The sequence below is a fragment of the Physella acuta genome, unplaced genomic scaffold (genome assembly GCF_028476545.2).
Source record: "Physella acuta isolate Inbredline_101_S28 unplaced genomic scaffold, ASM2847654v3 ptg001464l, whole genome shotgun sequence".
Classification (NCBI taxonomy): domain Eukaryota; kingdom Metazoa; phylum Mollusca; class Gastropoda; family Physidae; genus Physella; species Physella acuta.
Genome location: NW_026732979.1, coordinates 1 through 62,092, shown reverse-complemented (window position 1 = coordinate 62,092; position 62,092 = coordinate 1). Strand labels below are relative to the sequence as shown.

The following is a 62,092-nucleotide window of genomic DNA, read 5'->3' as shown; positions in this document are numbered from 1 at the left end:
AAACATAATACATATATATATATACATATATATATACCATATATGTGTGTATATATATATGTGTATATATATGTATGTGTATATATATGTGTGTGTATATAAATGTGTGTGTATATATATATGTGTGTATATTATATATGTGTGTATATATATGTGTGTATATATATGTGTGTGTATATATATATATGTGTGTATATATATATGTGTGTATATATATGTGTGTGTATATATATATGTGTGTATATATATATGTGTGTATATATATATATGTGTGTATATATATGTGTGTGTATATATATATGTGTTTTTGTATATATATGTATAAATATGTGTGTGTATATATATATGTGTGTGTATATATATATGTGTGTGTATATATGTGTGTGTATATATATGTGTGTGTATATATATGTGTGTATATATATATGTGTGTGTATATATATATATGTGTGTGTATATATATATGTATATATATATGTGTGTGTATATATGTGTGTATATATATATGTAGGTATATATATGTAGGTATATATATATATATGTATATATATGTATGTCTATATGTGTGTGTATGTATATATATATATGTGTGTATGTTTGTATATATATGTATATTATGTATATACGAGCCGGCCCGCGGCGTAACATACCCCGCTATTTAGTTGTTTCTAATTTTCAATAATTCATAATTTGTGAATTTGACAGTACCAACGCTGACACTGAAAATATTTCTTTAAAACACTATAAGTAGCTCGTTAAGGACCATAATCCCCCCCCCCTTCCTCCCCCTCCCCCCCCCCCCCCCCCCCCCTACGTTTAAAATCGTTGGCTCTGCTTGTAAACATTTAGAGTGAACACAGCTCACTAAAACCATGTAGGGGTGGGGAGGTAGGGAGAGCGTTTGCAGCTTGTTTTCTAACGGCTCGAAGAGGAGAATTATATATATTGATATATGTATATATGTGTAAATGTATATATATATATGTATGTATTTATATAAGTGTATATGTATAAATATATATATATATGTATTTATGTGTATGTATGTGTATATATGTATACATGTATACATGTATATATATATATATATATATATATAATTGTTTTTTAAATGTTCATATTATTTCAGGTATCTACAGCTGAAGGTCAGGAATTAGCAAATAATTTAAAAATTCATTACATTGAAGCTAGTGCAAAAAATAGGCTCAATGTGGATCAGTCTTTCTATGAACTTGTCAGAATTGTAAGGTTAGTTTCAATTTAATCATTTTTTTAATACTGTATGTGATTTATGGGGTAAGTATGATACTTAGACTGAGGACACATTGACTTTTTTGTCCCTTATTATAACAGATACAATTAATAATAGCTCAGACATGAAGAATCAGAGAGCCATCATTGTGGTTTTCATTATTCTAATTTTAACAGAAAGCTTGTTCAAGTGAAATCGTATTTCTTATAAATCATTGACAATTTTTGTAACCTTTCTCTCACAAACTAAAAAGAAAGAGTTATTGAATTTTGACTTTTATTAGCAGCATAAACATGGCACAGCTTGGGTTATGGGAAATACAAATAAAATTTTAAAATAAATGTCTATATGTAAGTATAAACGCACAATAAAATTTTGATTATTTATTGTGACTTACTTGACTAAATACTATTTAATCTTTGAGGAGCATGGTGTCTCAACCATAACTTTCCAAGACATCCTTACTGTCTTTAGTTCTTCAAGAAGACTTTGCCTCTAGGTCTAACTTGGGCACCCTCTCTGATTCCAAGTAACTGGATGAATTGGAATACACACATAGTCTACCTCATAGTAAAATGTTTCCTTTTTCATTGTTGGGTGGTTAACAACACTGGTATTTTAAATTATTCATGACAGCGTGGCCAGGACAAATCCCATCCATTTTATTAGGTTTGTCAACAGCAGAAAAAAAAGCTGTTTTCGCTTGCAATGATTTTTCAACTGCAGTCAAGCAACGAATTTCACTCCCCACCCCATTCAACTCCCATGCTTTTTTGGGCCATTTAAAGTATATCTACAAATAAATGAGAATATGCAGAATCGAATAGCCTTTAGTGGGATACTAAACAAAAGCTTCGTAAAATACTAAATATTTTAAATGTTAAAAAAAAAGAATTTGGAAAATAATCTGATTTTTTGACAATGTATATGTTACGGTCAAAGAATGAAGTGCGGCCAAAGTGCGCATTTGCCAATTCTCTTAACCAATGTCCTATCTAGACTAAGTTATAATAGCGTTTTCATTATTCTGGGTGCGGTTTCATTGTAACGTTTTGTTGACTCTTGTTTGTATAGCATTCTATATGCAATGCAACATGGACCAAAAGGGCCATCAGACCAAGAGACAGACATACCAGATGGCTGTCAAAATATTTCTGAACTAAAGAACATGTGGCCTGAACTTAAACTAGTTCATGGAAAACCAAATCATAACCAAAGCCAAGGTTCAGTCGAATGGGCCAAGCCAACCACGATGTTCAAAACATAATGATGACATGATGATGATGACATGGATGCAGACAAATGAATCAGCTCATAGGGCTGAGAGTCTCAACTTCATTCAATTTATGAAAAACCTTTCTTATCATCAAGGAATCCAACAAATTCCAAACGAAGACTTGTTTGGATGCAAAGCAAAAGTGGGATTTAGCACTTCATATCTACCAAGAGAGGTTCTCGATAATTTAATTACTGAGGAAGATCTTGAGAATGAACAAGAAATGGAGGTTGCCATACATGCAACAAAATCGCTGCAAGTGTAAAAATAACAAGCTACTATGTAATTCTAATTGCCATAAAAGTTCACCTTGTTCTGACAAGTGATTATATTGATTGTGACTATAGCACAATAAAATAATTTGAATGTTTCTGTCATTTACTTTAATGAATAATCAATCAAGACTTTATTATTTTATTTCATGATCCCTATGTTATTAAAAAAAAAGTAAATCCTCTCATGATCTTCTAATTTGGAATAAAGCTGGTCATCCCTAGCCAGATGATCTTCTAATTTGGACTTTGGCCAGTCCACCATCGCCAGTCTGCAGATTGGCCAGCCAAAGGCCGAAATCATGTAAAGATTTGGACTTTGACCGGTCAATGGGAGGGCATTGACCGTAACATATACATTTTTATAGGCATTTTCAAAATTGTCATCCTTTTTTTTTTTGTTAAAAAACATAAACTAAATATAACTTCTAGTCGGCTTATTAACAGCTCTAATAGCTAAAGTGTTTTTCAGTAGATCTCAATTATCCTCCATCGTCCAACTTTGAAAATGGCATGTGTATATACATTTGTTCAAAAATTTAATATTGTTATGAAAACTAAGTTTTATACTTTATGGTCTTTAAATATATATATATATATATATATATATATATGTATATATATATATATATATATATATATATATATATATATATATATATATATAGACAAGCGTACCCGACCCCCGCGCGTTGCCGCGGGGATAGAAGAAAGTTTGACGAAATATATTAGAAGGATTTCACCAACGCGTTATCAATTATATGTTCTTAGACGCGTGACCTTCTTTTCTAAAAAATGAGTTATTTAAATGTAAACAATGGCTGCGCTTGGATCATAAATATCAGGACACGGGTTTACCTACACTACCGCATGAAAACCTTGAGTGTACATTAATCACTCACCGAAATAATATAGTAGAACACACATAGGCGCGGCGTACGACCCCTGGCTCCTTAAAACTAAAAGGCGCCATCGGCCAAATAGCATCATGTTAATAATGATGCAGATTTCGTCATTCGCTAAAGTGACAAAAATGAACAGGATTTTTTTCTTCAACACGTAAAAAAATTATTTGACGTGTTTTAAATATCAGTGTGACTGATGCAATATGCTAGCGTTACTAATGGTCTATTATTAGATGATCAATCTCAATTTCTGACTGGATTGTCTAATAATGGATGCTTATTGCATCATTCGCAAAGTGACGAAACTCTACAGTAGGCTCCTCATATTCAAAAAGTTATTTTTTCATCTTTCTCAATGTGACGAAACTGTACAGAAGGATTTCCTCGCGTTACAAAGTTATTTTTACCGCTGAATATAGTAGTACCCCTTACTCGCTATGCAGGACGCTCGATAAACGGATGCCAAGTGCCAACAAAGTCGCTCTAAAATTCTGGGCGCCAAACCGTGTATTGACAAAAAATTTACCCTATATGGCGCCGCCCTTAAGAAACTTTAGTTTTCTTTTCGCAGAAATATTCTCCGGAGTATTGTCATCTACTCCTTCAAGTTTCATGGCACTCGGATGAACCGCATCCGAGTTTTATTTTTTATATACCGTGTATAGAGAAAAAAAATCGCTTATTTTTTTGCAGAACCCTACCATTGAGTGATTTAATCATCTCCCCAAAGTTTCATGGTACACGGATGAACGTTGTGAAAACAAAATTTTATAAACCGTATATAGAGAAAAATCGCAGCCTCCCGTGGCGCCGCCCTTGCGAAATTAAAAAAGGACATCATGCTAAAGTTTTGCATACACTTCTGTAGATGACTAGGCCTTATGGAAAAACTCTTGGTCAGACTCAAAGCCCTCGACCAGGGCTAAAAGATGACCGCGAGTGAAATTCTGCTTATATGAGATATATTTAAATAAATTGACGAACGATCGCAGACCGACCCTGGAGGGTAACAAAAAAACTGTATTCCCGTCGGGAAAAGCCATTGTAGTCGTTAAATATGTTCATATATCGTATTTTCTTATATAAGCATAGCAACTGTTTGTGAAAAAAAAATAAACCGGGAGTGATCTCCCCTAAACTTTCTCGAATATTCTTATATAACACAACAGGGGATGGGAACTCGGGATATAGTTATGATTTTTAATCCATTTTAAATACTTAAACTTTTTAAAATAAAATAGAATCTCATAGAAAAAAGTATTGCGCACCAAGCGAACGCCGAATAAAGATGTACATAATGGTGCGCAATATTATTAGTACTTTATAAATTTAGATGCGTTTTTGAGAAATCGGAAATAGCGTAAATGGACACAAGCGAGAAAAGTCTCAAAGGTATTTGAGAGGTGTATAAATTCATTTAAAAATCTTGCACGGCGTAGTTACAATTAATATGGTTATAAAATCCTGTCTGTCTGGTTTTTTTCGGATTTTACTAAAGATTGGATGTATTTGATGTTTTTAATATTTTCGGTAACTAAATAAAAATTTAAAAAAAAGCAAAAACAATTTGGTTTTCACGTGTAATGGCGACATAAACAATGGCATCCTGCTATTGGATAGGCCGACATAAATTTTATTGTACACATTGTAAGCTAAAAATAGAAAACTAGGTCATGGGGTTTTAAATTTGCATTGTTATTTAAAAACTTGATCTGCAAAGTTTTGTAAACAAATAGTTATCGATCACTAAGTTACTGTACAGCCAATCAATATTTGTCTTACGAAAGTGAAACATCCGGTTATAACTTAGGCTTGATGAAAATAAATAGAAATGTAGCCTTAAACTCAACAAATTATTTTCAAGTTCTCTGGATTTGCAACTTTTATAGCATTTATTCTAAAAATATAAAATTTCTAAATTAATTTTAGGCTTAAGTTTTTATTTTTTATTTTTTTTTACGGTCTAAATCTAAAAAGCACGTTTTTATTCCATGTCAACAACACTATGGAAGGAATCTCGTCAACTCGCTTGTCTCCATTAGTACTTCCCGTCAATGGAAATTACTCAAAATTTGACAGAACGAAGAGAATTAGATCTTTTACTTACATGTGAAATTTCATTTATCTATCTGAAATAGTACTCAAGTTATAGGCTTTTGAAAAATTCAAAGTAGAAAAAGTACCACTTCCGGTTATCGGAAATCGCTTCAAAAGTTGATACGGATTTACGATTTTGATAAAATACTTATATATGAAATTTCATCAACCTAGCTGTAACGGTACTCAAGTTATCGTGTTCACAGACACACCGACAAGATTGCAAAATTATGTTTTTCCGTATTAGTGAGGTGTAAAACATCGAGATTTGTAAAAATCTCGATTTTTTTTTTTGCAAGATTACAATACTTTCTCTATACTTCGTATATACGAGAAAGTAAAAAAGGTATAACTATGGTAAAGTAAAGAAAAAGCCCATCATGTTTGATGCGACCAACAAAAACGAACTCCCCTTAGTGCGCAAAAAAAAAAAGATAGACAAAAACAAATTCTTGTTCCTGTGCAAAAAAAAAAATATAAGACACAGACGATAACCTGCGGGAATACCCGTTCCTAAATAAAGATGTATTTTTTTTACGTCCACTGTCTTTGATTAAAAATAATGATTAGTAAACTGTACGTTCAATGTATAAAATAAATGAAAGGCAGTATTTAAATACCTACCACATTTCAATTGATCAATCCACTCTAATTATGTAATTATTTTTTTCCCAACATCAAAACAAAGTAATAAAAAGGATTTTTTCTCCAACCCGCGATGGAATTTTTTTATAAAGGGAAGTAATTGTGTTTTCCTAAGTGATCAGGGGAAGCAATAAGTGCTAAAGAACAAAATGTAAATAATTTTCAGACACTATTAAAATTTTTGTGAATGGTGATACAATTTTTTTTTTAATTTGTTTGATGGACATGCCGACAATTATCACTATAAGTTTGAAAAATAGTTTTACACCTTCAATATTAATTTTTTAAATTATGAATTTAGACTATGAGCACTTCAGATGTATAACACTATGGCGACGATGAAGTCTTATTTTTTCTTTTATTACTTTCTAATCTGCAGTCCGCCACATATAGTATATTATATGTATGTGTGTGTCTGTATATATATATAGGCGTATATATATATATATATATATATATATATATATATATATACTAGGCATACTGCCTAGCTTCGCTTAGGTTTTCAAAAAAGTTGAGAAATTGAATGATTAATTAATAGGTGATTGGCTGTTATGTTAAAAGCTTAGGGCCTAAATTTATTCAGTGTGGTACTTTTATTGTACACATAAATTGATGGAATATTCGCAAACATATTACTCGCAAGGTTATTAGAACTGAAAGGGCTTTCATAAAAATTATCAATCAAATATTATATTAAATTACTTTTGCAATTAATGTTACAATTTAAATACAATACAAAACTTAATTTATAACAAAATATTCGTTTAAGACAATGCTGCACTTTATGATTTTTGTTTTTTTTCTTAAAAAGAGTATACAAAAAAAAAAAATTGTTACATTAAAAAGTTACCTCCCCTGTTCATAAACAAAATGGCCAAATCTCGTACAATGAGAATTTCACTCGCATTCATTTTTAGCCCTCTTCGAGGGCTTTGATGCTGACCAACGGTTTTTCCATACGGCCCAGTCATGTATAGAGGTGTATGAAAAAATTAGCCAGTTATACAAAGAGTAAATACCCTAAAATTTGTGTAGAAATTACCCTGTTTTCCCCATAAAATACAAAGTTTATATAGGGAAATACAACTGGTCAGTTTTGACCCATTTAACGAATTTTCCCGGACATGGCGAGTTTTTTGTGACACCCCAAGGCGTTCTCCTACCACCTCACAAAATTTCAAGGGGGGTTGTCGGAGGAAATTTTTTTTCGTAACAGAGCTCATATAAAGATAATTTCACTCGCGGTCACTTTTTAGCCCTCGTCGAGGGCTTTGAGTGAAACCGACAGGTCAGCCGTACGGCCAAGCCATTTACCTATAAGCATGCCAAAACTTATCCAGATATAAAGAGGGTAAGTGCCCTAAAATCCGCGTTGAAATGACCCTCTGTTTTTCCCATAAAGTACAAAGATTATATAGGGAAATACGACTGGTCAGTTTTGACCCATTTCCCGATTTTTCCCGGACATGGCGAGTTTTTTGGGACACCCCAAGGCGTTCTCCTACCACCTCACAAAAAATCAAGGGGGGTCGTCGGAGGAAATTTTTTTCAATAATAAAGCTCATATAAAGAGAATTTCACTCGCGGTCACTTTTTAGCCCTCTTCGAGGGCTTTGAGCTAAACTGACAGGTCAGCCGTACGGCCAAGCCATTTACCTATAAGCATGCCAAAACTTAGCAAATTGCCAAAAGCGTTGGGCTAAAGATAAACTCCGGAAAAACCAAGCTAATGAAAATAAAAACCAAAAGTGCTCTCAAGACCTTTGCGAATGGAGCAGAGCTAGAAGAGGTCGAAGACTTTAAGTACCTCGGCAGCTATATATCAGCAAATGGCAGCATGGAGAAAGAAATTGCCACCATAATAGCAATGGCAGCACAAGCTTTCAACAGACTCGCTAAGATCTGGAAATCATCCTCACTGCAGCAGAGAACTAAAATAAGGATCTATAAGTCTAATGTACGTTCTGTACTCCTCTATGCTGCAGAGTCATGGAAACTAAACAAGAAAGTAGACAGCTGACTCAGAGGCTTTGAAAGAAGATCCCTCCAACGCATCCTCAGGATAAAGTGGGACGACAAAGTCCCGAACAAGGAAATATGGCGAAGGACAGGATTAAACGACATTGTCTCAGAAGTTAGAACGAGGAGATGGAGATGGCTGGGCCATGTCCTACGCATGAGCAAAAAAAGACTCCCCAGCATGGCGCTGAAGTGGAACCCACCCGGAAAGAGAAGTAGAGGAAGACCACTGGGAACATGGAGGAGGGAGATGGAAGAAGAAGTACAGGCTACTGGCAAAACCTGGCATGAACTAAAGTGGCTCGCCCAGGACAGGGTGGAATGGCGGAGATTTGTTGTTGCCCTATACTTCACAGGGAGTGATGAGGATTAATGATGAATGAATGAAAGAGGGTAAGTGCCCTAAAATCCGTTTTGAAATGACCCTCTGTTTTCCCCGTAAAATACAAAGATTATATAGGGGAATACGACTGGTCAGTTTTGACCCACTTCCCGATTTTTCCCAGATATGCCGAGTTTTTTGTGACACCCCACGGTGTTCTCCTACCACCTCACAAAATTTCAACGGGGGTCGTCGGAGGAAATTATTTTTTTTTCGTAATATAGCTCATATAAAGAGAATTTCACTCGCGGTCACTTTTTAGCCCTCGTCGAGGGCTTTGAGTCAAACCGACAGTTTTACCTAAAGGTAAAGCCATTTACCTAAGAGTATGCAAAAAATTAGCCAGATATACTGAGTTTAAGTACCCTAAAATCCGCGTTGAAATGACCCTCTGTTTTTCCCATAAAATACAAAGATTATATAGGGAAATACAACTGGTCAGTTTTGACCCCTTTACGAAGTTTTCCCAGATATGCCGAGTTTTTTGTGACACCCCAAGGCGTTCTCCTACCACCTCACAAAATTTCAAGGGGGGTCGTCGGAGGAAATTTTTTTTCGTAATAGAGCTCATATAAAGAGAATTTCACTGGCGGTCACGTTTTAGCCCTCGTCGAGGGCTTTGAGTGAAACCGACATGTCTGCCCTACGGCCAAGCCATTTACCTATAAACATGCCAAAAATTAGCCAGATGTAAAGAGGGTAAGTGCCCTAAAATCCGTTTTGAAATGACCCTCTGTTTTTCCCATAAAGTACAAAGATTATATAGGGAAATACGACTGGTCAGTTTTGACCCATTTCCCAATTTTTCCCGGACATGGCGAGTTTTTTGTGACACCCCATCGCGTTTTCCTACCACCTCACAAAATGTCAAGGGGGGTCGTCGGAGGAAATTTTTTTTCGTAATATAGCCCATATAAGGCGCCGGTCAGCCGAGGTCAGTTTTGACCCCCTCTCCGTAGACTTTTCGGCCAACCGTCACCGGCCTTCGTGTTCTATCGCCCGAAGGCACCATCTTGCCAAATTTGACGCGCCTGCGGCGCCGGGAAGTGCCCTAATGGGCACTTGACCACTTTGCTTTATATATATAGACTAGGCATACTGCCTAGCTTCGCTTAGGTTTTTAAAAAACATTTGAGAATTTGAATACTTAATTATGTTGCGGTGGATTGGGTGTGGTGTGCTTTAATTCAAATTGTAATGCTAACTTTAGAAAAAATGTTGTTGTTTGTCATTTAAATTTCGTTCTCAGAGGAATAGTGGAAAGTACGTAATGTATAACTAAAATGGAATTAGAACTACACAGGTTCCATGAACAGTATATCTCATAATTTAGATTACATTGCCTTTTGAAATTAATTAATTTATTTAATTAGGATACTTAAATGCATTAACAACTTAATATTGTACTAAAACAAATGCTATACTTCGTCATTTTCTGTTTCTGTATAAAATAGTATAAAATTATTTGAAAAAAAAATTATTTAAAAAACGTTACCTCCCTTGAAAACTGAACGTATGACTATGTCTTTGTTTACTTTTTTTTTACAAACAGTTGCTATGCTTATATAAGAAATTACGGTATATGAACATATTTAACGACTATAATGGCTGTTTCCGACGGGAATAAAGTTTTTTTTGTTACCCTCCAGGGTCGGTCTACGACGTCACATAATATTAAGGGGATCGTTCGTCAATTTATATATATATGTATATATATATATATATATCTCATATAAGGAGAATTTCACACTCGATCATCTTTTAGCCCTCGTCGAGGGCTTTGAGTCGGACCAACAGTTTTTCCATACGGCCTAATCATCTATATTTGTGTATGCAAAAACTTAGCATGATGTGCAGACGTTAAGTAACCTAAAAATTGTGTTAAAATTTCTCGGTTTTTGCCATAAAATACAAAGATTATATAGGGAAATACAACTGGTCAGTTTTGACCCCTTTACGAAGTTTTCCCAGATATGCCGAGTTTTTTGTGACACCCCAAGGCGTTCTCCTACTACCTCACAAAATCTCAAGGGGGGTCGTCGGAGGAAAAAAAATTGCGTAATTGAGCTCATATAAAGAGAATTTCACTCGCGGTCACTTTTTAGCCCTCTTCGAGGGCTTTGAGTGAAACCGACAGATCAGCCGTACGGCCAAGCCATTTACCTATAAGCATGCCAAAACTTAGCCAGATGTAAAGAGGGTAAGTGCCCTAAAATCCGTTTTGAAATGACCCTCTGTTTTCCCCATAAAATACAAAGATTATATAGGGAAATACGACTGGTCAGTTTTGACCCACTTCCCGATTTTTCCCAGATATGCCGAGTTTTTTGTGACACCCAACGGTGTTCTCCTACCACCTCACAAAATTTCAACGGGGGTCGTCGGAGGAAATTTTTTTTTTTTCGTAATATAGCTCATATAAAGAGAATTTCACTCGCGGTCACTTTTTAGCCCTCGTCGAGGGCTTTGAATCAAACCGACAGTTTTCCCTAAAGGTCAAGCCATTTACCTAAGAGTATGCAAAAACTTAGCCAGATATACTGAGTTTAAGTACCCTGAAATCCGCGTTGAAATGACCCTCTGTTTTTCCCATAAAATACAAAGATTATATAGGGAAATACAACTGGTCAGTTTTGACCCCTTTACGAAGTTTTCCCAGATATGCCGAGTTTTTTGTGACACCCCAAGGTGTTCTCCTACCACCTCACAAAATTTCAAGGGGGGTCGTCGGAGGAAATTTTTTTTCGTAATAGAGCTCATATAAAGAGAATTTCACTGGCGGTCACGTTTTAGCCCTCGTCGGGGGCTTTGAGTGAAACTGACATGTCTGCCCTACGGCCAAGCCATTTACCTATAAGCATGCCAAAACTTAGCCAGATGTAAAGAGGGTAAGTGCCCTAAAATCCGTTTTGAAATGACAATCTGTTTTTCCAATAAAATACAAAGATTATATAGGGAAATACGACTGGTCAGTTTTGACCCACTTCCCGATTTTTCCCGGACATGGCGAGTTTTTTGTGACACCCCAAGGCGTTCTCCTACCACCTCACAAAATATCAAGGGGGGTCGTCGGAGGAAATTTTTTTTGTAATATAGCCCATATAAGGCGCCGGTCAGTCGAGGTCAGTTTTGACCCCCTCTCCGTCGACTTTTCGGCCAATCGTCACCGGCCCTCGTGTTCTATCTCCCCAAGGCACCATCGTGCCAAATTTGACGCGCCTGCGGCGCCGGGAAGTGCCCTATCGGGCACTTGACCACTTTGCTTTATATATATATATATATATATATATATATATATATATATATATATATATATATATATATTTATATATATATATATACATATATATATACATATATATATATATATATATATATATATATATATATATATATATATATATATATATATATATATATATATATACATATACATATACATATAGATATAGATATAGATATATATATATATATATATATATATATATATATATATATATATATATATATATATATATTTATATATATATATATATATATATATAAATACATGTGTGTGTGTGTATAAATATACTAGCTGCATAACCGTGGGTAAATCTTTTTTAAATATGCCAACTTGGGAACAGAACAAAACAAACACAACACAAACAAAACACAACCACAGCACAATCACAACATTAGAATTACCACACAACACGCTTTCCTAGGCGTCCCCTGCGTCCGCGCCCAGAAAGAGCCTTTCCAGCATTCTCTAAAAGTCTAATTTCACCATATGTTTTAATAACACCGAAAAACAAAAACAAAAAATAGTGATTTTGAGAAATCATAGACTAATTAGAAAATAATATAAATAATCTTAACATTTTTCTATTTTAATTTTGAACCATAACATATAATAATCAATGCCGGTAGTAATAAAAAAAAATTAACTTAAATTATTGATAAGTTAAATTTATTTTTAAATTACCTCCCTTGCAAAAATTACCCCAAAAAAGTTGAATTAATTAGTTTTTTCGACCTACTGTCATGAAAATGTATCCATTTTTTCAAGGAATATAAACGAAAATGATATTTGACATTGATTCTTTTAATATGTTTTAGCAATGTGTGTGAATTTAATATTTTCTTTACGTTATGCAAAAGAGTAAAAACCTTGGAAACTATAAATAACTTTATGTCGTTATATAAACAAACACTACTCTACTACCTATAATAAGACAACTGCGATGCACTGAAAAGCATTGCATGGTGCGATGTACATTAGATATCAAAGATATAAATGCAGCTGTTGGTATTACATTAGCCCTTCAGCCTCTCTCATTTTGTTATTGATTATTGATAAGCAGGTAAAAACAAAACATATTAAAAAATTAGAAAACTGATTTATAATTGTTTTTGATCCATGCAGAAAATTAGAAAAGTGATTTTTAATTGTTGTTGATCTTAAGTAAGAGGCAGTATGGAACTGAAACTAATTGATTTTTATTTTTAAAAAGTTAATCCTTTTTTTCCTTTAGAACTTTTCAAGAAGAGGAAAGACCAGCAGTAAAACCTAACAGTAGACGGCGTAAAAAATGTACTCTTCTGTGATATATTTATAAATATTCCATTGAATTTCATTTGTTATGTAATATTGTTAAATGGCTATGATTTTAAATTGTACTTTTAAATAGTTTTACATGCTACAAAACTAAGTTAAAATATAAATGGTGCATAATAGTTAAAAATGTGCGACAGTAATATTCATAATCTGCAGTTTCAATATTGCCACTAATTATAGTGTGTGTGTTTTTTGTTTGTTTTTTTTTTACTCTTTTTGGCAAAATTTATATTAATTTACACAATCAACAACAGAACTAAGTTATTATGTAAAATAAATTTTTACACTAGATGGTTAAGTTGCTTAAACTAAGGATTAATGGGAAATCGACTGTAAATATTTAAATTTAGCCTGTAGTTATTAATGGTCAATTAACCAATGTTTGAGTTTTATAATGATGATATCAAACACATTCAAAATACATATATTGTATATTTTGCTTTGTAATTTTTTTGTAAAAGTGGAATGTTATCCAGTATGTAAAAGGTTTTAGGTGCTTTGACCATATGTGTTTGACTACACCAGTACTTTGACTATAGGTTGTTATACTATAGGGCTTTGAACTTTGATGGTTTGACCACATCATGGCTTTGACCACAGCGGGGATTTGAGAACAGGGGCTTTGTCCATAGGTGGTTTGTCCACATGCAGTTTTTTTAAATAATAATAAACTTGTATTTAATTTTAAATTCATGATGCAATTAAAAATATAAATTTATATGACAAGTTTCTTTTGAGTTGCAATTAATAGAAATGAACATGTTCTTGAAAAAAGTCTATATCAGTCAAACCACCTATGTGCAAAAACCCTACGGTCAAAGCACCTGTGGTGCCACGTAAAACATACCTCTTTAAGATTTTATATTATAATTAATGGATATAAACTAAACTTCATTGAACATGACTTGAAAGCATTTTTGTGATATGATTAACTTTGTTGTATTTTTTTTCCCATAATACATAGGTAGACATCTAAACATTATAGTATAAAATTAGATGTTTTTCATTTATTAACTAATGGTCCATACATTTTAGAAAACTCAAAATATAGTCCAACCTAAATGTTTTAAGCACTTCATTCTTAGTAGTTTTTTCCTTTATGATTTGTATAATTTTTCTTTTTTTTTTTTTTTTTGTAAGTGATTAAGGGTATTTTTAATAGAAAAGCCTTTAATTATGTACACCATAAGATTTCTTAGCTTAAACTTAATTCAAAAAGTTATGTATAATAAGTCAATAGATTTGAAATTTAGAAAATTAGAATATGAGAAAAACTTATGATAAAACATAATTCTTTTATTTTTCATCACTGTTTAATTTTTAATGTATGAAAAATCAAATCAGAAACTTATTTTTATAGAAAGCATTTTTAAAAAGCAAAACAAAAATTGTTAGAAGTTGTAAATTACTATATTTGTAAAAGTGTATTTAATCATAATGCTTTTAGAGAGAATTACTTGACAAGAAAAAGTCTACTGCAATATGCTGTCTTTGCATAAGAAATATGTACCTCATCAAAAAATGCTTCTATTTTAAGAGGTACTAGGACATTACATCATCAGTTACCCCTCCCAACCTCCATCTAATTAGTACCTGACTGTGTCATAATAATCCCTAGATTAATTATTCCAGTCATATTGTTGACATTGCAATTATTCCTCTCTTGGGGGGCGTCCATAAATGACGTCACACTTTTAGGGGGGATGGGGGTCCGTAATGTTGTGACGGTGTGGGGGGAGGGGGGATTCAGATGGTGTGACATCAAACTTTTGCATTATAAAAAAGCAATGTTAGAAAATGAATTTTAGACGTTATTTCGTGTTTTAGAAAAGTTTTAATAAATTATAATAGGAGTTGATTAAAATACTCTATTTTGAGAAGGGCTGTAGGCTGATGTGTGACGTCATTTTAGGGGGGGTGGGGGGGGGGCTAGCTTTTTGTGACTGACGGAGGGGAGGGGGAAAGGTAAAAATCGTCCCAAAAAAGCGTGACGTCATGTATGGATGACCCCTTGAGAACAAGAAGAAAATATTTTAAACATTAAAAAAATGTGTAGCAATATAAAAATATATGGGAAAAAAGATTGTGAAATTTTGTCAAATCCTGGGATAAAAAAAATATGAAACTCTGATTTACATTTGTATTTGAATATTGTGTGCCTTCCTTAGTAGTTACTCCATGTGTTCTCTATTGACAAAAATATAGACAATGTCAATAATCTGAAAATACAAGTCACAGTATTTTGTTCTTTGTGTTTTCAAGTGAGTGTCCACCAAGCTACTGATTATCACCATCTGGAAACATTCTTTATATTACCAAATGTTTGGATGGCCAGCTTTCAATTTTCTTTGATAACCTTTACATTTACAGCTGTTGTCAACTGCTGTGTATGGTCTTTATGTGAGAGGTGTAAATGAGATTTGCCAAACAATAATATGAACTTCAGATAAATTAACCAGACATAAAACAAAAGCCTATAGAAAACAGTCACAAATTGAATATGTAAGAAGCTTTACCTCACTCCTTCACATCTCAGCACCTTACAATTATACATATCATTACACATGCACATCATGAAAATAAACCGGGAGTGATCTCCCCTAAACTTTCTCGAATATTCTTATGTTAAAATAACAGGGGATGGGAACTCGGGCTATAGACATGATTTTTAATCCATTTTAAATACTTAAAGTTTTAAAAATAGAATAAAATCTCGTAGACAAAAGAATTGCACACCAAGTAAACGCCAAATAAAAAAGTGCATAATAGTGCGCAATATTATTAGTACTTTATAAATTTACATGCGTTTTTTGAGAAATCGGAAATAGCGTAAATTAGTACTTCCGGTCAACGGAAATTACTCAAAATTTGACAGAAGGTAGAGAATTAGATCTTTTACTTACTTGTAAAATTTCATTTATCTATCTGAGATAGTACTCAATTTATAGGCTTTTGAAAAATTCAAAGTAGAAAAAGTACCACTTCCGGTTATCGGAAATTGCACAAAAGTTGATACGGATCTACGATTTTGATAAAATAGTTATATATGAAATTTCATCAACCTAGCTGTAACGGTACTCAAGTTATCATATTTACACACAGACAGACAGACATACGGACAAGATTGCAAAATTATGTTTTTCCGTATCAGTGAGATGTAAAACGATATATTTTTTGCACGATTACAAGACTTTCTCTATACTTCGTATAATCGAGAAAGTAAAAAAAAAAGAGTGTAGAGTTTGCTAGTAATGGGAGGAGGGTAGTGGTAATAAATGTGGGAAAAGGGAAGGTATGAAAAAATAGGTTGACAGTGTTCTACTTAAATTTTTGGGAAGAGGGGTGGGGGGCTGTTCTTCTTGCACATTTATTTTAAGCAGTTTAATTTCAAGAAGTTTTACAATTCAAGTAACAGAAGATTGTCCTAATAGTAAAGTCTAGAAAGAATGTTTGAATTTTGTTAAATCTATTTATAAAATTGAAAAAGTATAAACTGTCCTGTATGCTTATGATTATTGTATCTGTATAAATTTGTGGTGACTTTGATTAATTTGATTCATTATTTTCTTAAAACTTGTTTGTTAAATTTGTTGCTGTTTTAATTCAAATAATGCAACACAATTGCTAGTACCCAAATTTTACTTCAGAATATTACTATCTTGTTTTTACTTTGATAACGTAGTAACTAAAATTTTTCTAGTTAGATATTTTCATTTATTAACCAGATATCCTGTAAAGAAATCATGGTTTTGTTCATTGTTTGTGACTAGTTTGATTTATTAAGTTAACAATCAGCTAAAACAAATTGCATTTTATACTGAACACATAGTCACATCTTTTGTATCATGTTGATTTTGGTTTGTGCAATCAGCTATATTTTTCAATTGAGAATTTTTTCTTCTTTTTTTAATAACCAATAGTTTTAAAAATTTAGTTGCATTGTAGTACTTCAAAAGTGTTTATTTATTGACACAAAGAATTTAAATAGAAAAGAATTTATAGAGAAAGTAGAGTAAAAAGATTCAATTTCATAATTGGGAATCTAAGTGGAATTGTTTTAATATCTTTTGATGGATTTCTGCAATTTAAAAAAATAAGATAAAAATCTTTATTTCATTGTCATTTGTAGTGTTGCTTTCCTATAAAGTTTAATGTTATTGTAACAACTCTATTAAGATCAATTACGCCTGGTGTCTGCAATAAAAATGAATAGTTAAAGTGGCTATAAGGCAAAAAAAAGTAAGAATAAAGATGAAATTAACTTATTGCATAATTCATGGCATGAATATTATTACAAAAATTGCAATAGTCTATATTTTAGCTCCATCTGCATATGGCATGACTTCTGTAATTGGTCTGTAAAAATAACAAAAAGTAACATAATTTCTTTTGTATATTTTTTCAGTGGAAAAATTTTTTAATGTCAGTTTTCATTAAAATGATGGTAAACGAAAATAAGTTCAAAATAGTTCTAGTCAAGTTATAAAACTACAGACAAATTCAGGTAAAAAAAACTGTTAATCAACTGTTAAGCAATATTTTACTATGTATTTTTTTTTAAATTAATTTGCTGTGTCTTGTGTCTGCTTTAACTTTAAGGTTCACTCATAACATTGTCCTACTTATGCACTTAACATTTTTACCTACCCAAACACTTCTTTTGTTAACTTTTATTTTTTTTAACTATGAAATTTCCTCTTTGATCAGGGTTTCAAGGTTGGCGGTCATTAAGTTGATTTACTAAAAAAATTAGTTTACTTTAAAAAATGAATTCCATTTTGAAAAGTACACAGATATAACTTATATACAAAAGAATATTTTTTCCACAATACATTAAAAATAAAACTTCATGTATTGCCTAAAACTACACCCATAAATGCTATAACATTTCCTTGCCATCACCAAACTTTTGTTGTTTGCTTTTTATTTTTTCATGTCTTTAAGCTATGATTTTACACATGTATCTATAATACACTCACAAACACACACACACAGATATATATATATATATATATATATATATATATATATATATATATATATATATATATATATATATATATATATATATATATATATAATGTAAGCAGGCTGGTAGTGTGTCAGTCATTCAGTCAATGCTATAGATTTTGGAACCTTAAAAGTAAACTCTTCACTTTTTACTTGCATCGCAGTGTCTTATTACAAGTGATTGAGTAGGGTTTTTTTATATAAGGACTTAAATTTATTTTATAATTGCCACTGTTTTTACTCTTTCGCATAACGTAAAGAAAATATTAAATACACGCACATTGCTAAAACATATTAAAAGGATCAATGTCAAATATCATTTTCGTTTAGATTCCTAGAAAAACTGGATAGATTGTAATAATATAATTAGCAAGTGACGGAGTGGTCTAGCGGTAGAGAGCTGGACTGCCAACCCGTAAGTCTTGAGTTCGAATCCGGGTTGAGGTCAGAAGACCGTCCCTGTGTCTCCCCAACGTTAAGAAAAGTAAAGGCGGTTGAGCATAGTGCTGACCACACTATTGCTTCATATGCCGAGGTCACAGAAACAAGGGAACTCTACTTCACTTGCGTTTTCTTTTGTTTTCTTTTGTGTTGTGTTTAGTTTTGTTCTGTCCCCCCGCCCCCCCCCCCCCCCCCCTCGCTACGCCACTGATACGGACTTTTGTTGAAAATAATATGTAGATGTTTTAAATGTATAACCTAAATTTTATTTAAAGAAGAAAAATAAAAATATAGGCATATTCGAATGTATAAACACAATTTTAATTATACAATCGGAAAAGTGTTTATAGTTGTGACAAGAACGCCACATGATTACACTATGGAAAGAACACAACACTAATCGTGTCATATTCCGATTTTAGAATATAATATATAGAAATTAATTATTTAATTCAAATTTGATTTAGATCTAGATTCTATAAAGCTACGTACGTACGCTATGAAATATATACAATTTTCTGGGTCAAACTAATACAAATTTCTTTTTTTTAAAAAAACGTAATGACAATTGAATAGCCGGGTTTTTAACGGAATCATGTAAGTCTCTTAATCAGTGTGTGGATTTAATATGGTGTTCTGTTGACTATTAATGTACAGTGTATAATTTGGTTTTAATTGTTATAATAGGTATTGGTAGCCTGTTATTTTAAACTAGCTGCATATCCGCCACGGTAAATCTTTTTAAATGTACCTACTTGGGAACAGAACAAAACTAAACACAACACAAACACAAAAGAAAACACAAACACAATGTAAGCAAACGAAAACAAAAATGTAACACACAAGTGATCTCCCCTAAACTTTCTCGCATATTCTTATACGGGGGATGGCAACTAGGGATGATGACATGATATTCAATCCATTTTTAATAATTTCAACTTTTTAGAATAGAATCTCGTGGATAAAATAATTGCGTACCAAGTGAACGCCAAAAAAAAAATTGTGTATAATTTGTGTATAATAGTGCGGAATATGATTAGTACTTTATAAATTCACATGTATTTTTTCAGATATCGGAAATAGCCTAAATTACTACTTCGGTCAATGGAACTTACTCAAAATTTGATATGAGGTAGAGAATTAGAACCTTTTACTTATATGTGAAACTTCATGTATCTATCTAAAATAGTACTCAAGTTATAGGCTTTTGAAAATTTAAAAGAAGAAAAAGTTCTACTTCCGGTTATCGGAAATTGGTGAAAAGTTTATACTGATCTACAAATTTGATATAATACTTATATATGAAATTTCATCAGCCTAGCTGTAACGGTACTCAAGTTCACATTTGTTTTTACTTTATAAGACACAGGTCCTGTACACTGAACAATTTGACCTGGCATCCATTTTTCCCCTCTCCCATAATTTCTCAGATACACATTATCATTAACTCCCAATTCTCTTTCAATGGATGTTTTGTCATGATTTACTTTTTGTGTATGTTGATGTTGGGAAACAGACCTTTGAACAGTTGGATGTAGTAGGTCAAGGTGAGTTTTAATTTTCCTACCACACAGCAATTCACATGGTGCAACACCTGTTGTTATATGAGGAGTTGTGCGGTATTTGGCTAAGAACCTGTTTACTTTTTCATGGTCACATTTAGCTTCCTCTGTTTGATATTTACTTTTGATTTCCAAATACCTAGAAGTTTCAGAAGTATTTGGCTTGTTAATTAATTTTTTAGGTTTATCCTATGATGTTTTTTTCTGATATAATGGAACTATTTTTGAATTGGCATCTGAATGTTTTATGCTGTTATTCAGATCCTTAAATGACATAGATTTCTTTGATTGATCAATTTTCTCAGGTAATCTGATAGTGCTTTTTGGTAACCAAAAATACTGTTTAAAAGTAATATCCTGGACCATATCAATTTGCAACTGTGATCCAGTATTTGAAGTGGGTGTATTAAGAGGCAAAAATCTTTTTTTCTTTTGAAGTTACCCATTAGTTTCTGTAAGTGCTAATGATGTTAGCAAAGTTGTTTGATGATCACGTTCCTTCTTATTTAATGTATTCTCTTTTAAAGCATTTGAAATTGCCATATCACCATAATCATTTATTAGGTTACAAATACTTTGTTTAGGTAACTCTGACTGATAATGGACTGCATTTTCTCCATCTTTTAGACTTAATTCCATTTTTCTTATTTTATATGACCTTAAGTCATCATTCACAGACTCTTCAGGCCAACCATTCTTACAGTACTCATATACTTTTATTAAGCACTCATCTTTTTGTGTTTCTCTTTTAACATCATTCACATTTATATTGGAGTTATCCATGATAGTGAAAAGAACAAATACATCTTCTGGTACATAACTAAGGCTTTGGTTTTTTAAAGGTAATCGACTAAGACTATCTGCACTATTCTCATATCCAGGTTTGTATTTCAATTCATAATTGTATGCAGTTAGTGTGATAGCCCATCTTTGAATCCTTGGTGAGGCATGCTCAGGTAGGGGTTTGTTTTCCCCAAATAAACCTAGCAGTGGTTTATGATCTGTAAAGATGGTGAACTCCCTACCAAACAGAAACTTGTGAAATTTCTTAACATTAAAAATGATGCCTAAGCCTTCCCTATCTAACTGAGAATAATTTTTCTCAGCCTGGTTCAAAGATCTACTGGCAAAAGCAATGGGTCTGTCACCCTTTTCATCTATGTGGGATAAAACTGCTCCTACACCATCTGGTGAAGCATCACATGTTAAGATAAGTCTTTTCCCTGGGTCATAGTGAGTTAGCAAGGTGTCAGAAGACAAAGCTTTTTTTGCTGCATTAAAAGCAGCATCTTGTTGTTTACCCCAGTGCCAAGTTGCATTTTTCTGCAGCAGCTTGTACAGTGGTGATAATTTACCAGATAGATTCCCTATGAACTTTGCATAGTAATTTATCAAGCCCAAGAAAGCTCTTAGCTGTTGGGTATTTTCAGGTTTGGGTGCTTCTTTAATGGCTTTTGTTTTCTCAGGTTGAGGTCTGAGACCCTGTCTGCTCAAATTATAACCCAGAAAACTAATATCTGTCAGCATGAATTGACATTTATCTTTGTTTATCTTTAAACCCTTTTCACCAACTATTTTCAAGACTTTATCAAGTGTTTTAAGATGTTCAGTGTCATTCTTACCAGTTATGTACACATTGTCAAAGTAAACACAAACATTTGGAATGTCCTGAAAAATTCTGTCCATGACAGACTGGAAAATTCCAGGGCTAGATGATATACCAAAACATAGTCTTTCATATTGGTAGAGTCCTTTATGTGTGTTTATTGTCGTATAGACTTTTGAATCTGGATGCAGTTCTAGTTGAGTGTAAGCATGACTAAAGTCCAATTCAGTGAATTTGTCTCCTCCTGCAAAATTCAAAGAAATTTCCTCAATGTTAGGAATAGGGTACCTATTTAGCTCTATTTGCTTATTCGGTGTAGCTTTATAGTCTCCACAAATTCTTACAGAACCATCCTTCTTTAACACTGGTACAATGGGCGTTGCCCAATCGGAATAGTCTACCTTATTTATGATGCCATTAGATTCCAATCTACTTAGCTCATTTTCAATTTTATTCCTCATTGCATAAGGTGGAACTCTAGCTTTGCAGTATCTTGGATTTGTGTCTTTAATGCTTATCTTCACTGTTCTATCATTTAGTAATCCTGAACTACCAAAGACACCTTCATTTTCGGATACAACTGTATCTATTGTAGTAAAACTAGATTCTCTTGCTTTGTTCACTGAAAATATACTCTCCCAGTTTAACTTAAGATCAACTAACCAGTTCCTACCTAGTAATGATGGTCCATTTCCTTCAACCACAAAAAGAGGAAGTTTAACACTTTGACCATTATAACTTACATGAACCATACACTCTCCTATCACTGGAACATTGTCACCTGTGTATGCTGTTAGGCACTTGTGACATGGTTGTAGAGGCACTGATCCTCCTGTGACAGCGTCAAAGTCCTTCTTTGTGATGACAGTTAGAGATGCTCCAGTGTCAAGTTGGAAGATGATGCTCTTACCGTTGATATAAACTGGTACATTGATGGGAGCATGACTTATTGATTTCACAGAGAACAGGTTGAACTCCGGCTGCGAATCAGTTTGAGCATTTTCACAGGTAGAGTGGTTCATTGGTTGGGTTAGGTAGTCTTGGTGAGAGTTAACATAGTGCTGCCTTTGGTTGCGGTACTGTCTTGACTGGCTAGATTTAGCAACAGACGAAGACTTTGCAAAGCAGGCCTTAGCAATGTGACCTTGCTTACTGCACTTATAACAAGTTGCTGACTTGAACTTGCATCGATGAGATGCATGGGGACCGTTGCATCGATGACATTTTTGATAATTATTACTAGATTTAGATCTAAGATTTGAACGTGCAGGCTGTTTAGCATAAGTTGAAATGCTCTGATGGGGTTGGTGTTTGTTGACTAACCTGCTGTTTACTGCATGGATCCCTGAGGGCGTTAGAGATTTTGCCGCATCGGATGACTGCTGGAATGAAGTTGCAAGTTGTATTGCTTTTTCCAATGTGAGATCTGACTCGAGAAGCAACTTTCTTTGAACATCAGGGCTGTTTACACCTGTCACAAACTTTTCACATTGTCTGTCAGACAGCGTGTCTCCGAATTCACAGAATCTACTTAGATGACGTAAAGCAGCAACATATTCTGATATTAATTCGTTTGGTTGACGAGTCCTACCATCAAATCTGGCTCTTCATAGGAACTTTGATGGTGCGGGCGCATGGTGGTCTGTTAGCAGTTTGCTCAGCTCGTTAAAGCACTTGGTAGCTTCAAGGTAAAAGCTTAACCTATCTAGATAATCATGAATGGTTTCGTCATTCGAATTAAATTCTTTTATCTGGCCATACAGCGCCATTATCCTAGAAATACTTAGCTATGTCTATACGACAATAAACACACATAAAGGACTCTACCAATATGAAAGACTATGTTTTGGTATATCATCTAGAACTGGAATTTTCCAGTCTGTCATGGACAGTATTTTTCAGGACATTCCAAATGTTTGTGTTTACTTTGACAATGTGTACATAACTGGTAAGAACGACACTGAACATCTTAAAACACTTGATAAAGTCTTGAAAATAGTTGGTGAAAAGGGTTTAAAGATAAACAAAGATAAATGTCAATTCATGCTGACAGATATTAGTTTTCTGGGTTATAATTTGAGCAGACAGGGTCTCAGACCTCAACCTGAGAAAACAAAAGCCATTAAAGAAGCACCCAAACCTGAAAATACCCAACAGCTAAGAGCTTTCTTGGGCTTGATAAATTACTATGCAAAGTTCATAGGGAATCTGTCTGGTAAATTATCACCACTGTACAAGCTGCTGCAGAAAAATGCAACTTGGCACTGGGGTAAACAACAAGATGCTGCTTTTAATGCAGCAAAAGAATCTTTGTCTTCTGACACCTTGCTAACTCACTATGACCCAGGGAAAAGACTTATCTTAACATGTGATGCTTCACCAGATGGTGTAGGAGCAGTTTTATCCCACATAGATGAAAAGGGTGACAGACCCATTGCTTTTGCCAGTAGATCTTTGAACCAGGCTGAGAAAAATTATTCTCAGTTAGATAGGGAAGGGTTAGGCATCATTTTTGGTTTTAAGAAATTTCACAAGTTTCTGTTTGGTAGGGAGTTCACCATCTTTACAGATCATAAACCATTGCTGGGTTTGTTTGGGGAAAACAAACCCCTACCTGAGCATGCCTCACCAAGGATTCAAAGATGGCCCACCACACTAGCCGCATACAATTATAAATTGAAATACAAACCTGGATCTGAGAATAGTGCAGATAGTCTTAGTCGATTACCTTTAAAAAACCAAAGCCTTAGTTATGTATCAGAAGATGCATTTGTTATTTTCACTATCGTGGATAACTCCAATATAAAAGTGAATGATGTTAAGAGAGAAACACAAAAAGATGAGTGCTTAATAAAAGTATATGAGTACTGTAAGAATGGTTGGCCTGAAGAGTTAGTCAATGATGGTTTAAGGCCATATAAAACAAGAAAAATAGAGTTAAGTCTAGAAGATGGATGTGTACTATGGGGGTCTAGGGTTATTATCCCCAAAATGTTACAAAATGAAGTTTTAAGAACTTTACAAAAATGAAGAGTCTTGCACGATCGTTGTTCTGGTGGCCACAAACGGATGCTGATATTGAAAAATATGTAAAGCTTTGTTCAAGCTGTGCACAACATTCAAATCAACCAGCTACAGCACCTTTGCAAAACTGGGATTGGCCAATCGAACCATGGAAACGTATCCATATAGACTTTGCAGGACCCTTCATGAACAAAATGTTCTTAATTGTTATTGATTCACATTCTAAGTGGTTAGAAGTTAAAATCATGAACACAATCACTGCAAATGATAGCATTATAGAACTTAAGGAAATATTTTCAACTCATGGATTAACAGATCAAATTGTTTCAGATAATGGGCCTAGTTTCACTGCTCATGAGTTTAAACTGTTTTGTGTAGCAAATGGTATTGAGCATATAACCACATCACCCTATCATCCTGCTGGGAATGGTTTGGCTGAAAGAGCGGGAGGCATATTCAAAACCGCTATGGTAAAAATGAGTACTGGTAACAAGTTTTCTCTCAGGGAAAGAGTAAACAGGTTCTTAGCCAAATACCGCACAACTCCTCATATAACAACAGGTGTTGCACCATGCGAATTGCTGTGTGGTAGGAAAATTAAAACTCACCTTGACCTACTACATCCAACTGTTCAAAGGTCTGTTTCCCAACATCAACATACACAAAAAGTAAATCATGAAAAAACAAACATTGAAAGAGAATTTGGAGTTAATGATAATGTATATCTGAGAAATTATGGGAGAGGTGAAAAATGGATGCCAGGTCAAATTGTTCAAGGTACAGGACCTGTGTCTTATAAAGTAAAAACAAATGATGGACTTATTGTCCGTAGACATGCAGACCAGTTAAAAATAACTTGTGCAGATAATAAGTGTGAATCTGTCAATCCCACCAAATCTGACCAGTTCACACCAACTTAGTTTGTTTCACAACCAAGTTCTGTTGATATGAGTGAACCAAGTACTCTAGAGTCAGAAAATGTAAATTCTGGAATTAATTATTTAGATCCTGGACTTCCTGAGCTAGAGAGTCCAGATGGTCAGAATCTTGAGTCACCAAATCAAAAGCCACTGAGAAGGTCAAACAGGACAATCAAAGTCCCAGATAAGTTAGACCTATGATTTTAAAGGTCAAGAGGACTTTGACATCATTGTTTTGTATTTTAATTATGTTGTAGCATATTTTGCATTTATTTGTAAGGGTGTAATCTACCAAATGATTCAAATCATATAATGTTCATGTTACAATATATTTGGTGATTTTAGGATACTATCATTTGTTCTATTGAGAGCTGTGTTGTTGTTTAGTAAGGGTAAATGGATGTAATATATTGAAAATTGTGAAGTCAAGGGAACTCACTCTTCTTGTATTAGTCTTATATTTATAATGTTGTTTTGAGTGATGTCCCTTGTATATATATATGTCATGTGACTTCCTGTTCAGTCATGGTAGCTGTATAAAAGTCTAGATACAATCAACGTGGTTCTATCGTCCAGTGTATAATAATAGAAACATCAATCTATCACACTAATGACTACATTCCTTGTAAATATGCTATCTTTTAATAGCACCTTAACATTTTCCTTGCTTCTTCGTCGGCTAAGTGCAACATATAACTGACCGTGCTGAAATACAGTTTTTTTAAGAAAAAAAGGATATTTTCCATAGTCTGCCCTTGAGCCTTGTGTATTGTCATGGCAAAACATGACTGGACTGGAAACTGTTCTTTGTAGGGGAAAGTCGTCGCCTTCGGTTAATTTTACTGTTATTCTTGGTATCAAAACAGTTTCTTGGGGATCAAGATTTCGTAGCAGTGCTATAGGGGAACCTATTTTTTGTTCCAACCTATGCGGTGGCAGACCACACAACTCAACAGAATCTAAAAACTCAGTGGGAAAATGTGCAGAGTCAGCTCCTTCAATTACAGAGTTGAAAGACAAATATTCTTTCAACTGACCGGGAAATGCTCTTATGCACATTGAATTTATTTGTCTTAAATTTTCATCCAATGGCCCCAAAATGCATCTTTTTGAAAATACAGGTAGAACCTGTCGAAAATCTCCACAGCAAATAGTGATGATGCGTCCAAAAGCAACGTCCTTATGACAGACATCGCGCAGTGTTCTGTCAACAGCTTCAAAACATTCTCGCCTGGCCATGTAACATTTATCTCAAAGAATCCGCTTTGTTTGACGGAGAAGACCTGCAATATTCGAGTTGGTTTCTGTTGCATACTGAATTGTCATTTACTATTATTGGGATTTTAAAATGGGAATGGGCAGTTCTGCCACCAGGCATTAATGTTGCTGCTTTACCTGAAGATGCCACTGCAAGGGCAATATCTCCTTGGCTCTTACCTGTGATATTATTAAATATATGAGGAAAGTCTTACCTGTTCCTCCAGGGGCATCAATAAAAACCATGGATGGTTTATTTTCCTCAAGACATTCTAATACATAATTGTATACTGCTAACTGCTCACAGTTCAACATGGTGCCTTTTCTCGGACATAAATGGACAATTCTTCCCTGCAGTAGCTCGTCTCCTTGGTTATGTCCTCATTGTGTTGAGATAACGTTGAGAAGTTGGTGTCGGTAGTAGTCAAAGAGTCTGTTGCCGTATGCTTCTAGCGTCTCTTGCATATATAAGAGTGCCTGGTCATGGTGATTTGTGTTCTCATTTGTGCGAGTAGACATGTCCGACTTTAAGTAGTCCTGTGACATAGAGTTTATAAACTGCTCCCACAGCTCTTTAGGGTTGACAATTTCCTCACATATCAGCAGGACTACAAATAAATCGCGCATAGCCCTCAACAGTCTCGTGTTTTCTGCATCTAGTAATGCCTGACGCCAGTGATCATCAGTCTGTAAGAGGCCCCTTGCTATACACGCTTTTCTTAATAATGTAGACAAAGGATTTCCATCGTGGATTTTTAAATCATCGAAAGATTGCGGTCCTTTTACTTGGTGCAGAAGGAGCCGTAGATAGTGCAAATCACCACATCGTGATGAAACTGTGTAGACCCTGGATGATTTGGGTTTTCTTTTCCAACCTTTCTTCGCTGCCATTGCTAATTGGCCAAGGTAAAGTACCGTGGTACATCAGCATAAAACAATGTTCTGGCAAAGTGGTCATCTTTGTTTAGTTTCATAAACTGGGTTAGAGTTGTTTTACGCATCTCCGTGTCAGTATGCCCAGCAGTGTCTTGAAAATAAACATGTATTTCATTGGGAAGATGGACTTGCAGCCTAAATACGGGGGTGTCTCTTTCATGAACCGGAAATCCTAAAATGGACGAAACTGCTTCAGATGGGCCAATGTAGCACCTGCCAAATACTGGGCCATTTCGTCATTTTGCGTGAGACCAAACACTGCCTGGTCACTGCCTATCAGTGTGTATTTCATAACATTTTTTTATTGATTTAACTGAAGTGCATACTTCCACATTCAAATGGCAGTTAAATATTTTCAAGAGCTGCATATTGAGAGGGACGACCCACTCAGATGTTATTGGTGTACTCTCTCTCCCTTGTTGGTTGCTGAAAAATCCACCCTTATCCACCGATCTTCTCTTATAGACGGGATATGAATCCTCTCCACACATTGTGTGTTCCACGAAAGATTTAGGGTAGCGTTTAGAACACGCGCCATTTTTCTAACAAGGAGATGTGACACAACAATTCGGGCCATGAAATCATGTGCCTTAGAACTAAAGCGTGTCCCTCGGCATCTTCCAATGGGTTAGGTATCTCAGCCTGCATGTACTGATCATACACATTTGGTCGAGGTTTGGTTTATTCATCGAGCCAAAGTAAACAGTGCAGATGAGGCAGTCCTCGCTTTTGATATTCGGTGCTTATTATAAAAGCAGTGCAAATGTCTAACAAACCGTCAGGCCCTGTCAAGTACTTGAGGAATAATTTTCTTTTTAAATTCAAAAACTCTAGGCGGGTGCAGAGGTGCGGTCCACATCGGATGACACCATGACCAAACACTGTAATATTTACCGTCCAAAATATGTTATATCCAGCTAAGTAATAAAAGATAAACGAGAGAGGGGTGACACCTCATCGAAAGCGTTGTTGGGGACGATGGGGTGACACCTTTAGTTAACGCGTAGGGTAACCGACCTTGTGACGCCACTAACCAAACACATTTTTTAAAAAAATTGCTCATGATTTAGTTAGATATTTTTTTTATGCTTTTAACTTTCCAAAATGATTAATAAGTTCCTTGATATCCATTTTAGCTGCTCCTGTGTGTTCTATACTTCGGATGGCCAAGTTACTGACCCAATGGGTATATCTACAAGTTGTTTTATAACAAATTGTAATAGATTGTTGTTTCTATAACGATACACTGGACGATAAAGCCATGTTGATGTATCTAGACTTTATTCAGCTACCCGAAAGACACATGACATACAAGTGATATCACTCAAAACAACAATATAAATATAAGACTAATACAAGAAGAGTGAGTTCCCTTGACTTCACAATTCTCAATATATTACATCCCTTTACCCTTAGTAAACAACAACACAGCTCTCAATAGAACAAATCTTCTTCTTCTTCGTTCTTAATTATTAGTGTTGAAGGGGATCGAGATTTATCTGCCAGTGGGTTTGAACTCGAGACTTTGCTCGAATTTTATCAACCATGAGCTTTTTGCCGACTCGACCACGCCTCCAACACAATTAAGCGTTACGTGTCAACTGGTTTTGCGCCATTGAGGCCATTGACTCAGATTTCAGCCTGCTTTTCTTTTTGGATTTGCTTCCATAGCCTTTGTCCAACCAAGAACAAACTACAAGGCAGCAGTTGTTTAATTTTGGAGTTGTCTCCCCTAGAAGAGTGGCTGTCCCCAGCTAACGAGCCTCATCTGCCCGAGGGTTCGAACTCGTGACTTTTCGGTTTAGCAACCATGAGCTTTACCGACTCGACCACGCCGACCCCTATTAGAACAAATGATAGTATCCTAAAATCACCAAATATATTGTAACATGAACATTATATGATTTGAATCATTTGGTAGATTACACCCTTACAAACAAATGCAAAATATACTACAACATAATTAAAATACAAAACAATGATGTCAAAGTCCTCTTGACCTTTAAAATCATAGGTCTAACTTATCTGGGACTTTGATTGTCCTGTTTGACCTTCTCAGTGGCTTTTGATTTGGTGACTCAAGATTCTGACCATCTGGACTCTCTAGCTCAGGAAGTCCTGGATCAAAATCATTAATTCCAGAATTTACATTTTCTGACTCTAGAGTACTTGGTTCACTCATATCAACAGAACTTGGTTGTGAAACAAACTGAGTTGGTGTGAACTGGTCAGATTTGGTGGGATTGACAGATTCACACTTATTATCTGCACAAGTTATTTTTAACTGGTCTGCATGTCTACGGACAATAAGTCCATCATTTGTTTTTACTTTATAAGACACAGGTCCTGTACCTTGAACAATTTGACCTGGCATCCATTTTTCACCTCTCCCATAATTTCTCAGATATACATTATCATTAACTCCAATTTCTCTTTCAATGTTTGTTTTTTCATGATTTACTTTTTGTGTATGTTGATGTTGGGAAACAGACCTTTGAACAGTTGGATGTAGTAGGTCAAGGTGAGTTTTAATTTTCCTACCACACAGCAATTCGCATGGTGCAACACCTGTTGTTATATGAGGAGTTGTGCGGTATTTGGCTAAGAACCTGTTTACTCTTTCCCTGAGAGAAAACTTGTTACCGGTACCCATTTTTACCATAGCGGTTTTGAATATACCTACCGCTCTTTCAGCCAAACCATTCCCATCAGGGTGATAGGGTGATGTGGTTATATGCTCAATACTATTTGCTACACAAAACAGTTTAAACTCATGAGCAGTGAAACTAGGCCCATTATCTGAAACAATTTGATCAGGTAATCCATGAGTTGAAAATATTTCCTTAAGTTCAATAATGTTATCACTTGCAGTGATTGTGTTCATGATTTTAACTTTTAACCACTTAGAATGTGAATCAATAACAAATAAGAACATTTTGTTCATGAAGGGTCCTGCAAAATCTATATGGATACGTATCCATGGTTCGATTGGCCATTCCCAGTTTTGCAAAGGTGCTGTAGCTGGTTGATTTGAATGTTCTGCACTATTCTCAGATCCACGTTTGTATTTCAATTCATAATTGTATGCGGCTAGTGTGATAAACCACCTTTGAACCCTTGGTGAGGCATGCTCAGACAGGGGTTTCTTTTCCCCAAACAAACCCAGCAATGGCTTATGATCTGTAAAGATGGTGAACTCCCTACCAAACAGAAACTTGTGAAATTTCTTAACACCAAAAATGATGCCTAAGCCTTCCCTATCTAACTGAGAATAATTTTTCTCAGCCTGGTTCAAAGATCTACTGGCAAAAGCAATGGGTCTGTCACCATTTTCATCTATGTGGGATAAAACTGCTCCTACACCATCTGGTGAAGCATCACATGTTAAAATAAGTGTTTTCCCTGGGTCATAGTGAGTTAGCAAAGTGTCAGAAGACAAAACTTCTTTTGCTGCATTAAAAGCAGCATCTTCCTGTTTACCCCAGTGCCAAGTTGCATTTTTCTATAGCAGCTTGTACAGTGCTTCTTTAATGGCTTTTGTTTTCTCAGGTTGAGGTCTGAGACCCTGTCTGCTCAAACTATAAACAAGAAAACTAATATCTGTCAGCATGAATTGACATTTATCTTTGTTTATCTTTAAACCCTTTTCACCAACTATTTTCAAGACTTTATCAAGTGTTTTAAGATGTTCAGTGTCATTCTTACCAGTTATGTACACATTGTCAAAGTAAACACAAACGTTTGGAATGTCCTGAAAAATACTGTCCATGACGGCCTGGAAAATTCCAGTTCTAGATGATATACCAAAACATAGTCTTTCATATAGGTAGAATCCCTTATGTGTGTTTATTGTCGTATAGACTTTTGAATCTGGATGAAGTTCTAGTTGAGTGTAAGCATGACTTAAGTCTAATTCAGTGAATTTGTCTCCTCCTGCAAAATTCAAAGCAATTTCCTCAATGTTAGGAATAGGGTACCTATTTAGCTCTATTTGCTTATTCAGTCTCCACAAATTCTTACAGAACCATCCTTCTTTAACACTGGCACAATGGGCGTTGCCCAATCGGAATAGTCTACCTTCTTTATGATGCCATTAGATTCCAATCTACTTAGCTCATTTTCAATTTTATCCCTCATTGCATAAGGTGGAACTCTAGCTTTGCAGTATCTTAGAGTTGTGTCTTTAATGCTTATCTTCACTGTCCTATCATTTAGTAATCCTGAACTACCAAAGACACCTTCATTTTCAGATATAACTTTATCTATTGAAGTAAAACTAGATTCTCTTGCTTTGTTCACTGAAAATATACTCCCCCAGTCTAACTTAAGATCAACTAACCAGTTCCTACCTAGTAATGGTAGTCCATTTCCTTCAACCACAAGAAGAGGAAGTTTAACACTTTGACCATTATAGCTTATATGAACCATACACTCTCCTATCACCGGAACATTGTCACCTGTGTATGTTGTTAGGCACTTGTGACATGGTTGTAGAGGCACTGATCCTCCTGTGACAGCGTCAAAGTCCTTCTTTGTGATGACGGTTAGAGATGCTCCCGTGTCAAGTTGGAAGATGTTGCTCTTACCGTTGATACAAACTAGTACATTGATGGGAGCATGACTTATTGATTTCGCAGAGAACAGGTTGAACTTTGGCTGCGGATCAGTTTGAGCATTTTCACAGGTAGAATGGTTCATTGGTTGGGTTAGGTTGTCTTGGTGACAGTTAACATAGTGCTGCCTTTGGTTGCGGTACTGTCTTGACTGGCTAGATCTAGCAACAGACGAAGACTTTGCAAAGCAGGCCTTGGCAATGTGACCTTGCTTACTGCTCTTATAGCAAGTTGCTGACTTGAACTTGCATCGATGAGATGCATGGGGACCGTTGCATCGATGACATTTTTGACAATTATTACTAGATTTAGATCTAGGATTTGAACTTGCAGGCTGTTTAGCATAACTTGAACTGCTCTGATGGGGTTGGTGTTTGTTGACTAACCTGCTGTCTACTGCATGGATCCCTGAGGGCGCCAGCGATCTGGCTACATCGGATGACTGCTGGAATGAAGTTGCGAGTTGTATTGCTTTTTCCAAAGTTAGATCTGACTCGAGAAGCAACTTTCTTTGAACATCAGGGCTGTTTACACCTGTCACAAACTTTTCACATAGTCTGTCAGACAGCGTGTCCCCGAATTCACAGAATTCACTTAGATGATGTAAAGCAGCAACATATTCTGATATTGATTCGTTTGGTTGACGAGTCCTACCGTCAAATCTGGCTCTACACAGGAACTTGGGTGGTGCGGGCGCATGGTGGTCTGTTAGCAGTTTGCTCAGCTCGTTAAAGCACTTGGTAGCTGGACTAGCTGGTGCGCATAAGTCCTTTAATAGCCTAAATTGTTGAGGCCCTATGACTGTTAACAAAACAGCTCTCTTTTTGGCTTCTATCGTCACGTCGTTAGCTTCAAGGTAAAAGCTTAACCTATCTAGATAATCATGAATGATTTCATCATTCGAATCAAATTCTTTTATTTGGCCATACAGCGCCATTATTCTAGAAATACTTAGCTAATATGCTCTAGCAAACCTCTTTTTTGCGTAGGTGGGTGCTCTTTCTAGTGGATTATTTATCCTTCATCGCCAATGTGATAGATTGGCAAACACTGACGAGGAGCCACATTGGTTAACAGTAGTTTATTCACACCATGAGGAAAGAGAGGGAGAGACGGAAGTCACGAGAGACTTATATACATAACATGTAAGGGACATCACTCAAGATAACAATATAAATATAATACTAATACAGAAGAGTGAGTTCCCTTGACCTCACAATTATCTCAATCTATTACAGACGAAATAGTTCTTTTTAAACAAATTGCATACAGTGCAGGACCCTTAACTATTTATGATAGCCGTTTTGACAAAAACAAACCTGGTTCTTAAGTTACAGTTATCCCACAGTTATCCAAAGTCTAGTATACTACTAAAACTCAAGTTTATTTACATGTTTGAATATATTTTTTTTGTCCGTTTTGTACAGGAGAGAATCTGCACTATGTGTAGAGCTTTACAATACGAAATTAGGTAGAGACATTTTTTTTTTTAAACAGACTGTTAATCACAAATTAATTTAAAGACGTTAATTTATTTATTGATAGATTGGTAGATTAACCACATTAATTACAAAAGTTCAGAACAATGACTTTACTTATAGTGATGTCACATGATTTATTTACTTTTTATAACAAAAATGACGGCTTCTATACAAGATTTTGTTGCCCATTCAAACGTTTAACGCATTATATAGCTAATTCTCTGTCGGCTATAGCTTTAACAATACGTAAGTTTGCTATTTTTATTACGGTCCAACACTAATATCAATTTCCACCAGTCCTTTTCATTTAAGTATACAATAAATTTCTCTAGATCTAGAATCTAAAGATCAGCTGTCGAAGGGAGTTATTTATAGATCTAGAATCTAGGTAATACCAGATTTAATTAGTTAAAAATTAAAAAAAAAAAACATTTTAAAATCAGAATAAATGTTTGAATTTTTTTTATTGAACTAATTAAGTCCTTAAATATTTTATATACATCTTTGCTTTTTAGCTTCACGGGTCATCTTATTCAAGAATACAAGTGATTTATTTATCTCTAGGTTCTAAATCTACGAGAAAACTCGACTTAACCAAACCAGTAGTAGGATCTAGATAACTCTTTCTATCTAGATCTAAATAATAATGAGTTTCTATACTAAACTATTTCAGACCTTCGTTATTTTATATAAATCTTTGTTTGTTTAGCTATGGAATTGGCAAATTTAAGATAAAATTTAATTTGAAATGAAACTAGATTTAGAGCCTATTGCGTAAATCAAGTTTCTTAGGGGTCGTCATTATCGTGACGAGCCTAGATAGCTAAGGTGTTAGTGTAATAGGCTTTGTTGCGGATGGCACGGGTACTAGACACATTAAGTCAATGTTAAATTTTTTTTTCATTTTTTTTTTAGATATGAATGATAAAGATGCCTATCGGAACTTGGCGGGATACATGGCAGGTGAAGTAGAGTTCACCTGTTTCTTTGTCCTCAGCATAAAACGTGGATAGTGTGGTCAGAGCCATGCTCGGCCGAAATCTCTTTTTTAAACAATAAAACATGTTGTCTGAGACTTGGCGGAACACTGGGCAGGTGAAGTAAAGTTGGGTAGGTGTATAGTTCACCTGTGACGTCAACATATGAAGAGATAGTGTGGTCAGTCAGACCCATGCTCAGCCGAAATCGGTGTTTTTAACAGACAAAAACGTCTGAGGTGTGACGTCTTTCTGAATGTGGGGTCTGGTTTTTTGTGACGATAAGTGACAGACGTGATGTTTTTTATGGATACCCCCGAAACCCACAGTTATCCAAGGGATGACGGTTAGTCGAGTATTTATATAAAAATGCTTTTTCTTTATGATTTGCATATATTTAGGCTTGTTTATATTTATAGATAGGCCTATAAATATGTGTCTTTTAAATTAATCAATATAGTTATCGACCTTATATTTTGGTGTTTTGATATATTAAAAAAATAATTAAATAGTTAATTCGAAATGTCACTGATAAGCCTAAGTAGCATAATTTTAATTTGATCGTAGGACTCCAATCTTATCTGGCAACAACGATTTCATTGGATAGGCCTAGACTGACAGTCAAATTTAAAAAGTCCAGATAAGAATTTCTACTAATTATTACATTACTAGATCTAGATCTATATTCATTCATATAGACTATAGATCAAGATTCTAGTTTTACTTTCTAGATCTAGAACTAGATCTAGTGATAATCTATCGTTTTAGGTAAGTAAATCGGCCGAGACTAGATATATGAAAAAAAGGTGACTCCTTAAACTACTTTTAAATTAAAGGCTTAATGAAGTTAAAGTTAAAGGATAGGCACCACGGATAAAAAAATTTGGTAATCTATCGTTTTGGGTACGTAAAATCGCCCGCGGCTATTTATGTACGAAAACGTTACCTCATTGTCAAGGCTTTAATAGATGTATATTGTCATACTTTTGTGTCAAATATTATAGATAAATGAATAATAAGCCTAAATCAATGGCTAAATATATCGATATAGGCCAGAAATTAACTTTAAACAGCAGTGTCTGAGAGCAAGATTTGCTATATAAACAGCAGCCATTTGTAAAATAGAGTGGCTTCCCCCTGAATCTGGCGCTAAAAGCTTATAAAAATAAAACTTAGACAAGATGGCTGCTATAGTAAATGAGCATGGTTGCATCTGTTGGAAACATCGCTAGTCTTCATTTATTACGGAAAAGTTTTAATTCAATTGTTTAAAAACAGGTACAGAAATGAATCAAGGAAACATTTTTGAATTTTTTAAAACATAAATCCTCCTCAAAATGTGAAATAATTATTAAAATTTAAGGAGTCACCTGTTTTTCACATTACAAATCGCGGGCGATTTTACGTACCCAAAACGATAGATTACCAAAAATTTTTTTTATCTAAATCTAGATCTAGTCTAGATCTAGATTTATCTAGATCTAACACATTTCTGGTTGTTTAATAAGTTAATATAATTAATTATAGTTGTTAAACTATAGGCTAAACAAAAATAATATATAGCCATCAATAGTAGTACTGATTGCCATGGAAACCGCGAAAAGGTGTGAAAACTAACACTTAACACCTTTTCAAATCGCTAAGGCTTTGTTCCCACAAGAGATTTTAAAAAGCTGATGAAAGATTTAGATTTCTCAAACCAAACTATACATTTCTACGTTTACTCATTGCGATAGCTTGTGCTCAATTTTTAATACAAATTTTTACGTAAATTTATGTGCAAAAATTAGGGGGTGGTGTTACATAAATATCAATATTTCTTAAAGTATTGTAGTAAACTTAATGTACAAACGTAGTTTTGTAGATGGTATAATGCTGAATGCACATGGAAAGTTTTATTCTTGTATGACAAAGGGTTACAAAGCCTTAGCGATTTGAATGTTGAATTTTGAGTAAAAATGCAAAGTTGAGAAAACGTGAAAAGAAGAGCGGGAAAAGGCACGGTGCGTTTTCTCTTATAGAAAACAGAAAAAAACGTCTTGTTATATGTGGAAGAACCATTTGTCTAATAAAATACGCTTTGATTTATGTTGTAAGTTTTAGACAGATTTTTTCTATGTAAGCAGAAAATATGTATACAACAGTTAATGAATGTATGACTATTAAGTATTACACTTCCTATCCATCGAGCGGTATTCTCAGAACAGCTATCATCAAACCAGATCAAGTTTTGTTTGTTAGCCGGTCTTCTCACTTCAATACAATGTCTTTCCCTACTTAAATTGTAGCTTACACAAGTTTATTGCTTCATGATAATAGCCAACAACACAACACTGGGTACAACACTTGAGGCTAGACACGCCCCTCCATCCCACCCCACCGCTGGATAGTGCGTGAGGAACCGATGAGCCATATATTACCAATGTTCATTCAACCGCGAATAACACATCTGTGTAGAGGGTGTGGGGAAATTGCGAGACGCGAAATGGCGAGGCGGGAAAATGCGAGAAGGGCGCGAAAACGGTTGGTCACGTGACTTTTTTTGTCTCACATTTTACCACAAATTGCAGGTCTACATAGGACCCACAGTCTAATAAAGTGTGTAGATATACTAGTGTGTAGATCTAGCTGTCTTGACTTAAGATTGTTGTAAAAAGAGGAGGTACTAGCTAATCTGCCTTGATGCTTTCCCCTGATAAGCCATAACAAAACATGACATGGAGGTGAGAAATGTTGAGGGGAGAGCAGTGGTACTGCTTTCCCCTTTGTTTTCCTTGCTGGACTCTGAGTACTCTGAGGGCCATAAATTACATAAGAGATGCTATCTCTGGTTGGCTGAGAGCTAAGGACTAATTCCACGTTACCTACAAAGAGATGAAGTTTTATGGAGGGTTAGATACAGGAGGGGGCTGGGTATCTTGGGGGTGAGAAATTGTGAGGGGGTGAGCAGTGGTATTAATGTGTCTGATCACTTACCTACTGCAGGGTTCGTACGCAGTCTGGAAAAAGTCTTGAATTTAGAAAAGTGAATTTAAGACTTAAAAAAGTCTGGAAAATCGCTAGTTTTTGGGCAGGATTTTTTAAAAGTCTGGAATCTAGTTTTAGAAACAAAACTTCGTAGTCCATATTTTCCAACTTAAAAAATTGCTATTTTTAAGTGAATTTACTCCAATTTTTTTCCCGCGCTATAGCGCGGGTTTACACTATGTTGTGACGTTTTTTCGCTGGTTCGCAGAAAACATGCTCGGTTACTACGTCATTGGAAGAAGAGGGGAAGGGAGGGAAGAGATATTTTGTGGCACGACTGACCGTGTGAATGTGTTACAAGTACTTACAATTGTCATTTAATAAAAGAATGATCGCCCTCAGAATTGTTAGGCTCTCGATTTTACCCGCAATTTTTTCCTGGTTTGAGTTTGCATGCAGGCAGTCGTAACAAAAGTTATGGGGGAGATGTGTGAGTGGTAGTTTAGATATAATTTATCAGTCTGTAAGGCGTCATCCATTTATGACTTACAACAATTTTTCGGATTTTAGACCCCCTCCCCACTCCCCCCCCGCCCTCTGTCTACACGCGTTCACTTACTTTGGATTAATATTAACATTTATAAGGCCTCCTGGGGTTCATACCTGTATTTCTGTTTGCTTCAGCTTAACAAAGAGGTACTATTTTTATTTAGGAGTCGTCCATAAATGACGTCACACTCCGGAAAGTCGGGAGGAGGGTTTTATAAAGTGTGACGACACGCTCTTGCAATAATGTTAGGGCAGATATAAATACCATGTTTTATTTACACGCTGTGATGGTTTTTAAAACACCAGCACAGTCGTCTTAATTTTACTTTCTACTCGCAAGATACAAGTTTTATGTTTGTTTTAGAATGTAATCACAAAATCTTCCGACCCCTTCCCCCTCCATGTGTACGTCATAAATGGATGGCCCCTTTAATTTTAATCCACCTTCCATTAAACTGTTTTTGAAATCTTTGCAAATGCTGACGATTAAAGTTAGACTACCCCGCCTCTCCTTGTAACATCGGTCACTTGTGTGAACTCACCGTGACCCCAAGTGCGTAGTTGGTACTGCTTGGTAAGTAGGGGGGGGGGGGTATAAGTCACAGCACAGTTCATGTTATGATGTATAACAGGCATACTGTAATCTAGACTACTATGACCTCACAGTGACCCCTTCACCGTGTCTTGTGTGTGTGAGGGGGGGGGGGGGAGAAGGATACCGGCAATTTTTTTTTTTATTGCAGCTATTACTATAAGCACAAACAGTGAATTATGTTTTTTTTTCCACATTTTTTTTACAAGTAGCCTATATTAGGCTACTTAAGAGCAGACCTAAATTAATACATTACATTATTATTCTTTAAAGTAATTAACACTCCTTATTATGCAATACCATTTTAATGATAGTTTAATTGAAAACATAAGCAATTAGATCAGGAACAGATTACATAAGTCTAATGTTGGAAACAAAATAGTTGCATCATTTTAATCAATTATTTTAATTGTTAAAATTTTAGGTAGGGTGGAGTAGGCAAACTTAGAAAAAATGATTTTCTGTCAATTTGGCTAGAGAAAGTTCACTATGAATATAGCTCAATTGCCTAAAATAAATGTCAAATTAGTATAAGTAATTATAAAGACTACAAATAGTGCATCATTTTAAAAAATTATTCGCTAACACATTATCTGTCTAAAGTCTGGAGTTTTTCCAAAAAAGTCTGGAAAAAGTCTGGAATTTCATTTTCAAAAAGCAGTACGAACCCTGCTACTGGACCATGGGGGTTATAAATTACATATCATACCCCCCAGATTGGCTGAAATCTAAGAATAGTTATCCCTGTTACTTACAAAGAGATTAGAAGTTTTATGGTTGGTTAGAAACAGGTAGAAACTCTGATAAGTATGTGTACTTTTACCATTTTAAAAATTACCTGGCTAACATCAGATGTCTGAAATTTTGCTTTTTAGAAAAGATAAGAATTACTTTTCATGAGTTCTTATTCATAGAAAACGAAAGTATGTCCATTTTTCTACAAAAATCATGGATAGGATTTGTCTTAGTATAAATACTGGTTAATTTTATAATGCGATGACGTAAACGTTTAGACGCGGCATTTTGCAGTGTTAAAAAATGCCAGTTTGCTAGTTTTACCAAAAAAAATAATCTATAAAACACAAAATTAACCTAACGAGAAAATTACAAGAAGTAAAACATGGAAGAGAACGGTTGAGGAAGAGGCGAAAACAGCTGGGCTCACATGGGCACAGATTAGGGGAGCAGCCCAAAACCGAGTCAGCTGGAGATGTGTGGTTGCAGCCCTTTGCTTCCCAGGGGCCACAAAGGAATGATGATGATGATGAAAACTACAAGAAGTAAATACAACGAAAAATGGATGCTCTAGCGTTATCATGACCTACATTTACATTTAAAAACTTGGATTCTGAAAACAACGAATTAAATAGAGAAAATTTTATCGGACGCTGGTAGCGTTGTTAGGGTATTGCAGGCTGGCCTGTCGACCGCTGGGAGCGCTGTTACGGTCTTAAGGAGTTAATTTTCTGTGCAAAGTCATTATTACTGAAAATAAATTCCAAAGTCAGGTTCAGCCTATTATGAGCTAATGGAGAAAAAATTACTAGAACTGTGGCCTGATTTCATAGGTGGATTTCTTAATTATTTTTTCAAGATTTTTCATTTAAACTGCACAGAAGCATGTTAAAACATCTTATAAATGAATTTAGATAGCTAAAATTTAACACTATCAATAAACAATTTTTAAAAATATTAAAAAATAGTATTGTAATATGTATAGGCCTAGCCGATTGTAGGAAAAAAGTCACAGTAAAAAAAAAAACACGTAGAAAATAGTCACAAATATATATTTGCATGGAATGTGTTAATACTTTTATGAATTATATATTCAGGATTAATTAAATGTAATGTGTGAAGGGTGTATAGGCATGGTAATTTTTATAATTCATCTAAAAATATTTAGTATGAAGTATGTAGATTGTAATTATGATGAACATAATATTAATAGCATTTAATAGAATGTTCCAATGTCATCGGTTTTCATCGTGTTTTTTAAAAATACTAACATTAAACTACCATGAAATGGTAAGTTCATCTGACTTGCTGCCCTCAACTCAAAGCAACAATAGTTATGATTAGTTCAACCACCTTTACTGCCCACATTTATCACGCTCATTACATAGCAAAGCATAGGTTCAAAACAGAAAGACAAGGTTCAAAGGCTGTCATTGACACAAAACGTCCACAACACACAATATGTTTGGTCAAGGCCGACTGAGGATAGGGCCGACCAGAGAATAGCCTACGGCAAAATATATGCAAAACACAATGATGTGCCTAAATTTCTTTTATAATTAACTTTCCTACTTCGTATTTAACTAAATACGTAACAAAAGTTGAGATTGTTGTATAAATTATCTTAGAGTGCTTTTTTACTTACTTTTTCATCTGAATTAATATATTTCACAAAGAAAAGCAACTGCAAACATAAACTCATGTATGCTGATTCATCAGCTTAAAAAGCAAACAATGGTGTACTTGATTTCATTCAAAATTTGTACTATAACATTTGCAGGCATATCTGCTATATGCAGATGAATAGTATTATTAGACAAGAGATATTTGTTGGATCTTTACTGCACTGGAACCCCCAACAATTAAGTTATCTTCAACATGCAGGGTTTGATGAGATTTTCTCCTATTTTATGAGGGGTTTTTTTTTTTTTTTTTTTTTTTTTTTTTTTGCTTTGCAATTTCTTACTAATGCAACTTCATATGAAGCTTGCACTAATGCTGTACTGTAAAAAATTCCTATTTGATCAAGTCTCTGGCATTTGCAACTAGTTTAATGCAGACAAAATAAGTAATATCTTTTTTGGTGAGTTTTGAATGACTCGTCTAAAATTAAAGTTTTAGTATAAAGGTTTCATACATTTCGAGACTGAGCACAAGTTTGCGTAGTACGCTTTGTTTCATCTTTATTCCATTCCGGTGATGTGAGTAAAACCGAATTACATGTATGCTTATAAATATTTTTTTTTTCATTTGTGAGGTTTAGTCTACCGGTTGGCGAAAAAATGCTATCAAGTTTTGCCGTTTTCCAATAGCAATAGATGAGTCGCTGGACAGCTGTTTCATCTCTCAACTGCTGGTCTTCAATAGAGGTGTGGATGAAGACATGAACATAACACAAGAGCTGGCTTTCCTACATAGCATATATGGCACTGTTACCGGAGAGGATATATTTAATTACTTAAAAAAACATTTGCAAAAAACTTGGACTGAACTAACCTCAGTTACCTGACTTTCGATGGTCGAAAGTACATGAGTGGCATAAGTAGAGGCTTGGTTGGACAAGCAAATGAGAAAAACATTCTACAGTCAATGTTCCTGCACTGCATTACTCACCAGCAAGCTTTGTGTGCTTAATATGTTGACACTTGCAGTGTACTGAATCTTGTGGTGAAGATGGTGAATTTAATGTCACATGGACTCAAAGACATATTGAAAGATACAAACACAAGATGTACCCTATTACACAGCAGTAAGATGGCTAAGTTGTGTGAAAGTTCTGAAAAGAGTATTTAAGTTAAGAAAGGAAATAGGTTACTTCCTGGAAAGTAAAGGCACCATTAATCATTTAATGTCTGATGAAGAGTGGTATAGAAAATGGCCTCTGCTGCAGACATAACTAGCTAGTCATTTAAATTTTTTGAAATTAAAACTGCAAGAGAGGGGTATCTAGTTTCTGATCTATACACCCACCTAAAGGCCTTCAGTGACTAGACACACTTTCAGCAGTGCAAGGTCTTCATAGCTGAAGCAACAGCTGAGTTCCCCACGTCATTTGCATGCGAGATCATCAAACATCTGCAGTTTCAGTAGTGGTTTTTTGACATGGTTTCAAAGGCAGAAGAAGTGAGACTGTTTCAAAACCCATTTGAAGCAAATGTAGCCAGATGAACTGCAGCCGGAGGTCATTGAATGGCAAGCAAATGACCTCCTTAGAGACAAGTTCAAAAAAGGGCTGATGGGTTTTTGTAAGTTTTTGCCCAAAGAAGACTTTCCAAATATTAAAACATTTCCATCAAAATACATTTCAAATTTTGGAACAAAGCACCTGTGTGAACAAACCTTTTCAAGAATGAAATATGTGAAGAACAATTTGAGAACAAACTTGCACATCAAGTGTGTTGTCGGCCCCCGACAGTATTTATTTCAGACTTTTCTCCTGAGGGGGTCACTTGATATTTGTATATATTTTTATATAAATTATATATTGTTTGGGGGGGGGGGGGGGAGGAGAGGTGCTCCTCCGTCACCCCAAAGAGATGCGTGGAAGAAACTCAGCCCCTCAAACTGATATTTGATAGTTAATGCTGCCCTCGGGCTGAAAAGTTTTGAGACCCCTGATGTAGTAGATCTATCTAGTTTCTAAATCTATATTCAATAATCTGTTCGAGGCTATTTATAGGGTCTATAGATTCTATAGTTTCTCAAAATCTAGTAGTACAGTATTAGTAAGTAATCTTATTCTAATCCATAGGCCAGGTAGCTAGTGCTTAGGTCCTAGATCTGCTACTAGATCTAAATCTAGAGTTACTCTGCCTTTCCTGACTACATGCCTCGTTGCAAACACCATCTAACCTACAGATAAACAATATAATAGTATGGACATAATTACAATCATGAATTAAACAGTATTTTATCCCAGTCCTCTATCCTGTGCTATTCCCAGTTATAACACAAAGCCTTGTCCCGATGTGGAGTCTTTTTTAAAAAAAAAAAAAATTTTCCAAAGCACATATAATATATGTTTATTTAAAAAATGCTATTTTCTTTACTAAATAAATACATTTTTTGGGTGAGGCTGAAAATTTTTCGTATTTTGCCTAGTCACGAACACCTATATTAAACCATAATACATTAATTATCCTAGCATTAACTCCCCTATTCTTTTTTTTTCCATTGCTATAATTTCTATTATTGTTGTCATTTAAAAAAAAAATTACGTACTGAAACACAAAACTCTAAACAAAACCCTATACTAGCCAGTAGGATAAAGCAGGGCCTAGTGGTAATAGGACCCAGTAATTACCCCACCCCCACAAAACCTCCAATAAAATCTACTTCTTAGGTAACAACCACTGCTGTTCCTTGATGATAGAGAAGCAGAGGGTTCTTCTTATGCCATTTATGATTTGGCCCAGTAGGGAGAAAATGAAACATGAATTAATCCCACTGCTCATTCTTCAAAATTTCTCACCTCCATAAAACCATTTTGTGAACTTTTTTTCCAAATAGACATAACTTAGGAAACTTCACTTGGTAATAAACCATATGACTTTTAAAATGTCATTCTTTTTTCAAGGCTTAGAGCATTGGTTGCTGTACATTTAACGCCATTTTGATAACTAGAGTTATAATAGTTTTATTTAGGTGAATTTTTTTCGCTCAGTGATTGTTGATGCCAAAACCAAATGGCAGACACAGTCTGATTTACCATGCTATAAAGTTTTGATCATTCTTAGACTAAACTCATCCAATATCATAATGGTTTTATTTGTTAGATAATAACTACATCTAAATGAATACATTAATTTTGTCCTCTAGCTTACATTTTCAGAAAAATTATAACATTTATTGCTATGCGGCTCTTGTTGCCTTTGGTTCAAGTTAATTAATTCTTTAGAGGGGCACTAAAACCACCCCTGCCTCCACTTATTTTTAACCCACCACAAAACTTGTAATCCTTTTGGAGGTAACAGAGCCAACCAGAGATAGCATCTCTCATGTAATTTATAGCCCTCAGGGTCCAGCAGTGAGGAGATCAAAGAGGGATCATGCCTACCACTGCCCTCCCCTCAACATTCCTCACCTCCTTAAAACCATTGTGTAACCACCATGAAACTTCTAATCCCTTTATAGGTAACATTGATTGCTGCTCTTAGATCACAGCTAACCAGAGATGGCATCTCTTTTGTAATTTATGGCCCCCAAGGTCCAGTGGGGAGAACAAAGCATTGAATGGTCCTGTCAGTGTTTGCCTCCCCATATCTGCAGCTTGTAGTTGTGTGTCCTGTCTACATCTGGAACAATATCTCTGTCCTGATAGGGGACTCGCTCTATCTATGTTAAGCACCATTTGACGGTTACCATCTCCAAAAGACCATCTATAGCTGTTTATATCCTGAGCTTGTGGAGTAAGGGGTCATCCATTTATGATGTCCACAAAAACTTGGGATTTTGGACATTTCTCCCCCCCCCCCCCCCCCCCCCCCCCCCCATTGTGGGCTTCCACAAAAATTTGGTAGACCTCAATATATGCTGCAAAATTACTAATTCATTTACATGCAATGTGTACATTAACTAATAATGTAATATAGGGATTTGATATTTTCGGTAACATCTAATACTAGGCCTAATTTGGAGTTAAACTTTTCCAAGATGTTCGTAAGTCTACAGCGTGTTAACTTACCATGTGAATGTGCTAAGATTTTCTAAAATTGTTCTTTATTGAAAGAGTGATCGAATATGGACGCTGGGTACTCTGCCTCTCAATTTTCAAAGGCTTTTTTAACCCACTATTTGTCATAAGGAGTCAGAGATTGCAGGCGGTCATATTTTATTTTTAATTGAAGATTCTGTAGACTGAACTTTTTACTGTCATTTGTGGCTGTCTGGCTATCAAAGACTATATGGGTTCAGGTAAATCTGGCTAATCAATATGACCTTTAACTCAACTTTACGCTGCATGTGTTTCCATTACAAACCGTCTCTCCCCCTTTTTTGTTGTCGCGCTGATCGTTAGCCCTACTCACCTGACCAAGCGAGCACATAATACATGCGCTGTTATTTAAATATCTAATTGTAACTGATGTAATGTGGTTGTTTTGAGTTTTTTACTTGAAAAAAAAAAGACTAGATCTACATAATCTTAGGCTTTGACACAAAATAATGATGTAGGCCTGCTATGATTTTGTTGCAATTGTTTGATATGTTTAAAAATGAACTCGAAATACCATTAATTGTTTTAGAAAAATGCTGTGGTCACTGCCCCATCCCCTCCATTTGTTAAAAAAAAAACATCCCTTTTTTCTTCAGGCGGGTGGTAAACAGAGATACATTACTGATACGTTTACCACGATAACTGCTGATTTAATGTATAATCTAAATTTTCTATGCATTTTTTACTTTCTCGTATATACGAAGTATAGAGAAAGTCTTGTAATCGTGCAAAAAAAAAAATCGAGATTTTTACAAATCTCGACGTTTTACACCTCACTGATACGGAGAAACATAATTTTGCAATCTTGTCCGTATGTCTGTCTGTCTGTCTCTCTGTCCGTGTGTAAACACGATAACTTGAGTACCGTTACAGTTAGGTTGATGAAATTTCATATATAAGTATTTTATCAAAATCGTAGATCCGTATCAACTTTTGAGCGATTTCCGATAACCGGAAGTGGTACTTTTCCTACTTTGAAATTTTCAAAAGTCTATAACTTGAGTACTATTTCAGATAGATAAATGAAATTTCACATGTAAGTAAAAGATCTAATTCTCTACCTTCTGTTAAATTTTGAGTAATTTCTGTTGACCGGAATTAGTACTTTACGCTACTTCTGATTTCTCAAAAAACTAATGTAAATTTTAAAAGTACCAATAATATTGCGCACTATTATGCGCTTTTTTTTGGCGTTCACTTGGTGTGCAATTAATTTGTCTACGAGATTTTATTCTATTTTTAAAACTTTAAGTATTTAAAATGGATTAAAAATCATGTCTATAGCCCGAGTTCCCATCCCCTGTTATTTTATATAAGAATATTCGAGAAAGTTTAGGGAGATCACTCCCGGTTTATTAAATTATCAAATTTAAATATATTTTGGTTTAATTCCACTTGTGGACGTCCACATTCCAGATTTTTTTTTCGGGGGAACCCCCCCCCCCCCCCCCATGGACATCATAAATGGTTGACCCCTAAAGATATTATGGTCCTGCATTCTCCTAATATGGGTCTGTCAGGGTGAGCCTGATAATTGGGCGAATTCCAGTTTTGCTTCATAGTCTAGCTTTATTTGTTCTAGGCCTACTCTAACTTATTCTTCAACCTGCATTATGATATGATCCTTGCTACATCTAGTTTTGTTTGCCTCTCAGCCTGTAATCTAGCTCTATCTAGATATGCAGCCTGAGCTTAGCCTTCTACTTCTAATTTAGAAGCTTCCCATTCTACAAGCATCCACAAAATCTTCCGACACCCCCCCCCCCCCCCCCCCAATGTGTCCTTCATAAATGGATGATCCATTTATTTTTAATCCACCTTTCCACCTTCCATTAAATCTTTGCAAATACTGACGATTAAAGCTAGACTACCCCGCCCATCCTTGTAACTACGGTCACAGTGAACCCAAGTACGTAGATGGTACTCTTTGGTAAGGAGGGGGTATAAGTCACATCACAGTTCATGTTATGACGTATTAAACAGGTATACTGAAGCCTAGACTGCTATGACCTCACAGTGAGCCCTTCACTGTGTCTTGTGTGTGGGATTGGGGGGGGGGGGGGGAGGATACCTGCAATTTTTTTTATTGCAGACCTGTTTCTCAGCTATAAGTTATACTATAGGCTACTTAGCAAGAACAGACCTAAATTAATCCATTAGATTATTATTCTTTAAAGTAATTAACTCTCACTATTTTGCAATACCAGTTTAATAATAGTTTAATCGAAAACATAAGCAATTAGATAATGAACAGATTACATAAGTCTAATGTTGGAAACAAAACAGTTGCATCATTTTAACCAATTATTTTAATTATTAAAATTTTAGGTAGGGTGGAGTAGGCAAACTTAGAAAAGTGATTTTCTGTCAATTTGGCTAGAGAATGTTCAATCTATAATATAAGTGGGCTGTGGTGTGTCAGTCCTTCCTTCCTTCCTTCATCGCTATAGCTTTTGGAACCATAAAAGTAAACAATGCAACATGCAGTGCTTTCCAGTGCATCGCAGTGTCTTATTATAAAAAATAATCAGACTAACTCACACACAATACACAGCAACCAGTCTCTACACAAAAATGTCACTATCACTCTATACAAGTCACATCATCCATTTGTTCAACATACTTGCCCACTAACCTATGTTGAGGACATGCATCATAACATTCAGTATCACTGCTCTCCCCTCAACATTTCTCACCTCCATGTATTATATAGCACACATAGCTTATCAGGAGAAAGCATCAAGGCAGATTAGTTAGAACCACCCCTTTTTACATCTAAGACTCTGAACAGCTACAATCTAGGTATACTAATGTGCCTAATATAAACTGTTAGTCTGTAGACCCTATGCAGACCTACAATTGTATAAATTGTGGACTAGATCCAACGGGGCCTAGTTATAGCTGGCATCATCTAAAGTTAAAATGTGTGTACACAGCATTAACTATTTTGGGGTTAGAAATTAATGATTCTTATTGTGGAGGTATTCTAAACTAGGAGATAATACTTAATGCCCCATGGCCCGTTTACATTTGCCCCAAATGGTGATTTTGGGGGTATGGCTATAGATGCTAAATTAAACCAAAATGTGAGCTGCAATCATAGGAGCGACAACATTTAGAATTGGCATATTTACACATTTAAATATTGAAAAGATAGATTCTAAAAAAAAGCATGCATATTAATCACAGGTCCTAATACTAGCAAATCAATAGAACTATATAACAAAATACCACAACAAAGTACTTACAAACCTACACGGTATACATTTTAATACACTATATGTAAATGTGTATCTATAGACCAAACTTAATGCCGGGTCTAATAGCCGTTCTATGTAATATTCAGTAAGCTATAAAATATGTATGCATACAGCCTTTTTTCTCTATAACAATTCCATTCTCAAGGCATTTTTTTTTCAACTACATAACAGACAAAAAAATTGACAAGTTTGGAAAACAAACACACATAGGCAAATTTCATAAACTGTTCACATGTAAACATGTACACTGCACGTGACCTAAAACAATTTGTAGATCTAATAAGATTTTGGAATAACACTGTTTTTGAACTGAATTGTGTTTTTAGAGTAAGAACAAAGTGGCTTGACATTGTTACTTAATAATGTTGCTACATTTTTTTTACCATTACACTTAACTTTAATGGATAAGCAAGGCAATGGCACTAGTAACTTGAAAAAGATTGAAAATGCAGATAGAACAGCCTGGTTCTGGGAAAGCAATGTTATGGTTTTTATAACTGATCATGTAGGCCTATATACTATATATGTTTAATAAATAGATCTAAAGAGTATTTTGACTGATATTCTTAATTTTAAAAATTTCTTTTGTTTAAGTGGATACTGAATTAAAGTTTATCAAGAAAAATCGTGAGAAACACTACAGCTTTAAAAGATGTCAAACCTTGATTGGATAGATTCATTTCCCAAGACATGCAGGTCATTGCTTTCTGTACACAAGATTTGCCAGAGTGTGTTAGAAAACATGTTGAAGGAGGTGAATGCTGATTTTAAATGGCTAGAGGAAATAGTTCAAGTGGCTCATAATATGTTTTCAGTTAAAAGGTATGTTGGCCAAATGAAAAAAGGTTATAGTATTTGTAAAGAGTCTTTTGTCAAGAGTGTACATTGTTATCTGTATATATTAAAATGAAAGTATGTAAGGTGTCTTTGTCCCTTTATGGAATTGCTACACCTTTCATCAGATTGCCATACAATCTATTGTAGCTGGGCTATTCTACTGTAGCTCGTGGGAAGGTTTCTGTCAAAAAAAAATTTAATTTGGAAAGGGTGGTGCTCTGTGAGCACTATAACGCCTATGTTAGCTTAAAAGAGTAGGTTATATCTAAACGTTTAAAAATACACAATTGGTAACACACGATGAAATCCTCCTAAAATATTGTTGGCGTGCAGCAACATGCAGGAAAGGTAAGCTAGTTTTTTTTTAAAAATGTTTTGAACCTATAGAAGAGCAAACAAGTTCCTAGAAAAAATACATCTGACAGAGCTTTTTAAATACATTGAAAATTGTGAAAACTTGTTTTCTGAAGTAACTATCAGTATCATTTGCTAAAAATGTGTTAGAAGTTTTATTTTAGGAACAATCAAGGCTTTTATTTATAAAGTAAGTTTGAAAAAAAATGTTTGTAGCATTTCAAAGGTTATCATTATATTTATAAAGGTTTTAATAAAACTTTTATTTTATGCTTTTTTGGCTTCAGCAATTATGACTTTAAAAATTGAAATAATTAGCTATTAGGCCTATATTTTAATAAACATTTGTATTTTTTGTTGTCTTTGTATGTCTTTGCTGTCTTTGATATCTCTTGTTAAGTGAATTCACTGGTGATGGTAGAGCCCAGGTAGTTAAATACCTGCACAACTGAGCATGCGATTTGTGATGCTGATTTCAGGAGTTTGAGAAATATCCTGTGCAAGATTATTTTTTTGTCAAACTTAACTATCAGCTACAACTTTCGACTTCTTTATACCTGCTTGTGTGGGGTGAGCGCAGCATCATTCGCAAAAAGAAGCTCACAAAGAACACATCTTGTTTTAGATATAAGATATTCCTGCACTAAATCAACATTGTGACTCAAGATACACTTGTTTCTCCAGCATATTGCCTTCTTAGGATCACTTGTGCTTAGGCCTTACTAATAATACTTAGCAATGAGATGCCTCAGAACAGCCTTTCTATGTTAGATTGTTACCTCATTGGCATCCTTTAGGTCTTGGGGACCATTTTGAAAACTGAAAAGCACACATACTTTTAAACCTTTTTAGTATTTCTTAAAATGCATTATTCAATCTTGAAAGCATCCATTAACTCTTTTGATTCGATATCAATGTACCATGGGCAAGTAATAACTTTTTTTTTTGTTTCAGTATGGTTTTAATTCCAATGCCTAAAACACCTTGTCAAAAACGCAGACAGAAAAGGGTTAAAAACAAAGTTGAAGAAAAATATGCTAATTTCCAACCATCATCTGATTTACAGGAAGAAAATGGATTAAAAAGGTGATCATAGCCATAGTATTTCTGTAATATTGCATTAGTTTACATATCAGCATACATACATCATGGCATGAAACATTTCTATATGAGATAATCTGTGATGTCACTTTATTTTTCTCCGAACCTAGCAATTTAAAAAAAATGTACTTTGGATCAAATTCAAAGGGAGTGCACATGCATTTTTTTATAGGCCTAGCACTAGTTCAATCTAAAATTTATTTACTTTTTAGTAAGGCTTCTGCTTGTCTTGCTTTCTTAATATCTGTCTACACAGCACAGTGAATATCAGCTCACATCCAATTCATTAAAAAAATCACTCTGACTGCTGGCTCGAGATACATCACTTTAAATCTTGATGAATAATTACTATTCCAAGAATAACTTTAAAATAACAGACTTCCAATGTCACTGTTTCACTTCTTTACAGTAGAGTCTTAGTATCTAGCCTATGTCATTTGGGGATGGCTAATAGTTAATGGCTTGTAAACTTGCTGTGGCTTTATGAATAAACTACAATATGTTATTGAAAAGGTGTTCATGCACGAGCATCCACTATTTTTCATAATTTCATAAAGCTAGTCAGAAATTGCAAGCTGTGCTGGAAAAAAAATTATTTGATAGGTGGGTGGGGCTGTAAACTGAACTTTTGATGCCATTTATAGTGTGGCTGTCTAGAAATTAATGACGATTTGGGAGTGCATAAAATTCTATTTATCGTGATGTCATTTATGTACAACTGCTTGGCTGTGCAATACATACATAACTTAAATGTCATGGTTCTTTATAGGATTATATGGTTACATGATAGGGCGTATATCTAATAGTCTTTAAATTTCAAACTTAATTCACAATTGCAAATAGTATGTTGCGTTTTAGCAACATTCTGAGTTACAGTACAGGGTCAACTTATAAGCCTAAGCATTTATTATACTATGCTTACACAACCATTTTAACCAAGCATAATATTTTCTAAAGCCCCTCGGACATTATGAAATACTAATAATCATAAAAACCTTTTTAAAATTGTCATTCCATGTTTCCATAAAATATAAAATACGAGCCGACCCGCGGCGTATCATACGCCGCTATTTAGTTCTTTTATTTTCTACTTTTCAGTAATTCATAATTTGTGAATTCGACAGTACCAATGCTGCCACTTAATATATTTGCTTTAAAACACTATCAGTAGCTCAATAAGGACGATACCCCCTCCTTTCCCCAACTCCTTTTGCTTTAAAACACTAAACCCCCCCCCCCCCCTTTCCCTAACCCCCCCCCCCCCCCCCCCGTGAACGCAGCCTCTTCTTAGTTACCTCCTGTAAGTTTAAAATCGTTTCAAACTAAATTATCTGCCCCTAATAGCCGTCTCTAAACCCGGCTCTACGATTTGTAAACATTTAATTTAGCGTGACCACAACTCACCAGACCATGTGGGTGTGGGGTGGGTGTGGTAGTGATAGAGAGATAGAGAGGGGACTGTAAGGAGGCGCTTGCAGCTTGTTTTCTAACGTCTCCCAGAAGAGAATTATATATATAGATAAAAATATATGTGGTTTTTTTCTAATGATGTATCATTTTTAAAGTATCCAAATAATATAAGAATCAAAAATGAACGTAAATTTTTAAAACTCGTAATTCATTGGGGTTATTTTCCTTTAATCTATGTAATTTAATTTGTTATTGTGCCATTTTAAAAACATAAATAAATAATATGTAATAATGTATTACTTCTCAAAATGTAAAAACAAAGTTCAGATTTAAAGTGGTATAAAGTTTTTAGACATATACATGTTATGGAAACTTATAGTTCTGAACCAATTGATATTTGAAATATTTTTGAGTGATGGACAGACGAAATAAGACTTAATATATAGTACTTGGCTTGTCATCCAGGTTCTGCACTGGCTTTTTTTAAAAAAACTTTTGTGTAAAAGACTGAGACTTGAGTATTTATTTAGCCCCATATACCTGCTGTGCTTGGGTCTTTGGAATAAATTAAATTTCCCATTGAACGTCCATATGCAAATATCGATGTTTGAGAAGATATATTTAACGCTAAACCTAATTTTAAACATAACTCTAATCACAACCCACCACAAACATAAAAAAATACATAATAAAACAGTCACCAATACCCACAAACATTAATTAACATAAACCCTCTCCCCTACCACAATTATATGCCTAAAAACCACAAATGCAAACAAACCCTAACCCTCACCACAAACATAAATACAAACACAAAATAAACATAAACCGACCTTCACTTCACTCTCAAACAATAATGTAAAACATAAATATAAACCCTCTGCACTCCTCGTACTTATACGCATTAAAAACAGCCACACAAACACAGCTTAAACGAAATCACACACATTAAGCAGCCCTTACCTCAAACTAAAATAAATATAAACCCTCTTCACTTCTCGCACTTCAGTGTCTAAAACAACAACCACATAAACAAACAAAACCCTAACCATTAACACAAACACTAATTTAAGTTTGTTCTAATGAAATTTTAATTTTTAAACCACGTAAATATAAGTACAAGTAATTTATACTATTTTTTTAGATAAAATTGTAATTTTTGTGAAGGATAATTAATTTAGGTTGATTTTATTCTTTCCACTTTACATTAATTAAAACTTTAAGTTGTAAATAAGCATGGCGCCAAAAGGCATCTGAGAATGCATCTGTTAGATTCGATTTATTGAACGATTATAGCATGATAAGACAATGCCCTAACCTTCTCCAGCAACACAGATACTACACTAAAACTCACTAGTATTCTCATGTCAACCATATGAAAGGTGTAGTTATGCATAAAAATCACTGCCCACAGACACACATTCATACTTTCAACTATCCATATAGATACACGTAAAGTTCCCTTTTCAAACCTGACGGTCAATAGGTCAAGTGAAGTAGAGTTCACTTGTTTCTGTGACCTCTGCATATGAAAGGATAGTGTGGTCAGCACTATGCCCAGCCGCCTTTACTTTCACTAACATGAGTTAGGTACCCATCAGAGTTGGGTGGACTCAGGGACGGTCTACTGACTTGAAACCGGATTCAAACTGGAGACTTACGAGTTAGCAGTCCAGCTCTTTACCACTAGACCACTCCTTCCCCAATATAGATACTGGTTAGTTAATAATTGACCTGAGGGGGGGGGGGGGGGTCACGTTGCCACATTTATGCAGACATTCACATTAAGGAGGGGTATGGCTTATGTTAAGTGGATGTGTGTTGGAGGGGTTAAATTCCAATTTAATACCCAGTTTTTTCCATTAAGTTTTATGTATAAATTGTGGTATGCATACATTTTAAAAAAATTATTTTACTTGTGGCTAACCATTTTAATAATAAACGTAATATTAAAACTAAGGTTTGACTGCTGTTTGTTTTTGCCATAATTTTAAAAAACTGCCTGAACACAGAAACTTTTGGCACTAGATCCCCAGAAGGCTTAAACGAGCAGATATTTTCATCTGACCACTTCCCTGTGCACCACGCCCCCAACCCCCTACCACTGTACCTGTAATTGTCTTTAGTTTGTGAGGATACTAACACTACTGTTTAATTACTTACTATTTGTAAATGGTGTAATAACTCATTATAATAAGATATCTATAAATTGCTTTTCTTTAAAAGGCTTAGGATAAAGTTAATGCTATATGAACAGAAAACTCACAAGCACAAAGTTCAAATATTTTTAAACTATTGTTTTAATTAAGTTAAAGTTTATTTTTTACCGGGATTTGAGGGTACTCAGAATAGTCAGGAACTCCTTAGATTTTTGAAATAACATACACTAAATACATATACATTGAAATATATAAACTAAAACAAAATTTTCTTTAGATGTGAAAATTACGGAGAGCCCATTCGTCCAGTTCGTAAATGTAGAACTAATGCAAAACATGAGCATGTTTTTGATGGTGTTCCACAAAGAACTTCACATTTGGACTCAGCTGTTTTGAAGTGCACTGCACCTAACAAGAATCACCTTGACAACAAAGAAAATCTTTGTGTGGATCTTTTTGGATGTTCCAGTTTAAAGAATGAAATGCACATAACTTCCAACAATGGTGAAGCATTTAACAGCTCATTTGTATTGGGCAAGAAATCACCTCAAGTAAGTCAAAAAAAATTTAAAAAATGATCCTCCACTAAAAAATTTTCTAGTTTTAATACTAGTCTTATTAATGGAATATATTAAAATCATCGTCTAATAAAACAATATGAGAGTTCAAGTTATTGAACAGTGGCTATTAAAAAAATAATGGGGGGAGTGGTTAATAAAGTGTGAGGTTATTTAAACATCTGACATTTTTTAACAGAAATCTGAAACTGACTGCAAATCTTTAAAAGAGTGGACAGATAATGTTTCTCCAGAAAAATCATCCCGTGGTTTAAATAATAATGATTCCTCACATCCAACAAGTGACATATATGATAAACATTTAAGAGTTGACACAACCGAAGTAAGTACAACTTTCTTGGGTAAACCTATTCTTAGCACAAGAGATTTTTCAGAGAAGGTACAGCCTATGCACTTGTACTATGTATAGTACTAGTGTTTCCTGCAAGTCAAGAATACTGATGGTAGATGGAAATAATACTGTTACTTAACTTATTTTTACATTGTTCCATACATTCAAAGTCCATGAAGTTTTTTTTTATTCTTTACTATACTCGGGGTATTATTGACCTGTTTTCTTTTTTAAATGTCTGCACTTAAGCATGTTATTTGAGCTAGCATAATGGTCCTTTGTAAGTGCCTCATCTATCCAATCTACCTTCTGGGCTTAATAAAGCATTTTTATTTGACTTACATATGGTGTTATGTAAGAACGTTAAGGCTCAGATTGTTGTGATTGCCTTCATAATGCACAGTTATGTACATAATTCATATATATTGTAATTAATCTTATCAAGCAAATTCTACAAGGATAGTAAAAGTGGCTGGGCATCCCTTCAACTGCCTAAGTCAAGAAACAGGTTCTAAAGGGGAACCATTTATCTTAAAAAGAGGAAACTGTTTCTAATTAAATTGAAACTATTAATCTACTTAGCGTGTTGTTTCATAATAAGATAATAGTTGTATTGGGGGGAGGTGGGGATTTAAAATTGAATGCCTTTTAAAAATTTTGGTGGCATCTTGCAGGCCAGCTAGATTATCCACAAATTGACTAACCTTTTCCAGTGATAATTTGAGTGCATCAAGGCTGCATGCTTTTGCCAATGATCTTGTTGATTTTCACTCACTGGATCATGAAAAGAACAACCTGGCTACAGCTATCATTCAGTGGAGCCTCAGTAAACAGTTCGAGGACCTACATTTTGCAGATGGCATCAGCCTGCTCTCACATTGACAATAGTATGTACAGTCCAAGCTAAGCAATCTCAGCAAAGAAGCGCTCAACAAGCCTAAAGATCAATTGTAACAAAAACAGGTGATGAGAATTAACAATAAACAGGAGCTCTCGCTTAGAATACAAGAAATGACTATTTCTGAGGTGGATTGTTTCACATATATTAGAAGTGTAGTTAACAAGGATGGGGGAACAGATGAGAACATCTCAACTGCATCAGCAAGGCCAGGTATGTATTCAACACCCTCCCTCACAACCTGGGTGTCGAAAGCATGGTTTACACTTACCAAAATATGACTGTTTAACTGCAATGTGAAATCTGTTCTCATATGATTCTGAAACGTGACTTGATAAAACTACCAATGTTGATCTGTGGAGAATGGTTTACACTTACCAAAATATGACTGTTTAACTGCAATGTGAAATCTGTTCTCATATGATTCTGAAACGTGACTTGATAAAACTACCAATGTTGATCTGTGGAGAAAAACTGGGCAATACCCCATTGGCACAGAAATACAAAAGCGCAAATGAGGATGGGATGAACACAACTTGCATTAACCAACTTGCAACATCTCCAGACAGGCACTAGGTTTGAATCTTGAAAGAAAGAAGAAAGTAGGTACGCCAAAATGAACTTAAAAAGGTCAGCCGAAGCAGTCAGAATGTTGTGGACCCAACTTGTAGGCATCCCTCCTGAACTAAGTACATTGAAGAGGTGTGGCTGCATCCCAAGTTCCACAAGGGGTCCACAGGAATTATGATGATGCCTTTAATGATGCCATTCAAAGTACCAAACACTATAAAATGTTTTGGTTGACTTAAAAGCTTTAAATAACACTCACTTTGAATTTTTTAATCAATTCCCCCCTATCCATCATAGTTTTTTTGTTACAAAAATGGGTCATGTGTTTAAAATTTTCTATTAATAATGAAAAATCAACAGTTATGAAAAATTTTCTGTGAATTCAGCTATTTTTAGTACTGTACTTGAAATTGAATGAGTTAAACTAGTTTGTTATATTTCAACTCTTAATTACATCTCTGCAAAATGATTTTTTTTTTTTTTTTTAGAAATTGAAATCTGAACTCCAAGATGAAAGTTTGTGTAGCCACAAACTGCCTAATATACTTGACGAAACACAAATAATCGTAAATGAAGTTTTTGAACTTTGTGGTGATCATAAGCCTGCTATGCTGAAGGAGTATGAAATAGTTAAAGTTAAAACCACTCCTGTCACTGCTGCACTGGTTAATAAGAATATTACTCAACAAGTTACTAAAAATGAATACTCAGCTAGTAGCAGTATTTCTATTGATGGAAATGTTAATACAGGTACTGGAAAAAAGAAAAGCAATGAGTATCAAGACACAGTTTATGCAGAGGAAATAATTTCATTTAATGATTTAAAGGAAGTTTCAAATAGTACAGTATCTCTGGCAGAGTTAGCTGTTTCTTCTGAAACATTTTGCAAAACAAAAACGCAACTTTCAAAAGAAAGAAATTCTTTAGATAAACAAGGTCCAAGTACTCGAACTAGAACGAAACAATCTCTCAAGCCAAAAGAAGACCCTGGTACTGTCCATGTGCAAAACAACCATCGGTAGGTATGATTTTGTGATCTACTTAGTGTTATAAATCAAAATTAAACATTTCTCATACTACATACAATTAAACAATCTATATAAATTGTACAATATAATCAAATTTATGCTAAATTAAAAGGATTCTCTTCTCAAAAGCAAACTAACTAATACTTTCTTCTCCCAAATCATGTTCATAACCCTACAAGCTATCCTGATTCATCTAACCTCACCCCTCTTCAACTTGCAAGACCTCACATGAGTGATCAAACTGATGCAATGTTATGTGAATTCAAATTTTCGCGTGTTAAAATGAAACTAAATTTCAGTTGAGAAGTTCATATGTCATTTTAAAATAAAGTTTAATTTTGAAAAAGTGTAAATTTTAAGTAATAGAAATATAGCTTAAAACATTTTGCACCATAGTTAAATTCTTGTAGAATATTGCACTCTTATAATAATCTTGCAGCGATGTGGTTGAAGTAGGTAGTCCAAACTGAAATACTATTGATTGCAGACTTCTGTAGTGAGTATGCCCTGAAAGAACTTTTATTGTAAGCTTTATGACGCAAATTTTATAAAAAATATCTCAATAAATAAAAAAGTAATGCGATTTTTAAAAAAGCAAAATCGGTTTTAAAAAAATGCTTTTTAAAAAGTGCCATTTTTGAAAACCCATATTTTCTAAACTAAATAACATAGAAGTGTAGAAATTGGTAAAGTTGCAATTTTGTAATATATACGCCCTATTTTTTTCAGTCATCTAAAATGAGTCTTTCTAAGGTAAAAAAAAATAATTGAAAATTACAAGAATGCGTTTTGGCCATTTTTATTTTCATACCAAAAAAATAAATAATTCAAATTTTTTGTTTGTTTTAGACATAAAATAACTCTAAAACTATTGTGTTGGTAACATTAACAGGAAGAATGTGTTCATTATTTTCAAAAAATCACATGAGTTAAAATATTATTTTTAAAAATGCCACATTTATCTAGTACAGGAGAAATAGAATCTAAATTTAGCGGAGTTGTAATGTAATGTAGTCTAGTCTAATAAAGACTTGATGCCTAGAAGTGATGCAGCAGCTGATGCCACATGCTTTGGTTTCTTTTCAAACCTATCGGGTTGATAATTGCTTTGGGTTTACAATTACAACTCCACATCTTTGTAAGTCGTTTCAACCTTGATTTTGTTAAGCATTAAGAGTAACTGTAGTGGAGGGGCTTGGCCTTCTTCCCTTCCCTTTTAAGGAAAGTTCCGGATAGGCCATCATAAATGTCTCCAGCTGCGGAATAAACAATTGATTTAGTGATTAATAAAATATAATTAAATTAACTACTAGCCTATTGTGTAGGCCTACTATTCGTCCTATAACTGGAAACATGAAAAAGCCTGAAAACAACTTTTTGTTAAAAGTAATATATACTTGATAGTATACTTACACATATTAAATTTTTAATAGTAGATCTACTGAATGAAGTATTAGTTGCTTGTGCCACACTGGTTGAGATATCCAATGATGAAGATGCCCAACTGTGGTTCTCAACATCCTATAGGACAACTTAACTTTCCTCTATTTTTACTATATGGATATAAATAAATGATAAGAAACACTACCAGTACTACTTACACTTACAACTAACATTTAAAACTATGTCACAACATGTACAATCTTAATAAATTGCACCACCATCTAAAAATTGATCTGGTACATTTTATTAAGGAGACTGGCGCAGACCATTTCACATTATTTAGGAGTGGGAATCAGAATTAGAGTGCACAACAGAAAGTAAAAATGAATTTTTACATTAGTCCTTAAAATTTAGTGTCTTTAGTTTTAAATAAATGATAAAAATCTATTTACAAGAATAGTTATTATAATTACAAATTTCTTTTGTGATTCATTAATATTTATAAGTGTTAAACTTCGTTCCCTGTAAATAATTGAGTCCGTCCACATAGTAACCAAGATTGTCTGGTGGCTATTTTTAATTCATAAATTTGATGTGGAAGTCCTGATAAACTTTAGTAATACGACCTTATCATTAATCCCATCAGTGGCGTAGCTAGGTCGAGTGTCACCCGGTGCGGCACTTAATGGTGTCACCACCCCCCCCCCCCCCCCCCCCCCAGAGGCATAGCGACCCTTCCTGGGACAAACTTGCAAATTTTCAATTTGCGCCCCCCATCAAGTTTTCGATTTGCACCCCCCCCCCCCCCCCCCCTCAAGTTTTTCTCTATATATTTTGCTATTTTTTGCCTTGGTGTCACCCCCCTAAATGGTGTCACCCGGTGCGGTCCGCACCCCCCGCCCCCCCTCGCTACGCCCCTGAATCCCATTGGATAGATTTTAAAGAATTAGTAAACACTAGCATCTAATAGTTAAGTGCATTCACTTTTTAAGTCCCTAGAATGTCTCGAACTAAATAGCTTCATGTCTAAACACACCATGTGTGCAAGCGTAGTACACATGCTAAAACCGTGGACTAGTATCGTTCAAATTTATATTAAGTACTTGTACTAATTAAACCAAACTTACATTCAAACTTAAAATTCATTTATGGTACTTACGACTTGTTTGAAGGCTCTATCAAGGGTAAAATCCGTTTAGCATCATCTGTCATCAACCTTTAAAACAGTTTGGTTAGCTACTCACTCGGGTCTGAAAGTCGGCGCGAGGTCTAGATCTATATGTTTATTGCGGGCACAGCTTTGCAACCGTAAATGAGAAATTGTGAATTTACAACACAAAGTAGTTATAAAACTGAACTTTACATCGGTGTAAAAATAGAAAATTAGTTGTTGTTTTTTTTCCACGTATTTATCGTCATTTAAAGTTTACAAACCGATTTTTAAAAAAAATAAAATAAAAAGTTATTTTTTTTTATTTATACATCAAACGGTCGGCTAGAATTCATTCTTTAAAGTGACATTTAGATTATGCTTCTACAATGCTTGGTCGCGAAGCAGTGGCCAAATGAAACTGTGCGGTCAATCGGTACTCACAAAACGTTGAAATTTGTTGATGTAACTGATACTTTGCAAACAAATACAAAACACATTCAAACATGTTACAGATATAAAAAATACCAGATTTCGACAGATAAAAACTTAAGCTAGAAGTAGTGATTATTTTTTTTTCAATTTTTCTAAGCATTTCATTTTACTAAGCATTTAATTGCTAACCCAAAAGTTTTGAGTTAGGTACCCGACTCACATTAGGTTAGGGAAAGTAGAGGCTGCCGGACTTAAGTGCTGACCACACTATCCCTTGATATGCTGAGGTCACTGGAGTAGTTGAACTTTATTTCAACTGCCCCCTGGACTGTAAAGTTTGAAAGGCTGCTTTACTTTTAAACTGTTTATATATATTTATACATATATTATATATATACATATATATATATATATACATATATATATACATATATATATACATATATTATATATACATATATATATATTTATACATATATATATATACATATATACATATATATTTATACATATATATATACATATATATATATACATATATATATATACATATATATATATACATATATATATATATATATGTATATATATATATGTATATATATATATGTATATATATACATGTATATATATATGTATAAATATATATGTATATATGTATATATATATATGTATAAATATATATGTATATATGTATATGTATATATGTATATATATATATGTATATATATATGTATATATATATATGTATATATATAATATAT

The 62,092-nt window shown here is 34.5% G+C and overlaps 2 protein-coding genes across 2 annotated transcripts; both read left to right on the top strand.

Annotated features, from left to right (window-relative positions):
* Window positions 1-1,129: 1,129 nt before the first annotated feature.
* LOC131928114 (ras-related protein R-Ras2) lies at window positions 1,130-14,541 on the top strand (the record flags this gene model as incomplete). Its single annotated transcript, XM_059284040.1, is given in 2 exon segments — window positions 1,130-1,248; window positions 13,369-14,541. Coding segments are annotated over 2 exon segments (192 nt in total), but the record flags the coding sequence as incomplete, so codon positions are not given.
* Window positions 14,542-33,946: 19,405 nt separating this feature from the next.
* LOC131928113 (uncharacterized) lies at window positions 33,947-58,354 on the top strand. Its single transcript, XM_059284039.1, has 6 exons — window positions 33,947-33,965; window positions 49,689-49,916; window positions 51,240-51,371; window positions 55,233-55,506; window positions 55,712-55,855; window positions 57,821-58,354. The coding sequence occupies exons 2-6, from the start codon at window positions 49,747-49,749 to the stop codon at window positions 58,352-58,354; spliced, it is 1,254 nt and encodes a 417-aa protein (XP_059140022.1). The 5' UTR covers window positions 33,947-33,965; window positions 49,689-49,746.
* Window positions 58,355-62,092: the final 3,738 nt, after the last annotated feature.

Coding starts and splice junctions, on each gene's coding strand:
- LOC131928113 (XM_059284039.1), top strand. CDS start 49,747: ATGTCAAACCTTGATTGGATAGATTCATTTCCCAAGACATGCAGGTCA. Junction 51,372..55,232: donor GAAGAAAATGGATTAAAAAG/GTGATCATAGCC, acceptor AATTTTCTTTAG/ATGTGAAAATTACGGAGAGC. Junction 55,856..57,820: donor TAAGAGTTGACACAACCGAA/GTAAGTACAACT, acceptor TTTTTTTTTTAG/AAATTGAAATCTGAACTCCA.